This window comes from Pollachius pollachius (genome assembly GCF_949987615.1).
Source record: "Pollachius pollachius genome assembly, chromosome: 1".
NCBI classification, from domain to species: domain Eukaryota; kingdom Metazoa; phylum Chordata; class Actinopteri; order Gadiformes; family Gadidae; genus Pollachius; species Pollachius pollachius.
In genome coordinates, this window is record NC_136934.1 from 10525895 (window position 1) to 10585894 (window position 60000).

General features: G+C 45.4%; 1 protein-coding gene across 1 annotated transcript; it reads left to right on the forward strand.

The window, feature by feature from the left end:
* Positions 1 to 21967: 21967 nt before the first annotated feature.
* On the forward strand, positions 21968 to 29167 carry lhx2b (LIM homeobox 2b; the record flags this gene model as incomplete). Its single annotated transcript, XM_079745985.1, has 5 exons — positions 21968 to 22159; positions 23330 to 23532; positions 23924 to 24294; positions 26757 to 26962; positions 28880 to 29167. The coding sequence occupies 5 exons, from the start codon at positions 21968 to 21970 to the stop codon at positions 29165 to 29167; spliced, it is 1260 nt and encodes a 419-aa protein (XP_079602111.1).
* Positions 29168 to 60000: the final 30833 nt, after the last annotated feature.

Sequence of the window (60000 nt, forward strand, 5' to 3'; positions counted from 1 at the left end):
AGAGAAGACAGAAGGAGAGAACAGGTGAGGAGAGGAGGAGCGAGTAGAGGAGAGGAGACAGGAGGAGAGAGGAGAGGATACAGGCAAGAGCAGGAGAGGGAGAGTGAGAGAGCAGAGGGAGAGAAGAGGAGATGGGAGTGAATAGGAGAGGGAAGAGAGAAGAAAAGATGATGGAGGAGAGGGGAGGGTCTCATGAGGGCCGGGGTCATCGGCCCTAGGGGTCATGTCCCCCTATTAGACGAATTTCAAAGGTTACTTCTTAATGAAGCGGCTTGCATGTGACAGAAAGCATCCTATCCAGCGCTCCCTCCCCTCCTTCTCCCACTACACCGAGTGCAAGACTTATTGACAGATCGCCTCGTGCACGTGCATGAGAAGGGACAGCTGCTGGGGGCAGGGCCTCTGGGGCCCTGGTGAGAGGTGTAGCTCCGCCCACAACCCTCACAGGTGGCTCTCAGATCAGAAAACACACAAACACACAGAATTATGGAAACATCAACACTCTCTCTTTCTGTCTAACTCACTCACTCCCTCTCTCTCTATCACCTTCCATCTTGCATATATTACGATATCCATTCCAGACGTTCTTATGAGCACACACACAGACAGATAGAAGCACACCCACACAACACACACACACACACACACACACACACACACACACACACACACACACACACACACACACACACACACACACAGGTACCACGTGTGAACGCCTCCATGCGGTGGGGCTGACTGCAGCTGACGGTGGTTGCGCGGCGTGCGTGCAGGTCCCTGAAGCATGCACTAGCAGGTGTTGCAGTCTGACTGACGACAAATTAATTAGCACAACATCAAGTCCACACAGCACACAGAGGAGCTGGTGGGGCAGCATCAAAGCAAGCGTGTGTGGATGCATGTGTGTACGTATCGGGGTGTTTCCAACTTCCCTCCTACAGGATCTCAGGTAGACACCCACACACAAACAAACACGCACACACACACACACACACATACACACACACAAACACTCACACAAAAGGTTGGGGATTCGCTTTCATCCAAAGATACTTGCAGTGGATTCTGATACAGGTTTAAGGAGCAGGAAGGGATTAGGGGGACACGTGATTCATTTCTTTTCTTTTCTGAAATCCACCTGATGCATATGTAGTAATTAATGTGTGTCTAATTGCATAGGACCATGCCAGGAACAGGAAAGAGATGTTAGAATAATTTGATAAGATCAGACCATTATTTATTGATCTCTGGGGGAAGATGTCGCTGGAATTTATCGCTGTATTTACTGCTTCAAATGTATAATGACACAGAATCCATCGTTCTCCAAGAACCCAGTCCTAGTTCAAATTAATACTCATGTGTCGCTGATTTTCAATCAGCGACACGTGTAGACACACACACACACACACACACACACGCACACACGCACACGCACACGCACACACACACACACACACACACTTTCATGTGCAAATCATCTCACTCACATCACACTTACACGTAGACATATGAACGCACGCACACACTCGAATACATGCACACTCAAACAGGGAGTTCAGCAGGGTGAGTTTGAAGCGGTTCGACGCCTCACTAAACGACGCTGCGCGCCGCGCGTTGCCACGCCGACGACCTTCAGCAGCAAGTGTGGCAGGAAAACGTACGATGTCAAATGGCTGAACAAAGCGGCACATCGCGACACGCTGTGTGGAGGTCACTCATCTGAACAATCGCAACCCCTACACCCCCCCCCCCCCTCCCCACACACACACACACACACTGCCACCCTCACCACCATCCCCAACCGCCACCCTTCCATCGCTGATGGGTTTAACTGCGTCCTTTCCGCATGCTTCCTAGTTGAAACGTCTCCCGCGTCGCCCCGACTTCAAACGACGGGCGTCTTCAAACGTGGCGTTTTCCAGAGTGACAAACGCACATCACACAGCGAGGCGAGGCGGCTGGCTGGCGAGGACGGATGAAACACGGGGAGAGAGGAGAGGAGGCGAGGAGAAGAGGAGGACCAAGGAAGAGATGGAGGGAGAGTGAGCACGAGATAGAGAAAATGGCAGAGAGATAGAGGAAGAGAGCCATGGAACAAGAGAGAAGATTGACAGGAAAGAAGAAGGAGAAGAGGGGGGCAAAAGAGAGAGCGAGAAAGAAAAAGAAAGAGAGGGAAAGGAAGAGCAAAAAGGAAAAAGGGATGTGTTAAGGCATGAAGACCAAAAGAGCTTAATTTTAATTAGTGGTGCATGCAAGGAGAAGCAGGAGGGATGTAGTTTGTTAGCTTGTGCCTGTATTTACATACGGGATGATGCGTTTCCTCTGAAGGATCTGAACTGTGAAGATGCCACTAACGAGGCGACGCCATCGCCCCACTCTTAGAATAACCGAAAAACAACAAAAACAACCACCGCTACACGACAACTTTTTAGTGGAAATAACAGATCTTAGATCTGATGAAAGTGGCATCCTTCTCGGCTAGGCTTAGCTAGTACAGTGACACAACATCACACATTGTCAAGGACATAGATTAAAATGACTCAAGCCACATACAACGTTATAGAGGTACGGGTTTTACGGGTACATGACACTTTATACAGGTACACGATATATAGCTAACATTACACCTGTACACATTATAGGGGTAAATACTATATGGGAACAAGTAATACAGGCGGCAGTGAAATGCGTGTATTTTAAGACTAGAAATTAAGGTGATTCTCAATAGTGCCTCAATTAGGGTTCAAGGTGCATTGTGAGTAGTTGCCGGAGTTGACATGCGGAATACTAGCTTACTAGCTATCAGAGTGCTATCTGATCAAATATGTCCACAGTTTCAGAAAGAAAGAAAGAATGAAATAAAGACAAAAACAAAGAAAGAAAGATATACGAGTAAGACAGAAAAGAGGAAATAATGAAAGTCAGACAGAAAGAAAAAAAAAAAAGTAAGAAGGTAAGGTATGCCTCTCATAGGTGTTTGAGCGGCAGTGAGACACGCCTCAACTTCCTGTTCCACGAACTGTAGAATGCCAAAATGACGCCAGTCTACCAGGGCTATAAAAACACCCGTAAACAAAGATGGAAGGCCGGCGATATGATGAAAGATGTATAAGACGTTTGGGGGGGGGGGGGGGGAGAAAAAATGCAAAGAAGGGTAAATAAAGAAAGAATAAGGAACGGGGTCGGTCGGGAGAGGGGGGGTTGGGGTGATGGAGGAAGTCAATTACATATTCTGAACCTGGCCGACGGAGTCCTGTGGGAGCTGCCTCCACACCTCAGGATCTGTAAATAATTGACAGATAATATTAATTGGCTTTGGATTAGTGCTCAAGCTGAGCATCACACATTAATATTAGATCACAGGGAGAGGGGGACGGGGGGGGGGGTCCCCACCGGGGCAGCTGAGGCTGCGCCGCGATGAGGCCAGAGAGAAGCGCAAGCACACACACACACACACACATACACACACACACACACACGCAAACACACACGCAGGCGCACACAGACACAACATAATCAACCACATCACCAGCAGCAGCCCTGCACACAGCAAGCACACAGAAATCTGCACATGCACAGGCACACATGCACAAACTCACACATCCTCACAGACACATGAACGCGCACACACACCGAAACACAGACGTATGCACTATACACACACATGCACGCCTTTCTCAAGCAGACACACATAGGAACAGAATCTCTTCTTCCATCACTCTCTCTCTCTGTCACACTCTCCCTGTGTCTCTCACTTTGTATCTCTCTTACTGTTTCTCTTTCTCTCTCACTCTCTCTCTCTCCCTCTCTCTCTTGCTCTCTTTCTCTCTCTCTTGAATACACACACACACACAGACACACACGCACGCACGCACGCACGCACACACACACACACACACACACACACACACACACACACACACATACACACACAGCAGCATGGCCTTGGTTTGATGCTGCTGTTCGCTCCAGGCAACCAGCAAACTGCCTGCTGCCTCGTTTGTGTGTGTGTTTGTGTGTGTTTGTGCACGTGTGTGCAAGTGTGTGAGTGTGTGTGTGTGTGTGTGTGTGTGCGCATGTGGGTGTGTTTGTGGGGACGAGAGGAAAGAAAGGATGCTTCTTCGGTTGGCTTTGATTGCCGTTTTTTACGAAGATGTGTGTTTGTGTGTGCGTGTGATTTTTCCCCACATCAGTAAGGTCTATGTGTCCCCCCACCCCCATTACAGGAAGGAACAAAATCGCTAGGTGAAAACATGAAACACAAGCGTTATGTTCCCGTCTTACCCACACAAGGCGTTGTGCTTTTTCCTCTGGTCCCTGAATGTCGCTCTGTCTCTCAGCCCAGCACACTGGAGATGTTCTGTCTGCGGGAGCAATGACAGAAATGACCAAAACCGTAGAAAATGTGTCTGATTTACACAGCTAGACTAAAGCTGCCAGACACACACAAACACTACCCGCCCCTCACACATACACACTTGCACACAACATACCAAATGCTTGCACATGCACACACACCAACACATACACACACACACAATGTGGAGGGAGCTAATTAAAGTGTGACTGCGTGCGCGCACCCCAGACTATGACAACATAATGAAGATTGAAGAGGGGAGGAACCGCGAGACACGGGGAATCCGTGCCCACCCACCCCATGACCCCTACACATACACACACACAAACACATACACACTCACACCCAACACACACACACACACACACACACACACACACACACACACACACACACACACACACACACACACACAAACTCACACATACAAAAATGATTGTATGCACACACACAGACACACAAACACCCCTCAACCATGTCTCTGAAAACAATGCCATAGCTCCCCCCCCCCCCCCCCCCCCCCCCCCCCCCCCCCTCTCCTCTCATCTACCATATGTTGCCATTTGTTTCTTCAAATCCCCTTTAAGACCGCAGATCTATGGGAAGGGAGGCGGTTCTTGGTCCGGGGGTCCTGGGGGTCTCTCCCCGGGCTCAGCCGGGCCCGGTCGGACCCCGGTGGTCTGTGTCACCCCGGATAGAGGACTCCCCTGGGAGGGAGGGGTTTATTGCTTTTCCCACATCATTTGTCTGCTGGTTACACCGACTCATCTCTGTATTTCACATTTTACACACAGAGAGGGGAGGGGGGGAGAGAGAGAGAGAGAGAGAGAGAGAGAGAGAGAGAGAGAGAAAACAAGAGAGATGGGGAGAGAGGGAGGGAGATATGAAGAGAGTTAGTCAGGGAGAAAACAGAGCGTAAGAGAGCAAAAGGAAGTACAGAAACGGAGAGAGAGAGAGAGAGAGAGAGAGAGAGAGAGAGAGAGGGATGGAGAGATGAAAGGGAGAGAAATAGCAGGTGGGAGGAGAGGGCTGAGATGGAGAAAGAGAAGGAGAGATAGAGGGGAGGACAGAGAACAGAGAGTGGGAGAGAGAGAGAGAGGGAGAGAGCAGGGAGGGATGGAGGGACGGAGAAAACAGATAGATATGGGGGAGCCAGGGGTGTATTTTGTAGTTCCTAGTAGGGATTTGGAGATGACCGCGAGACACCATGCAGAGTGGAGGGCAGCGACATCACACAGTATGGATCATATCTGACGTAAATGACACTTTGGTGACATTAAGGGCTCCACAGACCGCCGCCAAGACAGGCCCCCCTCCTCTCGCCCACAACTCAAAGCACGTGCCACTGCCAACTGGGTGTGGCAAAAACTCCTCTCTGGGTTTTTTGGACAGAAACGGTAGATTTAGGAGTAGCAGGGGCAGCGTTACACCAAACAATGAATATATTCCATCTGTGGTCCCGCTGTGTGTGCCGAACAGCGTCGTAAAGCCCCTTCCATCTGTAACTGCTCACACTGTTTGTATCAGGCTACAGCCTCTCCAATGATTTCCACTTACAATGCTTGACCAATCAGATGTCTTGAACTGCTAAACTGCAGAGGGTACAAAGATGGAGGTAACCCTGACCCTAAAAAACAGATCTTTTTAAATTTATTTTTTATTGAACCTTTATTTAACCAGGAAAAGGTTCCATTTAGTTACAATAACTCTTCTCCCAGGGAGTCCTGGCCAAGACAGGCGGCAAAAGGTTTTAGAATGCACAAAAGAAGACAAGGCCACACACTACACCACAAATGACACACTACACACACTAGAAGGCTAGACATTACACTTAAAATCAAGCTAAGGTATAACAAGCTATACCTTAGCTAGATATTAAGTGTAATGTCTAGCTTTTGGAAGTTATCTCAAGGTTGATGAAGACTTTTCATAGGGCATTACAAAAGTCTTTTTGGACCATATGTATATTCACCCAACCTCGCCACTCCTCTACAACCGCAGTCTGAGAGCCTTAGTTCACCAGCGGTAATCCAACAAACCCTTCAGATTTGGAGACAAAGGAGAATAAGACGAGTCACTCGCTCTCAGACAGGATTGCTTTTCTCTCTAAACTCCGGAACAGAATGAATAATCCTGTTGGCCAATGTCATGGCGATTCCCCTCCAGAAGAGCTCTCAGCAGCCTGACGTCCCGAACCTGGGAAAACTGCTCTATGATGGGCAAGATAATCTAGTGGTCAGTGTGTATCCCAGCCCAAAGGTTCTGAGTTCGATCCCCAGTGGCCACGGACTACCTGTAGTCATCCTAGAGAAAGATGCCCTGAGCTTTACCTGCTCATCAATGAGGTGTGTTTGAATTCCCTGTTAGTCCCTTTGGACTCTGCTAAATAGAAGCAATACAAATAATCGTACAATGGTCACAGAGGCTCAAGAGACTCCACAATCAATCACTTTCACCCCAGAAATATTTACCTGGTATAACTATTATGATTTGGTCAAAGTGAAGAATATCAAGATTTCGCTCTACTTATCTTTAAAAATATGCACTTCATAACTTTTTAAAGTGCCATGTAGACACTGTCTTACATTCACACGTGTACGCTAATATAATAGCATAATATAATAAATAAACATTTAAATCTCAAAGTGAATTCGGAATAGGCCTACAAAGGTCTTGCCAGTCAGAATAAACCTTCGCATGGTTTCCGGGGCTTGCTTTCCGACATCACTTCCTGGACGACCAGATTTACCGCTTTTACCCCAAAGAGCTTCTAGCGGAGGAACTTCTGAGCCGCGGGGGGAGGGGATGCGGATGTGTGGAGGTGGAGGGGGGCGAGGTAGAGGTATTACAGTGATCTGCTTCTAGCCTTTGATCCCGCAGATGACCCGGGACCCAGCGGGGTCTCGAGATGAAGACGTAGTGAGCTGGAGGACCCCTCCTATCCATCACCCTCTCCTGCCTGTCTGCCCACTCAACACTGCACCGTGTGTGTGTGCGCGCGTGTGTGTGTGTGTGTGTGTGTGTGTGTGTGTGTGTGTGTGTGTGCATATGCTTGAGTATATGTTTGTGAGTGTGTGTGTGCGTAAGAGAGTGTCTGCATGTTCAAGAGTGCAAACGTGTGTCTGTGAGAGAGAAAGGGAGAGTTGGAGAGAGACGTGTGTGTGTGTGTGTGTGTGTGCGTGTGTGTGTGTGTGTGTGTGTATTGTGTGAGTCTTAAAAATCATACATGTTGGATGTGTTGTGGCCAATTACAAATGCAACGTGCTTTCTTGTAAGTTGAGGAACTTGTGAATTCCAAGAATCACATATGCCAGTTCTAGTGCATATTTATTTAATATTTGAAGAATATGCAACATGTCTTTCTTGTTTGTTTTGGTGTTTTATATTTACATAAATAAATAAATGAATAAATATATAAATATACAGGAGGAAGACAGATTAATTCACACAAGCACGGACACACATAAAGCATGCTAACACACACACACAAACACATAGTGCAGACTAACACGCACAGAGAGACACACACACAAACATACACACAAACACACAGAGTTTAAACTGAGACATACACAGTGCAGACTAACGCAGGCCGACAGAAGCGCATGTCACTAATTCACACGCAGACCCACCCACACATCCCAGTGATCTAGCACTACCAGTCAGAGAGAGAGAGAGAGGTGGGGGGGGGGGGGAAAGAGAGACCGAGAGCGAGAGAGGTTGGAGAGAGAGCGAAGGAGGGAGGGAGAGAGAGAGATTATTGACGTCAAAACAAATTCAAAGACCCAGGAATGCACCGAGGGGAAGGAAATGTCTCTGGTTTCCAAGAGAAAGACACGTGAGGCAACAGCAGCGGCGCAGCAGTAGCGATCGCATGCCGCATCTCATTAGTCGCAGCAATACCCAGAGCAAATTAAACCATTAGCCTTCAGACGCCTCCAAAGCAGCGCTTGAAGATCACTTCCTATTATGGCCTGCCAGTAAACAGGCCTTTGAAAACCTAACCCTGTGCCATGCGGCCCTGCATCTCCACACGGCCCGGCGCCCAAAGGCCTGCAGCTCCACCGACCCGCAACCAGGCACCGCCCGCAGACGAACCGCCGCAGGCTAGCCAGCCGTACTCTGCAGGGGAGCGATGCGATTGCACGCTCCCGTGCAGCTTGCATGGGAGCTTTGTGATTGCATGCTCCCGTGCAGCTTGCATTGCAACGCATATTGCATTCCTTAAGCGTGTATCCGGACGCACAATACACTGATTCATAACTATGAATCAGTATATTTTTAGTTCCGGTATTGTATACAGAAACCTTACACCTGACACACTAGAGGTTAGCGCCATGCCTTTCTCTGATTGGTCGGCGCGTGGAAGTCATGGCAAAGCTAGTTTAAGATGACTGGATTCACTGCTGTACCCATGAAAAGCTTGAAGAAGGAAATGATGGCGCGGCTAAGTCTCAAACGGTCCTGACTGTAACCCTTACTTGTAACATGTGTAATCTATTTGGCATCAGTGGTCGCATGTGCAAGTGATAGACATGACTGTTTCAACATTCATGCAAGGGCTGTAAACTATCTAAGAGTATTTTTAAAGGCGCTCTCCAAACTAAATGGGTCATTAATATTATTAAGGTAGTTGCTGCTACTGTTTCTACCTTCCTTTAAAACAAAAGTCCTTGACACAGTTCCTGTGGATGTGACTGTTGTTATTTGTTTGCATTTGTGTTTTTCAAATTGTGTTGCCAAGCATTCCCTGGTCGATAGAGCTTTTCAGATTAAGAGCGTCTTCATTACGCAGAAGAGGTCCATGTATTTCAGAGTAGGAGTCTCTTTTTGACAAGCAAGAGAGCTCCCATTTTCCAGAGTCTCTATTTTACAGTCTGCTGGAGATACATACCAGAGAAGAGACATGCAGTAGAACGAGAGAGACAGAGAGAGAGATAGAGAGACAGAGAGAGACAGACAGACAGACAGCGAGAGAGAGAAGTTGTGCCAGCCAGGCCACGATCTCTCAGCATTTGCATTCCGTTCTAACTGGATATCACCTCCACCCTCCTCCTCCTCCCCCTTCCTCCCCAGAGGAGATTAACGAGCCGGCTAACTTTAACTCCTTCATCTCCCACCACTCACTCCTTCTCCTCGCTCCCATTTCCTGTTCCTTTCCTCCAATCTCCTCCCTCCGTCTTTTTCTCTCTCCTTCTCCACTCCTATGTTCCTGGAAGCTCCTCACTGTGTTACTTGTTGTGTATGTTCTCTAACAACCTCTAAGTTCTGCTGAAAAGTCTGATGGTCTAGGGACATAGCCCATCGGACATTGAGAACTCAGTGCCTGTGGTACCGTTTTATAAAATATTAGGTTTGATAAAATATTAGGTTTGATAAAATATTAGGTTTACAAATTCCTTATCACCATCATTATTGTGTACACAACTTAATTGGGTTGATTATGAATGGGTACGTTTAACTTTGTTTAGTAACATACACTTAGGTTAGTGATGGTTAAAGGGCCATACAGGCATGGGTGATTAAACCGTTGGGACCGTCTCTCTTTGCTTCACTAAAACATCTGCTACCAATGCAATCTGTCAAGATCACTATTTTGTTGTGGCAATTCCGGTTAAGAGCATTTGGCATGAGGGTGCCTTGCCAAGGGCGTAAAAGGGTCAAGATTAAATTAAAAATTAACTTTATCATCCGACAAAGTGGAACATTTGGCTTTCACACATGCTGCAGGCGCATCAATAAAACATACAAAGTAATAGTAATTAAATACATACATACAGCAAAAAAAGCACCTAGGTGCAAACAGAAAAAACTGAGATCACTAGTCAAACACATCAATCATAAACAAAAGGCACTTTTATGGTAACGATTGTTTAAATCACCCAGACAGGTATGGTCCTTTAAGTTGAGGCAAGGGTTTGATGTGGTGACGGATCTGGGAGGAAAGCAATGCACCATGGGAATAACCAGCCCGGCATGTCCTGTGGGTCTAGTGGTGTCCTGACTACGCACCTCCGATAAAATAGGTTCTTTGTTGTTCTCAGTCCCACCTCCTCCTGTGTGTGTGTGTGTGTGTGTGTGTGTGTGTGTGTGTGTGTGTGTGTGTGTGTGTGTGTGTGTGTGTGATACCATCTCATGAGGACCAGAGAGTCTTCTATGTCTCTATTAATCTATGCTCCTTTTTATTGTACTCCAAGACACCAAGCTAGACATTAAGACACATCAAATGTATTTCCCTCCTCCTCCACACTCTCAAACCACAAACAAACACACACACACACACACACACACACACACACACACACACACACACACACACACACTCACATGCGCAGACACATACTTAAAGAAACACACGCACACACACTCCCCTTCACGTGTGTTTCCAGCGTGTGTATCCGCTACTGGTCCGAGCTGCTTGACCTCTGACCCCTGAGGAATTAACCACTTCCTCTGTGGTTCCAGTAAAAGCCGGCACAGCTCCAGCCCGCGTCGTCGCGCAGATACGCCGGAAAGTTCTACGTCCTTCAGCTCCATCAAACAGAGGAAAGTCACACTAATTGACGGAGGATCTGATTAAAACGAGCCACTAACGAGCTGCTAACGAGGGGACGGGGACGGATCCCCTAACCTTTCCCGTCGGAGGGCGGGGCTGTTTGATGTGCGCTGGTCGTTTCATCAGCTGACTGTTCCTGAAGAACAAAGTCCGACACGCTACCATTTGTAATTTGTCTCCTTTTTTAAGAACAAACGGTGATGTGGAACACCGTTTTAATTTGGCGAGACTGGGTGTATATGCGTATTGGGCGGGGGGGGGGGTGGTTGGGGGGAGGGCATGTTTGTGTGATTTTTCTGTGTGTGTGTGTGTGTGTGTGTGTTTGTGTGTGTTTGTGTGTGTGTGTGTGAATATGTGTGGCGTGTGTATTTGTGTGTGAATATGTGTGTGTGTGTGTGTTTGTGTGATAATGTGTGTGTGTGTGTGTCAATATGTGCGGCGTGTGTATTTGTGTGTGAATATGTGTGTGACTGTGTGCGTCTGTGTGTGTAATAATGTGTGTGTGTGTGTGTGTGTGTGTGTGTGTGTGTGTGTGTGTGTGTGTGTGTGTGTGTGTGTGCGTGCATCTTTTGCACAAGCTAAAGCTGTAAAATGGGGAGTCAGTCAGTGGGGGTGGGGAACCTTCCATGATTGGAAGGTCTGGGGGTTCCTCCTGACACCCAGGAAACACCCCGCCTTCCTCAGAGAGAGAGAGAAAGAGAGAGAGAGAGAGAGAGAGAGAGAGAGAGAGAGAGAGAGAGAGAGAGAGAGAAACTGTTGGAGCAGCAGAAGGTGGGTGGATTTTATCTGTGAAAAGTTGTGGTAGGCGTGTGTGTTTGCATACATGCATGTGTACATGTGTCCATGTGTTGGTCTGTTTGTGTGTGCTTGTATGTGTGTGTATTTGTGTTTGTTTGTGTGCGCAAGACTTTCTTAAAAGGTGAGGAACACAAGTCATTTAACACTTAGTATTCAGAGGGTGAGAGGAGAGAGGACTGAGACAGCAGACAAAAGAGGGAGAGAAGTGAGAGAAGTGAGAGAGCTGAGAAGGGGTCGAAGGAGAAAAAGGAGAGAGAAATTACTGATAGAGGAGTGAGAGATGAGAGAGCGGGGAGAGAGAGATACTTGAGAAAGGAGTTCTCAAGTATAAACAGAGGACTGAAAGGGATAGAAAAGTAAGAGGAGTGACCGAGGAGAAAGAGGAGTGAGAGAGCATTTAGTGTGGGGGTGAGAGAACTTAGAGAGGGTGAGATGAGTGAGACAAAAAGGAGTGAGATAAAGTGAGAGAGATATCGATTGGAGTGAGAGAGGAGTGAGATTTGTCAGAATTTAAGCAAGCAAACCTTGGACCCAGGACTTTTTTCCGTCTTTTTCCATGCAGCAACATGCATCTACATGCATCTTCCATCTAGAACCATGCCCAATCATTCCCTGCATGCATCACCATGCAGCCCCATCCGTTCCATGCATCCCCTGCTCTATGCAGAAGCAGCATATATAGCAATGCACTCGGCTGGAAAAAATAATGTTGTAGTCATATTGTTGATTATCTTACATACAAACTACTAATTAGTAATTTAGCAGATGGTCTTATCTAAATCGCAATAGCAATGATTTTTAAGATCAGGAGCAGGTTTAGGTTAGGATCACTTGCTCAAGGATTTCTACAGATGGACTTGTGGAAATTGGGGACTGGACCTGATAACTTAAGGGAGTATAACACCATAACCACTTGGATATTCTGCCCTCATGTGCGCGCACACACACACAAACTGGAGTAAAACCAGAAATCATATTGTCATGACTACGGAGCCATAGTGAGTGTGAAAGGCTCGCACAGCGTTCTGACCAGTCCTCATTCATGTGTCCTCTGGTGCCGCTGGACTAGATCCCACTCATTCAGTCATTCAGTCACTCATTCAGTCATTCAGTAACTCCCTCGTTCAGTCATTCAGACACTCACTCAAACATTCAGTAACTCCCTCGTTCAGTCATTCAGACCCTCACTCATTCATTTACTCACTCATTCAGTCCTTCATTCATTCAGTCTGAGACTAAGCTCCCGCCGGGGAAACAGAACAGGAAACAAGCAACCTGTGCCCTTTGTCTCGCTTCATTTCTTCGCTCTCTCTCGTTCTCTCTTTCTTTCTTTCATTCCTTTATTATATTTTTCTTTCTTTCCTTCCTTCTAATTTTTTTCCTTCTCCATTTCTTTTATTTGTTTTTCATTTCTTTCTTCATTCATGATTTATTTCTCTCTTTCCAATTTTCTTTTCTTTCTTTCCTTATTTTTCTTCCTTCCGTCTTTGTGAGTCCTGCTGGTCGTCAGGCATCTGCATCTGCTGGGGATTAAAGCTCTTCCACACACCGTGCCCGGGGTATTGTCCCCTGAGAGTCTTACAGTAAGGTCTTACCATCTCTTGCTATCCCTCTCTCTATGCACCTTTCTGGCTTTCCCTCTCTCTCTCTCTCTCTCTCATTCTTCCTCTCGCTCTCTCGCTCAATGTGCCTCCCCACTTGAGGTAGTGCGGCTGCCATGAAAAGCAGCTAAATCTTAGTTAACCAGCTACTATGAAGTGAGGGAGAGTTAATCAGAGTCATTGCAGTGCTGTGTATTAGCATGAGAAAGGACTGAGGCTGTATACTGGCTCATTCACTCTCACACAGCTCAGCAACCAACATACATTCTTATATGTATTATATTCTTATTCTAATATCATTTTACTCTAGACATTGCTACAAACTAAGTATCACTATTATATTTTAAATATACACATATATATATATGTGTATATATATATATATATATATATATTATCGTTATTGTTATTTAATAGATATTATCATAACACAAACATAAATTATTTTTGATTAATTATCAGTATTCTAGTATAAGTATTGATTTGTACGTCAATATGCAAAATAATAATTTATTAATAATTGTGAAACCCAGGTATGACTATCTGTGTATGTGTGTGAGTATGTCTGTGTTTATTTAACATGGTTAACTAAAACATATGCTATGAAAACACTCATAATAATGGTGAATGTCATTGCTATCATATAACACAATCATTATTGACGTTCATATTGGTATTATTACAAGTATCAATATTGGTTTTGAGCGATAGTATGACTATTACCGTTGGGTTGTCGTCCTTGTTTGCTTTGGGTTTGGTACAAGTTGTTGAGCGGCCGAGGGGTGAATGGGAGAGTGGTTAAAGGAGAGAGTAAATCTGATGTGGAAATGTAGACTTAGCAGGACTCACCCATCTCAACAGAAGAAGGAGCCTTTTCACTTGTTTTGTTGGTTTATCCCCTAAACCCCGTCTCGCCCCCTGCCTAAAAGCTTTTGACATCTTCATCTCGTTCACAGTGGGCCGGCTTTGTTCACACAACCCCACCCCTCTCCTCCCACCTCCCCCCCACCGCCCCTCCTCCCACTGGCACAAGCGGTGGACTTTGCCAGGGCAAAGGAAGTGGGAGCTGGTGGGGGTGGAGGACATGCTGGAGAGTGCAGTGGGCTCTGGGTTCGTGTGGATGGGGATGATGGTGGAGTGGGTGGTGTTGGTGGTGATGGTGTTTCGGAGGTGATTGGAGGAGGTGGAGGAGGATGTGCCAGTGGGGTTTCTGGTGGGAGGTGGTGATGGAGGTGTCGGGACGTGGCGGTGAATGTGGTGGAGGGACAGGAAGGGGGTGGGGTTGGTTTGGGTGGTGTTTCAAGAGGTGGAGGGAGGAGGTGGTGTTTCCAAGGTTTTGAGGTGGTGGTGTTTCTGGCGGTGGAAGTGGTGGAAGGTACAAGGGGCGGGGAGGGGGGGGGGGGGGGGTTGTGAGGATTTCTCTCCGCTCTCTCTCTTTCTCCCCCCATGTGCCTCCCTCCCCCCCCTCCACCCAGTACAATATGGTCATTGTCTGGTGGTGAATAATGCGGCCACTCGGCCAGCATGCAGCTCTACTCAGGCTTTGACTGTGAACCAAGCGCTTTTCAGTGGCATGAAAGGCCCCTAATCCATGTCAATATAGGACTGGGTACAGGCCGTCCACGCTGGGGACCGCAGAGGAGGAGGGATGTAGGGGCGGGTCAGCAATTTAACCTTTGACCCGACAAATAAGAGGCATGTAAGTTTTAGAATTGCTTTCCAAAGAGGGGGTGCCCCTCTCTGGGAGAGTGGGGGTCGCTTTTGTGTCGGGCCCACACTGTTTGGCATGTGATTGACAGCCGGCCACGATGGATGAGAGCTGCCACGCTCACACAAAAACACATAACCAAAGACGAAGAAGAAGAAGTAGAAAACTGTTGTAGGATTGTTGGGAGGCGTAGGGAGGCCTTGGCTCCTGGAGACCCCAGGTATTGATTACCGCCGGCCAGGAGTCTTTTGTGTGTCGCAGTGTGAAATGAATTGATTATCAAACAACGGGTGGTGTCCGCTGGGGGGGCGGTGGTGCTGGTGAGGGACGAAAACGAGGGAGAATTAGGAGATTACACAGTCTAATATGAAACACGAAGAGATTGGTGACCCACACTTAAATCAAATCATCGCCATTTGCTCCGCACCGCGGCCGCGTAGAAAAGACAGCGAGAGAGAAAGAGAGACACATACCGAGAGGAGGAGAGAGAGTTCTAATCTTCATTTAGTGGTAGAGAAATCACAACGCAGCTCCTTATGTTTTACATGAATTCTGATAGCCAGGGCAGGTGTCAGGTGAGATAAATTCATGAATTGAATATAAAACTTAAAAAATAATCCACACATATTACATGTACCACTGTACCATGTCGAAATCGAATAAAGTATATTTCATACATTTAACTTTAAGTGGTTATCTCAATTTTGTTCTCTGTGGCGCCACCAATGGTGAATACAAACGCCGCTACGCTCAAGTAAGTGGAGGAGCGAGTCTGTTGCGGTTGCTCCGCCATACCCTCTCTGGCAGAGAAACCTTGATGGGTGATGGGTAGCTCGACAGTAACTGTGCGTCACATGTGATTTGAATTGAATGCATGACGAGAAAGTCGCCACCAGTGGTCACATTCAAAGTACTGCAAATGCAAGGGCTTTCATCAGTGGCCATATGCTCAATAATCACATCCACACGTATCCTCGCTCAGCTATAGATAGTGACTCAACAACAGATATTTATTTACATGAAAATCTTTGGAGATCTTTGAGATTCCTACTTTAAATTCCCTCCTTTAATTAGATACAATCTTTGTATTTAACTGTAGTTAGAAATGTTTCAATCATTGCTTCATTCATTCAATTATTTGTATCAGAGAGAGAGAGCGAGAGAGAGAGATAGAAAGAGAGAATGATTTTAATCATCTTTTAAAAGGATATTCCCTTGCAGCGGTAACCATGGCTACTGTGCTATGGTCAGCACCCGTCCGGATTTAACTTTATTTTTGACTCATTGTTATTTTCCTATTATTAAGTATTCTGTCCATCCAGACTCCTAGCTTCCCCTTATGGAGAGTTCTAGGGACTAGGTGTCAGGGGGTTGGGCCTATGAAGCCTCATGTGACTGTAACTGATGACGGATACTAATAAAGTTCCTTATGACGTGAGTTTGGTTTGGATCAGCTGACAGCAGCAGGACAAGGAGGATAGGGCATAAATCCAGGTGCATACACACACACACACACACCGTGCCCGTTAGACTACACACACACACATCCACACAAATACACACAGAGTAAGTAAGAGAACACACACACATATCCAGTGCACATCAGGGTATACATGCACGCATATTACACACACACACACGTACATTTATATAGACACACTCACGCACAAACATAAATACATCCAGTGTAACCACAGTCAGTGGCGTAGCCCACTAAGGCTGGACGAACCCTGTCTGTCTGGCTATGTTTTCCGTTTCATTTATGTCAGACTAGTTGACGTATATCTGTAGGACACATTATCATGATATTATAACCATCACCAGATCACTGAAGTAGTACCATGAGGAGACGATTGGGGGACTGCATTCAGAATGACTCACACGGAGCACGGTAACCTAAGAAACAATCACAACAGAAGAAGAAGAAGAAGAAGAAGAGGAAGAAGAAGAAGAAGGGGAAGAAGAAGAGGAAGAAGAAGAAGAAGAGGAAGAAGAAGAAGAAGAAGAGGAAGAAGAAGAAGAAGAAGAAGAAGAAGAAGAAGAAGAAGAAGAAGAAGAAGAAGAAGAAGAAGAAGAAGAAGAAGAAGAAGAAGAAGAAGAAGAAGAAGAAGAAGAAGAAGAAGAAGAAGAAGAAGAAGAAGAAGAAGAAGAAGAAGAAGAAGAAGAAGAAGAAGAAGAAGAAGAAGAAGAAGAACTAAACTGATTGGATATTCCTTGGGAAGGTTCTGGACCCGTCTGGGTTTAGTAAACTTGTGTGATTTTTAATTGTGCCATGTTTGATGTGTGGACATCTTGTGTGTGCATCATGTGTGTATGCGCGTACACATATTTTTTAGCATGTTCCCTCACACCCCTTTTGTATCTGGGCTTGAACACATCAGTATGTGTGTAAGTGGGTAAGAGACATGTGTATGCCTGTGTGTGTGTGTGTGTGTGTGTGTGTGTGTGTGTGTGTGTGTGTGTGTGTGTGTGTGTGTGTGTGTTTTGTGTGTTATACGGTGGGTGCGGTATGCGTGTTTTAGGTGTGCTTGTTTGTGCTTAAATGTGTGTGTGTTTGTGTGTGTGCGTGCATTAGAGAGCTTGCATGTATGTGTGTGTTCTTAATTACAGCAGAGCTCTCCTCTGAGATCATGAAGCTCAACCTGCTCTCCCAGCATCCCATTAAGCACCCCTCACACTCTATGTCTCTCTACCTCTGTGTCTCTCACTGTGCCCTTATGTCTCTTTTTAACTCTCTCTCTATCTCACTGAGCCTTAATGTCCCTCTACCTCTCTCTCTCGCGGTGCCCTAATGTCTCTCTATATCTCTCTCACCCACTTTACCCTTATGTCTCTCTACCTCTCTCTCTATCTATCTCCCTGTATCCCTGTCTCTCTACCTCTCTCACTGTTCCTTGTCTCTCTACCTCTCTCACTGTCTCTTTTATTGTACCTTTATATTTATCTCTTTATCTCTCTAACAAGCTCTCTCACTATCTTTGAATCTCTAAGCTTATATATCCCTCAATGTATCTCTCTCGTATTTATTTCACTCTGTATTGATCTCTCTGCCAATTCAAATGAATTAAATTCAAAATGGCTTTATTGGCATGAAAAATAAACATTTACGCTCTCAAAGCAGTTCCCGCTGTCCTTATAGCTCTCTACCTCTCTCTCTGTATCTCTGTAGCTCTCTCTCTCTCTCTCTCTCTCTCTCTCTCTCTCTCGCATTCCCCCTTATATCCGTCTCCCACTCTGTTCCTCTACCCTTCTATATATCACACTCATCTCTCTCTCTTTCTCTCTCTCTCTCCCCTTATTCAGCTCTCCCTCTCTCTCTCCCTCTTTACAGTTAACACAGCAGATCAAAAACATCAACTCCTGCAGGAGCTGCTGTTTGTTGTTTGTTTTTTGTTGTTATTGATGGCTGCCGTTTGGTTCTCATTATGGGATGTTGAGCAATGCTGCCTCAGCATTCTACAGATGACAACCTCCACACTGTAGGACCCCCCCCCCCCACACACACACACACACACACACACAAACACACACACACACACACACTAAATTACACACACACACATACACAAAGATAATGACACACACAAACACACATACAAACGCATAGATAATGATACACACACACACACAGACACACATACACGCACACACAAACACGCACACACACAATGATAAATACACATTCAAACTCAAGCACACACAAACACAAACACAAACACACACACACACACATAATGACACACACACACACACACACACACACCTCCTTTGAAGGTGTTGTGAGGAGACCTTTCAAGCCTTGTAGTTAAATAACGACATTATAACGAGACAATGAACATCAATTAGGCCCCCATTTCTAGAAATAATATGAATAAACGTCAAGAATATAATACATAAAAAATAACATTTAGTCTAAGCCTCAATGTTGTTTGTCTTTCATTATGAAGCTGGAAAACAATAAGTGAAATATTTATTTTCAAGGAAAGAAAACAACGGGAAACGTGTTTGTCGGTCAGCGATAGTGTGTCGGTGCGCATGTGTTTATTAACACATTTGGACATGAGTGGTCAAAAGGCGTAATTTCTCAACATCAGTTCATATCCCACGGAAGGGTCTGTCGTCCGCCTACGACGCACAGGCTGCTCTATTTTAAAACAAATCAAGAAACAACTAGATGTGTATATAGACCACAAGGCACGGGCTAAACACACATGCACACACACAAACACACGCACACGCACACGCACTCACACACACACACACACACACACACACACACACACACACACACACACACACACACACACACGGCATAATTAGGGATTTTTTTCGCGTCTCATAAATCCTTAACACTGAACTCTTGTATTAGTAAAACATAGAGCTGGGTATTATTCCCAATCTTATAGAATCTCCTCATAACATATTTCATACACACCCGTGAGCGTGCCTGTTGGCACAGTGTGTAATGTAGTAGAGCGCTATACACCAAACACCTGATCAATATGCATGTATTCAATTAGAGGGATTATACATGGACTCATTTGCATAAGGATCCAGGAGCTTAGCATCATATTTGAGACGAAACTTGGTCTAAACGCTTTTAATGCACGGAGCGCGAGGGTCGTTTGAAAGAAAAGTGAATTCAAGTGACAGCTGTCACATTATAGAATAACATCACATTATCGATATATCTGTATATTATAGCCTTAAACATTTAAAATACCTCTATATATATATGTACGTTTAAAATTCACAGGGTCTTAAAAAACATATATGCACTAAATATAGGCCTACTATTTAAATAGGCTGGTTGCTTTTTTTGCGTCTATTATGTGCAAAATATCAATGTAAATATGTATTGATAATAGCGCGTGAAAAAAAACTTTAGAAGCATTATTGATGCTTCAAAGAATTGGCAGGGCGACCCTCAATTGGCGCCACATGGGGTTTTACAAGTTTGAAAGTTGGCGGATGACAACAGGGACGCTGACGCGATGATGTGATTATAGGTCTTCATGTCCTGGCCTTCAAACGGAACTTCATTCTCACTACTCTTATAACACCCCCAAACCCCCTCTTCCAAAGCCCAGTTAAGACCCCATGTGAGTGGGTTAACTTCCTCGGCACACCCTTGGAGAGCCACAGCGCAACAAACACCAAGAATTCAGCTGTGGAAAACAGAGTCAAACATTCCCAACGACCCAAGAAAGAGATAGTGTTATGTGCGCAATTGGATCAGAAAATATATAAAAACTAAACGGTAAAATAATGAGACTGTCTCATGGTTCTCACCTGTGATTGATTGGGACGTGGACGGTATATCTGCATGGTAGTGAAGAGGGACAGGTGTGGTGCAGGCGAGGCCCACGCGGGTAGAAGGAGCAGGTTTTACGCACCAGTGACGCGCTGGTCCGGTGGCCCTCAACCCGGGATAAACCCAAGAAGTGGATAAAATCTACATTTCAATAGGATGGAGATGCGTTTGATTTTTCAACAACATTCGATATTGTTCCATTACAGTGAAGGGGATACGGAAGACAATTTTTGTGTGGAAAATACTATTTTCTTTACAGATTCAGGATATAAGCATTTTCAAACAGGTTTTTTTCTTGGCATATTTTTAATTTAATAAGTCGAGCTATCCTTGGTTTATTTCTGAAACTACTCTGCCTTCTTGTAGCCATTGAAACACCACTGGCTTATTGAAACTGCAGAAATGATCAAGAATAAATAATTATCTTGGGATTGCGTTTATCTGTTTTTTTTCCGCTGCACCTATGCGCGTAAAATAACAGGCCTACTAATAAAATCAAAAACAACAATAACGACAATAATGAAAGCATATTTCGCTGTAATTATGTTCCTTGGCTCGGAGTTGACATTTCCACTATTGAGCATCTCTACAGTCACGGAAACTCTCCCGCACCGCGCGGAACCGCGGAAGGACTACACCGTGTACCTCTCATCGGTATAATAACAAGCCGGTGCTCGGTGCTGTCCGATCAACCAATGAAACCACAGCACCGGGAGTGACGTAGCAGTCCCAGTTGATAAGGGGGTGCAGGCCGAGACCGAAGGAGGGGGCAAGCAGAAGTGGAGCTGCCAGCGGCTTGGCCAACTCCTCCTCTTTACTCTCACGAAGCCTGCTACAACTAAATATATCTCTCAGACTGATAACACCACCACGTCTACCCGAATCACAGCAACTACAGGATTTTAAAGACTACACGTGTGTGTTTTTATCCTCTTCTTGACGAGGTATAGGGCGGTAGTTGCAGTTCTGAATTCGGGCTGTTCCAGTCATCTTCTCACGCCGCTTTATTCTGCAACTTTGGACAGCAACTCAGTAGAGCCGGAGGAGAAGAGCTCCGTGTGAAGAAGATGCGTCTCTCTTTCTGTGGCTTCCTGTCAGATTTTGTCGGAAATATTTTTCACGCGACGGCATTTGACTCCAGAAGATTTCTTGCTGGTTTGTTGGGCAGTGCCGTCTGCCAGACCAGCCTCTGAGTGTTGTGGTCAGAGGATAATATTTCCCTGGTCGGTGCCTGATATTTCCGACGTAGAGTCGTCAGTACCGAGACCCACCGGGCTTCCATAGTCGGTATGTTGTTCATGGAATTATACCGCAAACGCAATTCATAACTAGAGATCCATGATCCTGCTAATCACAGAGAATATTCTCAAACAATTAATCAAGACCCACAATCATTAATTAACCGGGCCTGTATAGCTTATTAACGATAATGATGATGATGATGATGATGATGATTATTCGAAAGAAGATTTCCATTGGCAGATGAGACGGTAGTGTGGAGAGCACGTGCCTGTTTCTTCTGCGTTTTTTTTTTCTTCCTGAACTGGAATTCCTGTGACAAGAAACGAGGAGGACTTTGTTTTGTTTTTTGTTTCCTCCGGCGCCATTGCGTGGTCTAAAGTTGCAAAGTCTGATGGAAATCCTGGGTTGCAGATCCGAGGAGAACAGTTTCAATATCCTCCCGTCGGCGGCTACCATGCTGTTCCACGGCCTGTCCGGGGGAGAGGTGCACGGGGTGCACGGGGTGGTGGAGGAGATGGAGCGGAGGGGCAAGAGCGAGTCCACGGTCATCAGCTCCGCTATCGACATGGGAGAGACCGAAGCGGTAGGAGTCATGCCTTACCGTCTAGTTCTGGGTTTTAAAAAAAGAAGCTTTAAACTCTACAAAAGTTATTTAAAAAATGAATTCCAGAGCTGTTTACGATATTGTGGACGTAAGGGGCCTGGAAGTTTGGTTGGCCCGAATGAAACCTTGCCAAACTAAATTGTAGCCTGTATTTTAAATTAGGACCGTGGAATATGTGTTATTTACTGTTATTGACCTCTTCATCTGTAGAGATAATTTTACCTCGTAATTTCACTACGTTTAACTTGTATTTTAGAAATGTTTTGCGGTGCAATTAGCCTGCTGTTTTTATGAAACAAGCACACTCTTTGTGTACTGTTGCTCAGTTCCCAAATTAAAAAAAAGTATAATAGTCAAGGCCATTTGTAAATAAATATTTTACAATTATTGCAAAGAAGAAATTAGGAATGAAACTTGACTGTGGTGCACCGTTAAAATAAAAAAGAATCATGTAATTTACACTAAAACCCGAACACTTTTTTTATTCATGATAAACAAAGTATAAGAGAAATCAAAAAACCATCAATGGATTATTAGCCTATTTTTCAATTGAAATTTATCCGATTAATGACAATTAGGCCTATATTTAAGAGGGGAAATTATCCTACGTTTATTAAATGTATCCATCGTTTTTTATTATTATTTGGGAAAAGTACCTCACCTATTAAAGTATATGTAATGAACAATTACAATTCCTTCAAATTTTGGAACTATTAGGCAGTGAATCTATTTGCAGCCAACTCAATTATTGAACAATTTAAACAAAGGCTTTCGCACGTAATCGTGCGCGCGCGTGTGTGTGTGCGTGAGTGTGTGTGTGCGTGCGTGCGTGCGTGTGTGTGTTTGTGCGTGTGTGTGTGTGTGTGATTACAGTTAGTGCATGTGAGCGTGCGTGCTTTATTTTTATATTCCAAAATCACATTCTTATTATTATGCACTATAATAAACATCATGCACTCAAAAACCAAGTTGAGTAGCCTACTTAACGATAGGCCTGATATTTTTGTACTATTTTTTTCAAAATAGCATTAAGGAGACAACATACCATAGCAAACATTAAACACATGGCCGTAGCCCATATCAAATCATTGTACACTGCGATAGAGAAATAACTTGTCCCAACTTCGTTCCTAACTTTGTTATCTGCAGACGTTGCAGTGCATGAACAGCGATCGCGTAGCCCTGTGTGCAGGCTGCGGCCGAAGGATCGCGGACCGCTACTACCTGCTCGCGGTGGACAAGCAGTGGCACATGCGCTGTCTCAAGTGCTGCGAGTGCAAACTGCACCTGGAGTCCGAGCTCACGTGCTTCAGCAAGGACGGCAGCATTTATTGCAAGGAGGACTACTACAGGTAACGGCTCGCCTGCTGTAGGTCTACTCGGGTGTCACCGGTCCACACGGGAGGGGAAAGAGCCAACTCCCATTCATACTAAAACTAGAACCACCACATAAAATAACAAGGCGAGAAAATGTGCAAGAAAAAATCTGAGCTAGAATCAGAAGCCTGGTATTGTCATATTAGGTTGCACATTCTAGGAACAGTTATACACTTTTCAAATTCACAAGCTGGTTCTCTTTTTTACGTAGATTAGATGTTCGTCTTGAAAAGGCTTGGTCGTTGTAATTTATGGTGTGTCTTACATTCCGTCTTGGGCATACTTCAGTACTTTTAATAATTCATAAGTGTGTGTCATATAAGTGATGTCGTGCCTACTCTCACAAGACGTCTGTCTTCTCCGCAGAAGATTCTCCGTCCAGAGGTGCGCGAGGTGTCACCTCGGCATCTCGGCCTCGGAGATGGTCATGCGCGCTCGGGACTTGGTGTACCACCTCAACTGTTTCACGTGCACGACGTGCAACAAGATGCTGACCACGGGAGACCATTTCGGCATGAAGGACAGTCTGGTGTACTGCCGCTTGCACTTTGAGACTCTAGTTCAGGGGGAGTACCAGAGCCACTTTAGCCCGGGGGACGTGGTCTCGCATAAGGGCCTAGGCTCCGGCAACACGCTGGGAATATCCTACTTCAACGGCGTGGGCACCGTGCAGAAGGGCCGGCCAAGGAAAAGGAAGAGTCCGGGGCCAGGGGCCGAGCTAGCGGCCTATAATGCGGGTAAGAAGCATATAAAGTTCAAATTCATGCCGGACGAAATCAAGCTGGAGGTTAGCACGTTCTCCAAAACTAGTAGAACCCACAAGCAATGACACACTCACGCACATGCACACACCAATGGAAAGTAGGCAATTGCTGGGAAATAAAAAACACAAAAACACAATACAAATATTGATGTGCTGAAGCTTATACTACCACCAAAACGAAAACACAAACACAATAACAATCGTGAGGGTTGCTTTGCAACCACACAAATTATGAGTCTATTCTTAAACTAGGCTACAATCTAACAGTTTCAGTTTTAAACAAGTCATGTCATGTTTACATCGGGTACTGCGGTGGAAATGTAAAATCTTCCTTCATTTTCCAAAACAATAAACGCCAGCAATGCTATATTTTTATCAAATAGCCAACGTTATGCACAGACTTAATCCAGTAGTATTGTTGGCCTATGGGCGTCCCATAGGCCAAAGCAGGCTTGCTCAAAAAATACATAATATTAAAAATGTAGGCTTTTCATTCAGTCGTTTTTAAAATAGTTTAATTAATAGTCTTGGTAGTCTGCATAATAACTCAATGTCCATTTTCGAAAAACGTCACGGCCAGAGGGGAACCAGGAATTCTTTAAAAAGCAAAAGATAAGCAAAAGATACGCTAAGGCTTTAATAAATATTGCAACTTAACAACATGGGGATCTAAAAAATATTACAAACCGACTAAAAACGCAGAAAAACAAACGTGGTTTGCTTTTATTCGTTTCGTCTTGTTTTTCTCCACGGTTCCCAAACGTTGTGATAGACTAAAGCTTTTGTACGTTTTTTCGGTTACTTTTCTTGTCCTTCTATTTTGTAAAACTATGAAGAGTTCTTGGGCTCGTTTTTTTTTTTCTTCCAGTGGCCTCTTTAGGAAAAAAAGTTTTTGATGTTCCGGCTTTTGCTTTCGCTCTTTTCCACCTGTCAGCCCCCATAGCCGTCTAGAGGCCCACCCCCTCACCCCACACCCCTCACCCCCAGCCCCGCTTTGTGCGTTCAGGGGCCTGCTGGGGCTAAACTGGGTGCTGGCTGCACAAGGGAAACCGATGTCACTTGATGACGAGTTACTCAGTCGAGGAAAAACCGAGAATAGGCCTTTATACTAGCCCAAACAAACAGCATAACACGTGATGAGCAGCTTTTAACCAAATGGGAAAGCAGGTCTATGTTTAATAATCATAAGAAAACTCAAAAGTCTTATCGAAATTCAGAATGAATAATAAAAAAAACTTTTGGATGGCTTCCAGTGGATCACACAGACAAAGTCACATGGGAGAAGCAAATGAAGACATAACTATTTTTGCAGTTTGAGTCTGTCCCTTAGTTCGGGTAATATGGAAAGAAGGCGGGTATTTGTTCTAGGCTGTTGTTGAATGATAGCAGAAGAGTTTAGTGTTGTGGATTAGAGGGGCAGGGGAGCTACTGCCCTCTCCTGTCCCAACCCAACCAGAGAATGCGATTAACTCGTCAAACTCAACCCACACGACATGCAGGTCCACTTCATAATCCTATAGTCTCAGTCATGTTCTTAAAAAAAGAGGGTTAGTTGGATAAGACACAAATAAATAAATAATCCGTCTACACAATATTTTTAAAACGATGACCATATGTTTTGCCAAAAAGCGACATTTGTTCGGTCTGGCGTTTGTAGGCTCATTAAGTGAAGTGTTATTCTGTCGGCTTCCGCTGAATAATCTTCATATTTGCTGTGTTTAATATTGAAGAGGAACTGTTATGCATTCAGCAACACCTTCAGCTGTGCCAAGGAAATACAATCCGGGAATATGTCTCGTTATTACGCACACATCTAGACGAGGGGGTTTAGCCTGAATAAAAAAATAAAAACATGCAGAGTGAAGGGAGACCATTTTATTCTAGTGTCTAATGATTTTAGTCACTAAAATCATTTTCTATATTTTTTAACAATATAAGTTAAAATTACGTTCAACGTTTATATCGTTATAACTATAGCAAACAAACATCGGTTTTCTTTTAGTGATAATTCCGATATGTCAGATAAAATGTCAAGATAAAGGCAAAAAGGTCAAACATCATTATGTATGTAAATAAAAACACACTAAAATCGGTCAGAATGACATTTTAATGACTGATCATATAGACGAAACCGTTCAAACATAGTCTAATTTTTAGTAATTATATTTATTTTGTTTTTTTGAGGGGAGAAAATAAATTCGTATTTAATAAATCGAATGCTAAAATAACCTTATATACGTTCGAGTCCCATGTCTTAATTGTTGTTTTAAGCCTGCAGTGCGGTGGTTACCTTTTGCACAAAAGCATCGTTTATTTATGTATTTATTCGTGCGCGCGCGCGTGTGTGTGTGCGTGTGTGTGTGTGTGTGTGTGTGTGTGTGTGTGTGTGTGTGTGTGTGTGTGTGTGTGTGTGTGTGTGTGTGTGTTGCCCCGCAGCCCTCAGCTGTAATGAGAACGACGGGGACTCCATGGACCGGGACTCACAGTACAGCTCGAGCCAGAAGACCAAGCGCATGCGGACGTCGTTCAAGCACCACCAGCTGCGGACCATGAAGTCGTACTTCGCCATCAACCACAACCCTGACGCCAAGGACCTCAAGCAGCTCGCGCAGAAGACGGGCCTCACCAAGCGGGTATTACAGGTAATTGGCCCAATCGGGACACATTTGTTTCGATTTACAAAAAAAAATACAAAAACTGAATGTGTAATGTCCAAGGGTTTCGTTCTGTATTTTTTTGCGTACCGAAGCGTTTATATATATCTTTTTTTAAACCTGTAAAATTCTTACAATAAAAAAACACTTCAGAGGACAATGGTATTCCAGACGTTGTTATTGAAGGAAGAGAGGCAGGCCTGTTGTTTAATAGCTCTTTCTGAAACAGATATTATTATTTTTATTGGTATGCATGAAATGAATTTCGTACAGATGCATAGAATGCATTAAAAACAAAACAAATTATAAGAGAAAAGATAAATAAAACGCCGTATTCTAGGCTATTATGTTAAAAACATGTTTTAATCAGTCAGAGAGAACTACAGACCACCTTGTTGTTCTTTGAAATCCAAATCCAAATGTCTTGTGAATTCTCACTGTAACACTAAAGAGAAACAAAACTCTCATAGCTCCAGCTGACATGGCTCATGAGAAAGCTTTAAGCGTACGTTACAGTGCACGTAGAGGAGCGCGTGTTTGATTTCCGTCAAGACGACAGCCAATCATCTGGGGAGCTGAGACAAGACGAGACTAAAGGCTTTATGGAGGAGAGGGAAAACAAACCGGCTGCTTTCATTAACACGCTCGGAAAACAAAGCACTCATTTTGCTTTGATGCATTTTAATTCTTCCTTGCCTGTTATGTAGTTGAAGCATGCTATATACCCCCCCCCCCCCCCCCCCCCCCCATCTCCCCCTCCTTAATCCCCTCCACTAACTCCCATTTTGTTTTCCTATGATGCCCCACCATATTTTCATGGACGATATTTACAAACTGAAACAAGTATATTACAAATTGAAAAAAGTAAAGATATATCCTAATTTCTGACCACATACCTCAATATATAAAGAGTAACTATTAAATGTTTTGCATAAATTACTATTGCTACCGTATTACTACTACTTACTGTGGTAGTATTACTACTTCTGAATTAAGAATAGTACTATTCAAAGTATTGAGCCTACGACTTCTATTTTTTAACTATGAAAATCAAAAAACAAACTATTAAACACCAGAGTTTTTGGATAAGATGGTCAGTGGCTCTTTCACAACACTTTATAATAAAATGTTTGTCTGTGCTGGCATACTCATACTTTTATATTTCCATTTTCAAATTATAGTTTTTTATTGTAGTGCAATGATTAGCCTGTAAATGTCATTTAAAAGTGATATAGTACTCATAAGAGTATAATATAGTATCTCACTTTGTCTCACATTTCCCTGACAGGGAATACAGATGTTTCGCTCTGACAGACCTTGTGTTTGAATAGTGCTATCCATTCTATAATATAATATATATCATAATATATAATACAATATAATATGTCATATCATAATAATATCCCTAATTTACCTTCTGTGATAAGTGAAGTGAATTTCTTCCCACGTTTCCTTCAAGGACAATCCCAGTCTGGATGATCAAACATCTGTTTCCAATATCCTTTGTCAAAATTACCTCCTTGTTCAGATTCTGCGGGGCAACATTTAGCATGAGTGCGCCTGCCACAAACGGAAACAACGGCAAGATAGCTATTTCGTCTTTTGGAACCAAAGTGTCAGTGGGCTACAGAGTTTGTAGACGACATAAAAGCGACTCGACATACTTGAAAAAAAATGTCCAAAGTGCTATTCTTTATTCTTTAAATTTGTGGCAGACGTGTTTGGGCAAAAAATGTTCTTAGGCAGAATCAGCACAACAAAGTTATTTTGACGGATTATAATAGTAAGGGATGTTTATTGTGCAGCCAGGAGAGACAGTTACGCTGGGTGGATGAACAGGTGAACCAGTGAACAGGCCTTGTGATGCGCTGGCGTTTAACCCACCGCTCGTTGTGGTCTGCCCAGGTGTGGTTCCAGAACGCCAGGGCCAAGTTCCGGCGGAACCTGCTGCGCCAGGAGAGCGGCAGTGGGGACAAGGCGTCGGACGGCTCGGTGATGGCAGGGGGCACCCCGTCCGGTCCCGTCTCTGACATCTCCAACGGCTCCATGAGCCCCCCGTCCAGCACGCCCACCACACTCACCGACCTCACCAACCCCACCATGCCCACCGTCACCTCCGTGCTGGGCGGCGGGCCCATGGACGTGCACGAGTGCCGTAGCCCCTCACAGACGACCCTGACCAGCCTCTTCTGATAGAGGTCTCCCCCCCCCCCCCCCCCCCCCACGCCCCGCCTTCCTCCAACCTCCTCTCTGCTGCTGCTGCTGTCCCTCTTTGGCGAGGGGTGAAGATCAACCTCTCCATTAAGACCCCCCCCACCCCCTGGCCCCGTCTTCCCCCTACAACTGTATCTACGTCACGAGCAGAGGACTGATGACTTCTGAAACAACATAACCTACTACTTGGGGAGGGGAGGGGGGGGGGGGGTGGAACAAGACAAGAACACAGATCTGAATTTGCTCTGAGACCTTGGGAGATATTCGTGAGGCAGCCAAGCCTCACCGATGGAACGGTTGTTGTTTTCTTGACGTGTTGTCTTCTGCACAGACTTGCATTTGCATTTTTCATTGTTTACAGAAAGTGACATGAGGGGGGGGAGAAACTGCTTGATTTTGAAAAACTCTTCGTTTTTCTTTTTTTTTCAGAACAGTATTTATGTTGTACAGGAGTGACTGTTAGATGGATTGTAAACTGGAGGTGCAGAAATTCAGATTAAACAGGTTACAATATCACACGACAATGCCTTATGGTACTTCTTCACTCGTGAAATCTAAATGCTTCAGAGAGATGTTTGTAGCCGTGGATGAGATTAATGTGTGTGTGTGTGTGTGTTGATAGTGTGCATGTCTGTGCATCGCGTGTACAGTATCAAACATGTCTGCGTGTTACAGTAAAGAACAAGACAAGGTTTAGTGGTCAGATGAAGAGATGGTGAACTCATTATCCCGTCAGAACATAGAACAGCTCTGGTTCCTCTTCTGCCAAATATGAACATGACATCTAGAAACTGCTGTTCTCACTTCACTTCAACTTTATAATAACATGTTTGGAGCTACAGCAGGAATAACCAGGGGTAGGCTGAAAACAGCTGATCCTTGTTCCAACAGACTGGGAAACTACACATTCTCTTTTAACAGATTATTAAATTTCCATATGTTTCAATATAATGACGTTCAGTTAACTTGTACACTTTTTATTGGGAATTTGGATTCATAAGCATATTGTGATATTTATTAATATCATGTACAATTCCAACTATGATGAGAAATTATTTTTTCCATATCGCCCAGCCCTAGCACAGAGTATAATTCATTTACATTTCACCGTATCTTTCAATCCATAGAAATCTGAATCCAAGATTGAATGATATTATAATCATTCAATCATAATAATAACTAAATAATAACCCATCAAGCTAAATCAGAGTCAGAGTTCTTTATTAAACACAGACAAAATGGTTTGCAACTGCAGTTGAGTTTTTGGCTAACTTCCCAGTGAGGTCATGTTTCTGTACATATGTTTTTCCCGATTTTCAGGAAACCATAGATAATAATATCAGAAAACCGATGTCTATTTCAAAACCTGCATGTATAGAAAGTGACTACAAATATCAGATGCAATTTGTATTGATCAATTATTATTTCGTTATTATTTATTATGTTGATTATCTTCCTTTATTTCAATAAGTGCAAAATGACAATAGAAGCTAAAAATGAAAAGCACACGGATCACACCACAGCTTGTTGAAAGATTCCTATTTGAGTTCAGACCAAACCCTTCATTACAGACAACATTACGTCTTTAATATCAATGTGTGTGTGTTTGTGTGGGTGGCGGGAAGGTCATAAAGTATAGAGCACATTGTGGGAGGTGGTGTGTTTGAGGAGAAACCCCTTAAACCACCCCCGGGACCCCCTGCTGGTTTACCGTCCCGGGATCTGAGTGTTTCCCTGGTGTCGGTCCCGGTGAGACCCTTTTTTTTCCATTGTTTTCCCCGTCTCACCCTGGTACACACCCCTCCTGTCTTCATAGTTCTGTACGAGAGAGATATAGCAAAACACAGTGAATGATATCGGTTTCCCTCAAACCCAGTGTTCTCTCCCAGTCTTCTCTCTCAAGGGTGTTATTAAGCATTTTTGTAGGACCGGAGAACACACTTGGGAAGGTTTTAAAAAGTAGAGGAAGGGTTTTGTCTGTGGGTATAAAATTGCTGTCAGGCTGTGGTCTTGACTCACAGTGACCTCATGGCCAAGGCTTTGTTTGCATCCTGCAGAGCTTCATATGAAGCAGGGTTTGCACACACGCACAATTGAAAGCTGTGTGTGTTTCCTGTGTAGATGTTAATCATCTTTGCAATGACCTAACCTCCTGAAGTGCAGGGCTACTTAACGTGTACAGAGTGACTCCTTGTGCCCGACACAGGCCTACCGCTGGTTTGGAAAGTTATGACATGATCCGGCGATGTGCGATTACACTGCTCCTAGCTGCCGCTGGTTCTAGTCTGCTGCTCTGAGTGGAGTGAAGAAAGTGTGGCTTTACACGAACTGATCACTTTAAAGGTGTGCTTATGCCAAAAGCAGAGAGCTGTGGTGGTGGTTGGCAGGCTTCCCTGGAACTGTTACCCTGAAAAAATTGTGTATGTGAGTGTGTGTGTGTGTGTGTGTATGTGTGTTTGTGTATGTGTGTGTGTGTGTGTGTGTGTGTATGTGTGTTTGTGTGTGTATGTGTGTGTGTGTGTGTGTGTGTATGTGTGTATGTATGTGTGTGTGTGTGTGTTTATATGTATGTATGTATGTGTGTGTGTGTGTGTATGTGTGTGTGTATGTGTGTGTGTGTATGTATGTATGTATGTGTGTGTGTGTGTGTGTGTGTGTGTGTGTGTGTGTGTGTGTGTGTGTATGTGTGTGAGTGTGTGTGTGTGCGCGCGCGCGTGTGTGTGTGTGTGTGTGTGTGTGTGTGTGTGTGTGTGTGTCTATGTTTTTGTGTGTTTGAGAGACAGAGCAGCTTTCCTCGTGCACCCCTTTCCCCATGTGTGCGCGGATTTCGTGTAGCAAAGTTAACTGCACCACTTTTAACGAGAGAACCGGGCGACACGTCTACTAAACAAGTAAGAGCATGGACAAAATCGGACACTAACTTTTTGTGTGGGTTTGGGTGTGTGTGTTTCTTGTGCGTGTGCTAGTTACTCAAACATGGAGCCATCGTGGTTGAGTGCAACAACTCAATCACTGCCTCAGCTTGATCTCATGACAGAAAACAGTGCATACTATAAAGTTTCAAGGGTGGAAGTAAATATATTTTGGGCTGCCCCGGGTTTTATGTTAATATGTGACGTGAATGTGATCCAATAATTACAAGGAATATGTCCACTTGGCATGCGTCCTGTTGAAATAACACAACAGCCGTCTAAGCGGACGTTTATTGTGTGTTAATAGCTGCATATGCTCGACTCGCTCCGAGGAATTACTTTTTAAGGAATAATAAAATGCGTGGGAAGGATTTCTTCAGGGGAACCGTAACCTTTCACCTCGCAACTTTCCAAACGCACAATAATTTTAGGCTTAACATTGCATCTAAATACAACAGTTAACTGTAATAGTTGAATATACTGGTACAGTTATACCATTCTTTCTTTGTTAATTTAGATATTTGTTACCACATAAACACACACACACACACACACACAGACACACGCACACACACTTAATTACTTACTTTTCTTTGTACTATTTACATACTCATGTAAGTTATGTATTGTATCTGAATTGACTGTACATTTCTTTGGATAAAAGAGTCTGCTAAACAATTACTACCAGTAAATAGTACTTTCAACAACAACAACACTGAACACTTCTGTTACAAAAACCAGTCACCACAACGCAGTAAAAATACCAGAATGTTTTCAATGATTTATTTTCCGCTGGTCACAGCCATGCTGCCCCGGGAGAGGGTTGCCAAGGGGAGGGGAGCTTGGTCGAGGCTTCTGGTAACCGTTGTGACTGTCTGCGCCTGGGTCTGGGTGAGGTTGGCCAATGTGTTGCCCAGATGTACCCACACAGTCCCATAAAGCCGTGCGATGAAGGCTTAAAGAGGGAGGCCATTTTGTTGAAACCAGACGGCTCTTGACGAGGTAACGGAGAAGCACAGGAGCCTGTTAAGTCTGCACTACACCAGGACGATGCCAAGGTCCTGCATACTCTCAGGAAGTCAGGAGATGGTTAGAAAACCCCACCACTACATCTTCTCAGATACCTCTTCTTAATATAAAGTACAGTCGTTTAACTCTGCTCTTTCTCCCACCCACACACACACACACACACACACACACACACACACACACACACACACACTCACACACACACACACACACAGACACACAAACACACACACGCACACACACACACACAGACCCACACACACACACACACACACACACACACATCCATCCATATAGGGAAGCGTATTGATAGGTTGAAGCGTGCTGCAGATCCATACAGTCTTTCTCTGGAACACAGTCAACTCTCTGGTCACGAACATGATAACCTTAATGTACATGTACACACCTACACTCTCACTTCCCTCACAACTTAGAGTTTCAGAAACTTTAGAAGACACGTTACAGTCTTGCATTATATTCTGACCAGGAATAACATTCATTCAGTTCATTCAGTTTGAACGTCCACCAAAATACTGATGTTATCACAAATAAGATTCTTAAACACCACAACACACCGCACCCCACCTTAGTTTACAAAGAACATTGTCCACTACCATGTTTTGGAGAACAGACAGTTGTTGATATTGTGTTATAAAACATATTACTGTAAAACATGTATCTATATACCTCAGAACTAGTCACAACAACCGAAGGCTTGTCACTCTTAAGAGATTCCTGGCATCCCCTGAAAGAACATTCCAATCCAGTTAGAACCGTTAGGATCCAGATCGATCCAGATCACTTCCAAGTAAACCTCCAGAACGCCACCCAGCCCTATATCATGTCAACAACAGGATCACTACGCAGACCAATAATAATACTAATTGCAAATTAAATTGACAATGAAAAGCCTCTGCATCACAGACAATATACTGTATAAAATTATTATTATATAATAATTATAAAAATGTCTACTGGTCTCCAGCTCTTGTGATATAGTGTTCCTAGTTTCCAATAGTTAGTCTCTGGCCTCTACTGGGCTGGTCTCTGGTCTCTAGTCTCTGTTCTCCCGTGGTCTGTTGGTCTGCTCTACTCTACACTCTGGTCTCTGATTGGGTCTAGTCTTACAACACGTCCCTCCAGATCTGACTGAGGGTCAGTAAATTGAGTGTAATACGTCATGATTATGAGCTGCCTTAAGACCAAGTTGCCCTGGTCATTATGTGACCATTTAGACCGCATCCCTCCCCCCCCCCCCCCCCCCCCCCCCCCCCCCCGTTCCCCAGCCCCAATGCTGTCTCTCTCCCTCTCTCTCTCTCCCCCGAGGGCCTCCCCCTTCTCCAGGCTAACCACTAATTAGCACGAGCCCCTCTCTCTGATCGTGTAGCCTTGCGGGCCGCCGCCGCCGCGCGGCGAGATGAAATTAGAGTCATTCATTAGCCCTTGACACTCCGCCAAAGCTTCTCAATTTAGCGCCGTCACATCGATAAAAAGACGTCTTTCTCCACGGCTGGAGGAAGAGGACGTGGGGGTATTAGCAACAATTAAGAGCAATTAGGGGGAAGGAACTCCGCGGCGATGAGGTCATCAACGCCTGGGTCGGCCACGCCCCCCCTGTCCCCTCCCCTCGTGGCCAGAACAGGGTCCTAGGATAGGTTAGGACGTCAGCACGACCCCACAGCTATGCACCATTGTTGGGATTCTGGTTTGAAACAGAACAAATCCTTAAGAGTTTTCTCTTTGTCTTCTCCCACTTTCTCTTTTATGATCCAAATAAACGGCCCGGGAATCTGAAATCAAAACCAGAAAACTGTTCTGCAGATCTTGACATGTCTTCACCATGACATGTGTGTGTGACGTGTCTGTGTGTGTGTGCGTGTGTGTTTAAGTGTGAGTGTGCGCGCGTGTGTGTGTGTGTGTGTTTAAGTGTGAGTGTGCATGTGTGCGTGTGTGTGTGAGTGAGTATGCAATGTGTGTGTGGGTGCTTATGTGTGTGTGTGTGTGTGTGTGTGTGTGGGAAAGAGGACTTTGGCATAATTTATACCAATCTAAATCTTCCCATGTCTGGGAGGTAAAACACCCAGGGCTTCATTATCTGTTCCCCAGGTGACAAATCTTCTCTGAGCGGGGCAGAGTGGAGCCGATTCTTGGTGTACACGGAGATCCTGCACTATTTAGACACATACACCCTGCCAGTAGAGGACAGAGGAGGAGGGAGATGAGAGAGGAGAGAGGAGGATTAGAGAGAGCGAGGAGGAGGAGGAGGAGGAGGAGGGAGGGGAGGAAAGGCGGGAGGAGGAGGAGAGAGAGGGGAGGAGAGAGGAGAGAAGAGGAGAAGGGAGAGGAGAGGAGACAGGAGGAGGAGGGAGAGGAGAGGAGAGAGGTGGGAGGAGGAGGAGAGAGAGGGGAGGAGCGAGAGGGGAGGAGGGAGAGGAGAGAAGAGGAGGAGGAGGGAGTGGAGGAAAAGGAGGGGAGAGGAGAGAGGAGGTAGGATGAATGAGGAGAGAAGAGAAAGAAGAGGAGGAGGAGGAGGAAGGAGGAGAGAGGGTAGGTGAAGGAGATGTGGGCGAGGAAGAAAACATCGCTAGTGGCCATCGGCAGCATGAAGTGCTGGGAGACTTCGCTAGCTAAGAGCCATCCTTAGGAGTTGCCGCTAGGAGACGTCACCAGGAGCCGTCGCTAGCTAGGAGCCGTCGCTAGGAGCCGTCGCTAGGAGCCGTCGCTGGGCTGCTCGTCTCCTCTGGCGGGTGCAGGTGTGAGTGCGGCGCCCAGGCAGCTGTCAGGCAGGAAGTGACATCTCAGCGCTGGGACGTGACAGTGCTGTCAGCAGGAAACGGCAGCCAGGGCCAGGCTGACACGCTGCTTGTTCTCCGCTGACACCCAGGAGGCCGGGAGATGGGTGTCACCGTAGGTTTGATTCACCCACAAGACGTGTGGAGGAGAAACTTGTGCCGGGAAAACGCGGCATGAAAAAGTCTTTGTACTAGAGAACGAAGAACAGGGATAATTGAGGGGCTTCCTGCATGTTGTCTCCCAGACCCCCATCGCCTCACACACACACACACACACACGCACACACGCACACACACACACACACACACACACACACACACACACCCCCCCCCCCCCCACACACACACACACACAAGAAGCAGAGGGTATCAACACAGTTCTAAACAGAAAGACCCACATTTACTAATGCTGCAAAACATCTGAGTATTTCTTCAGGTATCGTGTACTCACATCATTATCAGCGATACCGTGTCAGGTTGAGGTTAAGGTTTTAAAGTTAAGCTTCTTATTGCAGCTAAGGACAAAGTACTTCTGTGAAATCAAAAAACCCTAACTCCAGGGTATCAAAACACCTAGGTGTTATATCAACAAAATAAACACACTGAAAGAAAGCCTCATAAACCCTAGTCCCCAGTCTCAGATTAATGAAGTACAGGTTATCCTAACCAAACACACAAGTGAGATTCACACATACAAACTAGTGACAAAAGAAGATGTTAATGTGTGTGTGTGTGTGTGTGTGTGTATGGCGTGAATGCGTGTGTGTTTAAATCCCAGAAAATCCTTCCTTAGCCTCTACTAATCACAATGCCTCGCTCACTATGAGGTTATTTATTCATTTATTATATTATTTATTGATATGATATTATTTATGCCCGAGACAAGGAAAAAAAAGAAGAGGAGGATTACACTATTATATGAATGCATCGCTGTAACAAAGGTTATTACAAGTACAATATCAAACCCTTTGCCCTCCCTACAACAATTTACCTACACCCCATGGTTCACCAGACTCTTGTAAACACTCCTGGTAAATGTGTGTTCAATGATGGCGGTCATTTGGATGACATTCAGTTATTTATTGTCTTACATTGTAAGACTGCAAACATTGGGGGACCAAGCCAAGAACCTTTTGTCTGGGAGTCCAGCCCAATAGCCATGAGAGTATCCTGCCCAGACCCTTGTTTTTAGCTCCATCCATCTGATCAGTAACACCGACACTACTGACTGGACATGAGTTGTGCTTCGGAACTCAGGACAGTTTGGGACTTTATGCCGCTGCATTTCCTGAGCTACAAGTCTTTACCTCAGAGATTCGGTGGACTTGCTGCTGGAGCTGCTGTTTGTTTTAGAATCAATTCCTGGTTCCTGTGGACCGATCCCTGCGATGGGATAATGATTTCTTTCAACTCATTCTGATCAATCAATTTGATTGATTGCTCCAGCCAAACCTAACGATGATGAAGAAAGAAACGGATGCACAAGATGGATCTTGAGACATAATGAAGAGCCACATTACCACCGCTCTGAAATAACAGGCATAAGGATTCACACGCTGAATAACGTCTGGTAACTACAGGCTTGGGATGTTTGCTGGCACCAAATCAGGCCAGACTGTCAGTGTCAGCTCAACAAGGGAGTAGTGGGCGTATGTATTTTGATAGTATTGATGTTCTGATTAACAGTGTAATTGTAGACCCATTTAAACCACATAGTCTTAGCACAGAAATATTTCCAGGTGAGTGGTGTTTCTGTAGAATTAATTTTGGAGATGCTTACGACAGATATAATTCAATGGTATGGCTTGAAATAGGCTTGGAAAAAATTAGGAAAAAAAGCAATCATTAAATAAGGTTATTTCTGTAGCTATAAAAACAACGATGACAGATAGTTGTTGTTTCAGCTGAAATTGTGAACCTTAAAAAGCAACATAGTCAAAATTACAGCCGAATATTTCACTCAGATCAGCAATTATACTCTGTTTATTATACAAACTTTATACTCTGTTATTCTAAATCACCTTCTCTTGAAAAAAAACTTGAATGAACACTGTGAACGTCATTTATCTCAACCATAATTCCAGCCCTTAATTCAGGCCTCATAATGCATTTATGAATGAATAACACACACATTAATTAAATTGAAACAACAACTGTGTTAACAAGTTCAATATGAAAAGAGGCCGTCGTCCTTCTGTTTGTGTACTTCAGTGTCCTACGGTGGTTTGGGAAAAAGCAGACATGGGGATGGGCTGATGTGCCGCGCTAAATGTCTATAATTGGTGTCAAACGCTTGAAAAACACGAGGCTGCCGGTGTGTTGAGCGCCACGGTAAAACACTGTTACAGCCCATACCGCCGTAACGGTTATCTCCTGCGATCTCTCCTTGCGGTAAATAAATACAATCTAAACTCTTCTGCACACTCACATTTTATAGCCGACACTTAAGGCCTATCACACACACAGTTGTTTACCAAGTGTGCCAAGATTGAAGCGGCCGTTCTGAACATTCAAGCGAGCCCGCCGCTTCCCACTACGAGAACCATCTCTGCGGGTCGCCACCAGGAGCTATTACGTTAGAATTATGTGGAGAAAAGTTTTTATTGGAGACTGCAAATGGGCCTGCATCCTGCAGAACAATAGCTCTTGGATCTCTTATTAAAAAGTGAAAATGTGTACATGTGTACAAAAGAGATCAGAGAGTGTAAAATACATTTCGTGCAGGAACACAAGTATACACGTGCGCGCATGCACACGCACACACACACACAGACACACACACAGACACACACACACACACACATACACACAACACACACACACACAAACACACACACTTACAACATTGATACACACTCACATGTGATCACACACACACACACACACACACACACACAGAAACACACACTTTGTGCTTACAAACACACACACAAACACACACACTTTTGTTCAACTCAAGCAGGCATGGACACACAGACGGACGCATCGTAGGCAGAGCAGGTCTATAAATAAAGCGGCGCGCTGGCGTGTGATTGCGGGAAGTTGCACATGAGAAAGGTTAGCTGCGGTCGCACGGCCATTCGTCTTGTTGGATGCAAACCGCTTGATTCCCCAAATGAGTGGTGAGGATTCATCACGGCCCGCTCGCTATTATAAATCAGTTGAACCGGTGACACCTGAACTTTCCGTGGCGGCGCGCTGTAAAGGCCACAGGCGCTGGGTCGTACCATTAACACGGGCTGATCCATTGCACGCGCATCCAGGTCAGAAAGCAGGGCGCAGCGACGCATGCCGCATGCATCACCCCAACAGCTGCAGGGAGCGGATTCCATGCAAAGATTAAATTAGATCGTCCCCTTCTGGGTGGAGTTTACTATGTAGGAACAATGTTGCATAAAAGAGCGGAACAGAAGTGTATGGCCTTTGAAGGGTGTTATGTGTGACATCTTGGTCTGTGTTTCTGTGTGTGTGTGCCTATTTGTGTGGGTAAGTGTGATTGTAAGTGTGTTGGTTGTGTGTGTGACTGTGTGTACGTGTGTGTGGCTTTCTGCATCATTAGGTGTGTGTTTATGAGGTGTGTGTCTCAGAGAGGAAGCTGGGATGGAGAGAATAGAGTATGTGTGCAAGTGTGTGTGTGTGTGTGTGTGTGTGTGTGTGTGTGTGTGTGCGTATGTGTGCGTGTGAGAGATCGTGTCTGTGCGTGTGTGTGTCTATGTGTCTGTGTGTGTGTGTGTACATTTTTGACAAAGAAAAGCATGGATCAAGTGAAAGGTGTGTGTGTGATCCAAGGTTTGTGTGTGTAAGTGTGTGTGTGTGCACTGGTTTTTGTCTGCTTTTTCCAAAGAGCATCCCCTCCAGTTTTTCTCCATCTCTATGCATCAATGACATCCTCCCCGGGTAAGGCACGCAACGTTCGCGCACACACACACACACACACACACACACACACGCACAGTAGCTAGTACCAGCGAGATCTTTTATGTGGGCCAGACAATGGTAGGACCTCCCAGCAGTGCAGCTGGGCTCTCCAACACAACACCGGTCCCACATCCAACACCCCCCCCCCCCCCCTCACCCCCACCAGCACCGACCCCCAGACCCTTCTCCCAGCCTGGTCTCCTGTACTTGGAGACCGTCCTGGGCGATTGAACTGTCACTCAGGGGCCAGCTGAGGGCCTTGGGAGTGTTCCTGGGGCCCGAGCCGGTCGCCCATTGTTTCCGAAGAGTTCCCTCCTCCAGCAGCTTGTACTCTCTCACTCTCTCAATCTCCCTTTCTCTCTCTCTCTCTCTCTCTCTCTCTCTCTCTCTCTCTCTCTCTCTCTCGATATCCCTCTCTCTATCTCCCCCTCTCTATGTTCCTCTCGATTTCCCTGGTCTTTCTGGCCTTGCTCTCTCTCTGGTTGCTCTCTCGCTCCAGGTTTCTCTCTCTCTCTCTCTCCCCATCTCACCCTCTCTCCCTCTGTGGAATCGGGGCCACAGTAAATAAACAAAGCGTCCCCATGAATAGATAATGATGCACGTGTTTACGGAGAGAGGTCTCACATTCACATGCATCAGAAAGGCCATTTCACATTCCGCACGAGAGCTTTCATTTTGAGAAGAAAGACGAGTACAAAAGCAACATTTTGTCTGTTTTTGGGTCTGTCCTTTCAGTTAACCTTCAAAGACGCTAAAATGCAGCAAAGCTTGGCCAAAAAACGGGCCGAATAAAATCAATTCGATAACGAATGAAGCGGTCAGGGTAAAAGTAAAGTTGTTGTTTTTTTGCCACTTAAGTTTTCACATACAACGGTGTTCGTCGGACCATAGGTTGGTGCGGTAAAGGAAAATACAATGTTTACAAAGATAATAAATCATGCTATTCAAGATAGTAAAATGTATTATACTTGCTCTGGTTGTCTGTATGGCTCAGTGTGATAGTGTATGTCAGTGTGGTAGACTATACCGGTATCTATGTTGAGGTCTAGATCTGTGAGGTGGTCTACATTAGTGTGGTCGATTAAGTCTATGTGGTGGTGAAGATTCAGGGCGTACGTCAGGGGATTAAACCATTACACAGACCACATGCTTGAACGCCCCAACATCTCTTTTGTGGCATCAGAGTGACGGTTGGGGGAATGGTGGCGGAGGGGGAGACCTGCTTTGTGTTGTCGGCCAGACGCGACCCAGCCTCAGAGCTCTTTGCTCACCGGTAGACAGCCCGGGTACAATACCGGCTCCTTTATTTTTTTTATCTCAACTCACAAGGACTGCACAATCCTGCATTCCCTTGAGCGGGAACTGAGCGATGGCGGTGTTGGTGGTGGTGGTGGTGGTGGGGGATGTGGTGTTTAGGGTGGGGAGGGAGTTGGAGGTGGTAGTGATGCTGGAAAGGTAGAGGGTGGGGGAGGGTTTTTTGAAGAGGGGGTTTAAGGGTAGGGGGAGGCAGTGGCGGACATGTTGGACATGGTGGTGCGGGTGGGTGGATGCTTTGGAGGTGGTGGGAGTAGAGGAGGGATTGGTGATGCAGTGGTTGGTGGTGGAGGATGTGGAGGTTGGAGGAGTGGTAGTGGTATTTTCAGCGGCAGAGGTGGTGGGAATGGGTGACGGATCGTTGAAGCGCTGGTTGGAGGTTGGTGATGGATTATGGGGGCGGTTGGAGGGATGCTAGTGGTATTGGAGGAGGTGGAGGTGCTGGGATAGGTGGAAGGATTGGAGAAGCGGTGGTTTGAGGCTGGTGGTGGTGGTGGTGGAACGGATGGTGGTAGTTGAGTTGGCCGAGGTGGAGGTGATGGAGAGTAAGAGGGGGCACCAATCACTTGAGTCCTGAGAGCGCTCTTCAACCGGGCTGGTGGGTGGTGCTGCTGGTGGTGATCGAGGGCGATTGGGGGGGGGAGGAGATGGGTGGGGGGTCAAGCAATATGCTCTTTGGGCCTATTAAACCGCAGCAGCCGAACGGGGGCCTGGCCCTCTCCACTTCCCATTGTGCGGCGGGCCTGAGCGGGTTAAATACTGCCGAGTTAGGGACGCACTTTAAACCGTGTCCCACTTCACCTCCCCGCCTCTTGAAGCGCTGGGTTCATATTAACCTCGTTCCCAGGAGTTCTCATCTCCCCAGGGAGCGAGAGAGAGCGGGACTTTCAGTGCCACGGGTTAAGTGGTCAGTGGCGAGCGAGAGGGAGGGACTTCCTAGAGAGGGATATACACGTTTCCGTGGGATATTTCAGATTTTGCTTTGTCAAATTCTTGAACTTATTCGCCTCGTCGTTGTGGTTCTTCTTGTCATGTAGCTGTTTTTTTTCCCTCCATGGACTGTTGACTGGTGTACACACACTCGTGGGAAGTTAAAGGCTGGACATTGCGTCGTGGTAGACCACGATAACTCAATCATGATGCTCCCTCAGCTTGGTTCATATTAAAGAGCAGAGCGTCATAACATCTGGGGTTATTTTGTGATTGCTGTCATATTGTTTAATACTATTTTACTGTGTTTTGTTGCCCTGTGTGATTGACTGTCGTGGTTCATTTAGTTGAACAAGCGTCGACACCGAAACCAAAACGGTTGACAGACAAAAAATAATTAAATCACTCAGTCAAGCTGCTGTGACCAAACACAAACACAACAAACCGCACGTACCGCCCGACACACACACACACACACACACACACACACACACACACACACACACACACACACACACAAAAAGAAAGACACGCAAACATACCGTCACATACAACCACAGAAATATATACTCACATGCACACAGCCACGGACACATACACACATACACACACACATACACACAGCAAACCTCCTGTTCAAACTTCAAACACTTCTTTGATCAGAGCTGGCTCCCAGGGGTCTCGCTCCCCAGTGTTACGTCTCTTACCACAGCTCTGCTCCCTGGTGACGTGCACGATGGGCGTGCACGTGAGAAGTGGGCACCATGGTTCCCCCGCTGCTCACTATCGCTCCGTCTGAAGGCTGGAGAACCCAAGACATCAGCTACAGAACGATACACTACATGCTCTCCTCATACACTTTCTTCTTTAAAACTCAGCGTGTGAATCTTCCTGATGTTTTTATGTTCATCTAATTTAATTTCAGGCTCTTGTGTTGAACTTTGATGTGTGTTTTTGTGTTGTAAAGTGTAGCACTTTATATTACTGTTTAGACCGTAAGGTGTGATTTGAATAAAGTGCGATGGATTGATTGAATGTCGGAAATGATTAAGCTAATGGCTAAACATAATAAAGAAAGAACACACATGCAAACACAGAAACACACACACACACACACACACACACGCACACACACGCACACGCACGCGCTCTGAGAAAGATATGCTGCATTTTTGAGGCGAGCGTGGACTTTATAGAAATCCCCGGGTTCATGATCATCTGCCATCCGTTACCGTTCCCTTTATTGAGCAATAACGTCGACATCACGCCATTAACTCACCGAGCGGATCCGGGAAGAGAGGAAGGAGTTAGACGGTGGAGGTGGAGGGCTGTGGGGGGAGGGTTCGGGGGTGGTGGGGTGGGTGGGTGGGTGGGTGGGTGGCTGCATGGGGGGCAGCCATGGTAGGGGGGATGGGAGGATGGGGGGATGGGGGGGAGAGGTAGGGTAGTAATTCTCATGAAAACACTGTCACATAGGAGCACCTTAATCTACCTGAACAACCCCCTTACCCCTACCACCACCACCCCCCCCTCCTCTTCCTCGTCCTCTCAAGAGATGAATTATGAAGCCATTTACAGCAGCAATATATATATATATTTATATATTTCTGTGTTTACTCTCACTTTCTGGCTGACAGGACAGCGAGCGGGAGAGCCACTCTGAAGCCCTTAAAAGAAGCAGTGTTTTATTAGGCGGTGCCGGCCTGCGGAACGGCACAGAGCGGACCCGGGGAGCGCTCCCCGCGGACCCGACTCACACTCTTAATTTGGGAGGCATAATTCTCCTCAGAAGCTGGCGCGCCTCCGAGGGAAGAGTGCGTTTATAAATGTGATGAATTACTCTCATAAAGAAAAGCTTGGTCCTCAAACCCTGCGCACAAAACCGCCGAGACTCTCAATAACCCCCCCCACCCACCCACCACACATACACATACAGGCACGTACACACACACACACACACACACACACTTCCTCCATGACCACCCACACATACACACTCATCATCACACACACACACACAAATATGCACTCACACACATACTCATAACCAGAGACGCATTTATAAAAACAGACTGACGCGCATGAGCGCCAGCACACACACAAATACACATCTCTGTGAATAACTGGAAATTAGGTATATTATAATTAGGTAGATTAACAGATATCACATTGTTATCAGACTACATACTACTTGGAAAGCACATCATTAATTCATTATTATTTAATATTCAGGCCATCACCTTTGAAACAGCAGTAGCAGACTATACTATATAATCGTAAACTGTCCTCTTGAACCTCTGATTTGTGAAACTTGCCAATCAACCATCACTTGCTATGGTATTTTATTGGGAAAGTACGTAGCATCGCAGACAAGACAGCTAATTGCTTTGATACCTGGGAGGTCTGTATCTTAATAACACACAATACACTTTAACAACACAATAAATACATTGGGAACTTTTGAGGCTGTAATGTCATCTTTGAGATCAAACTATACAGGCAATCTATTATGTTGGCTACAGCTTGTTGTTCTTATTGTTTTTTAATTGTGGACTAATAAAGTTGTTAAATTAGCATTGACTAATGAGCATGTAGCCTTTTCTTTTTAATTGCCATATCTAAATCTGTAGGAATCTGGAACAAACTGGTCACCCTCAGACCAGGTACCAGGCATTGTGCAGACACTCCAATTTTGGTCTGTTGCTGCTTTTTTTGACAGCCTACTCTGTAATTTGCCTTGAATGAAAGCGTCTGATAAGTAATTATAGTAATTAGAATAAATGAATGTGTCTGCCAACAGATTATAAGCCAGACAATTATTAATTAATCAAGTCAGTTTGACAACTCCATCTGAAGGTAAGATAAGTAATGAATGCCAGAAAACTGTTTAATAGACTCTACTCCAGCAGTTATTCATTATGATTGGGAAGAAAAATGGTTAATCTTCCACATTAAATAAAGAAGGCGATAGATTGCCGACTAACGACTCTAAGCTGTGACATGGAAGAGATATGAAGAGTTTAGATGATATAAATATTTGCTCTTTTTGTTTGCTGAACCTTAAGAAATGAACACCTGTAAATAAATGACTATAATTGCAATTTGTTCAAGCACAGTAATGTAGGGTAGGGTGGCCAATAAGCACTAGAGATTTTTAGAAGAGTCCTTTATCCAAAATGGCTTAATATGACCAGAAAAGCCACTTACAAAAACCATATCCATATCACGTTGGGGTCATCACTAGCACTAAAGATAGCATGAAGCGTATGCTACGTATCTGAATCCACTGTCAGTGTCTGCTAAAAGTTAATAACAGTAGTAAATCTTAATCACTGATAGCCTGGTCATGGTAGGTCCGGGTTGAACCCAGTCCCGTGCGGGGACGTCAGCGACTGCAAATGCGCTGGACACTCAATTCCAGATTTACAACGGGACCCTAAATGTAACCATTACACCATACACAACTGTTCTCCATCACAGCCCACCACCGGAGCAGCATTACCAGCACAGCCACGTCTTCTAACGGGCTTCCATCGTCTCTGCAGGGGGCCAGCCCTCCGCTCAAACACAACGACAGCAGCAACATACAACCGCGTCTCCCATCAGGTGTAACCCCCCCGCCCGCACCCCCCACTGGTTCTCGGTTCTGTTCTCTTGGAGCTCCAGGACGAGAGGAAGAGCAGCGAGCAGCACCCAGGGGACCCTGCGGTGGGCTCCCGGGTTCTCGCTTCACTTACACACATGACTCGTCCCCTACCCCCCCCTCTGTCTCTGGAGGGGGTCTCGGGGAAAATCATAAAAAGTGTTTCCTCTGAGATTTAAAGAGTTGTGTGAAGATCAAAGTCCTGGTGCGGTCCCCGGTGGGTCTCCTGTGAAAGGGGTGGGGAGGGGGAGGGATGGTGGAGGGTAAGGTGTGTGTTGGGGTGCTGAGGAACGGATGACCCCTTGGGGTATGGGGAGCGTTGGTTCAGGGTCTGGCTGCTACCTGCTAACGCTAGCGTCTATAATTCATACGGTAACAAAGCGCTTACGCGAAAAAAACTAAAGGCTCGCTTCTCAGTGTTCGCGGGGTGAACAAAAACCTACACACATGCACATTATGCAACTTATTGTGATGGTGGGCTCAGGGCAAGGTGTAAAGTAAGGTCAGTGAGGGATAGGTATTAGAAAGCTTTTTGTGTGTGTGTGTGTGTGTGTGTGGGGGGGGGGTTTGTGTGTGTGTGTGTGTGTGTGTGTGTGTGTGTGCGTGTGTGTGTGCGTGTTTTTGTACAGGCTTTTGTGTGTACAGGTGTGCATGCCCGCTTGTGCGTGCATTCTTGTGCATCTGTGTTCCTTGTGTGCACTTTATGCGCATGTGTGTGTTTCTGTGTGTGTGTCAGTGTGTGTGTGTGTGTGTGTGTGTGTGTGTGTGTGTGTGTGTGTGTGTGTGTGTGTGTGTACGTGCCTTTGTGGGTGCATGTGCGCGCCTGTGTGTATGTGTGTGTATGTTATGTAGAAGTTTATCATTAGTGGAGAACTAAACTTCATCAAGCCAGAGCAGGTCCCTGGTGAGTGTGAAGCTGCTGCTAATGAACAAGCTCCACCCATCCCCCCCCTCCCCGGCGAGGTGAGTGGGAGGTTCTCGTCCGCTACCGGAGCGCCGCGCGGCGTTGGGATTATCGATTCCAGCATTGCTTAACAATTCCGTGCGTGGCCCCAGAGTGTTAATCCTTGCTCACCTTGATAGGTGCGTTAAGACCATCTGTATGGCGGGAGTCTACCCCCGCCCGCCCCCCACCACCATCCCCCCTGATTCCATCTTCACTTCCACCTCCTCCCTTTCCATGCACACCATGGGAGAGCTGAGTATGGGGGGGGGGGGACCATCCCTGCTGATTAATAATTCACCCCCGACTCCGTCCTCGATGGCTCTGCCTGATTACAGCCAGCAGCCAGAAGTCAAGGTTAGAGCAAGCGGTAGAGTGGCACCCGCAAACAATGGAGAGAGAGAGAGAGAGAGAGAGAGAGAGAGAGAGAGCGAGAGAGAGAGAGAGAGAGAGAGAGAGAGAGAGAGAGGCAGGAGAGTGAGGGAAAGAGGTAGCGAGGTGGGGAGGGTTAAAGAGATGCAGAGAGGAAGAGACAAAGCAAGAAGTTAGTGAGTGAGAGAGAGGGAAGGAGACGGAGAGAGTGCTGGAGTGCGGAAGAGAGAGAGAAAGATGGAGAAAGTGCAAGAGAAACAGGAGAAGTGAGAGAAAGAGATGGAGAGAGAGAGTTCTGATTGAACATTCACAGAGATGGGATGTTGAATTTCACCAGGACTACATTAGGCCCGCTTGCAATCGGTGTGTTTTTTTCTGGTCAATAAAGGGGGGGGCGTCTAAGAATGGAATAGCAGAGGTCTCGGAGAGTAAATATTGAATAAGTAAAGCTGGAAATCAAACAAAGGCCTCCTCGGCAACACTTGGCCTCCCAAACTCTGCTCATGCTGACCTTAGCATTAGCATTATTTTATTTAGTGGAGACAAGAGGTAGGAGGAGAGGAGAGGAGGGAGGAGGGAGCAGAGGAGACAAGGCACATTAAGGCCCTCAACGCGAAGAAGAAGCTATTTGGCAAGGCCACGACCACTTCCTCCTGCTATCCTCCAATCGCTAGTGGTGTAGAAAAAAAGAAGAAAAACGACAACAAGAAGTGGAAGATGAAGATGAGGAGGATTTAGTAGCTACCGGGAGGGGCCTCGGGGCCCCCGAACACAGCTGAAGAGAAACCCTGACTCCTGAACTAGAACTCAGCCCGCTGTAGAAGACGTGGAGGGCGACCCCAGACAAGCGTTCTGGCAGAGAGCGGGGTTTTCAGCGGGACGACCTCCAACCCCCCCCCTAACGGAGCATTTAACTTTTTCCAGCGTGATGAAGATCATCTCAATCACTCGTTCCCGCTCGCACTCCTCAGCGTCTGTCACGACGCATTAGGAGGCGCGGCGGCGGGCTCTGGCCGGCAGGCAGCTTCTGCTGTCTTGCCTCGTTTCAGTCGTTCTCCGAGGCTCTCAACGGATGGGTGGAAGAGAGACGGGGAATCCGAAACAACTTGTTTTCTGGCGCTCAGAGCAAGGCATGATGCTCTTACCTCGTCCCATGCTGACAGGGGCATTCAGCGATGTAAAAATATATTTCACTATGAATAGCGCCTCGCTCTGCGATTTCTCTATTCAAAGAAGCTGGGGGGGGTTTTGTGCTCCCGAAACACAGCATCAGGATGGATTGATATATTCATGCATTATTCACCATTTAGTGTTGTAAACATGTAGTAGTAGTAGTGGTAGTCGTAGTAGTAGAAGTAGCAGCAGGAGCAGAAGAAGAAGAAAGCAGCTTTACACTAATACAAGAAACTTTCTCGGGTGAGTCTACAAACATGTTGGATAGCATGATTGACAATGAGAAAGATGCCTCTCAAATGTCCTCAGTACGGTGAGGTGAGGATTGCCAGAACAAGAAGAAGAAACATGCAACAGATGTGGAATACAATGATAGATAGCTGAAATGATGGATATAGGTAGGATGGTGCCTTATCTATCCAGAAATCCTTACTGATACCGGTTAATCGATAGCGGATATTTTTATCACACCACGGACATAGAGGAAAAACAAGTACAAAGTGAAATAGAGATACAGAATATGAATCAATGTTTTAGATATCACCCATTCTCTATAACAGTGTGTATAACTATGACAGGCACTGGATATTCAAATCCAGATCAACATAATATTCCTAACTGTAACCTTTATAAATGATAGCTTACAACTACAGATTCCAACATTTCTTTCAATAAAACAGACCCAGTTCCCATCTGGCCAAGACTAGAGCATGTGTCTGATTAAGAATCAAAATTGCAACCAATGTAGGGTTGCTAATAGACAAATAAGAACAGATGTCGTATTTCACAACAGGAAACCACGATGACAAAATAATTCCAAGGAAAAACACCCTAGTTAACCATACCTTTTGGCTTATATTCTTTAAAATAAATAATTGATTCATTACGCAGTTGACGGTCGCCTTATCACAATAATTCTATGGCCCAGAATGACATTACAAAAACTTGGCTTTGACTATTTTGATGCATTTCAGTCATCCCATTCCAACTCTAAGTATATCACAACTTCCTGACCCTTACGTTGATTCCACTTTTCCGCTTCTATCACTCCTGCAATACGCAGGAGCTCTCCTGCATATCAGGGGAAGAGCAGGCAGAGGAAGCCACCTGACAACCGTCAACATACAAGCTTCTGTTCACCTATAAGAGGAAAACAAAAAGAAAGAGTTGTATTTATTATTGCTTTTTATTCCAGGGGGATTTAACATCCATGTCAAAGAGGAGCAGGTAGGAGTTTGGTATCTGGCTCCAGGATGCCTGCAGCGTCTGCCCAATGTCCACAGTAGCCTGTGGACATTGGGGATCGATTCAGCTGGGAGTGGAACCCCCTTACTACTACACTATCCCGGCCAATCAAATCCAATATCTCAATAACCTCGACGGAGCCCTTCTGAAAACCTCTAGTGCATAATGACCTTTCAAACTTTCGAGAAAGAAACTTTATTGTGACTTTTTCCTAATTTGCCCTTGACTACTTGGGTGAAAGCGTTCCATATGGACATCACTGACAGTACAGTCAGTCCGACCGACTTTTCTCCACCCTTCGGTTGCACTTTGAAGAGACAAAGAGGCCCCAGCCGATAGCTCCACTACCCTCGCCTGGACGTAAGGGGAGGTCTGACAGAGGAGATAAACTACCCCCAGCGCCGGACCGTGTTGGAATCCACCGATGAGCAGTTAGATCCTTAAAAACTGATGAAAGACAAGATATGCGCGAGTATTTAAAATTTCATGTCAGATTCATAGATTCAGGGTCTTTTCTTTCATGTATTAACAAGGCTGGTGAAGATCTGAGCATGGGAGATTATGGAACGTAATCAGCATGAATATCAATACGTCTGCTGCTGCTAATGTGATGTGACTTCCTGCTTTTCATCTTGCTAAGTGTCAGCGAGGAGAGGAGAGGGAATCATTTATTATGGCTAATGAGCGGAGAGGGGGGGAAGGGGGGGCAGGGTAAGGTGGGGGGCATTGATTTCAAACAAGCTTTTCTTCATGGTTTCTTCTTAAATATTAAGTATTAGCAAGTACGCGCCGCTGCCTCTGACTTGCATTAGTTTACACGTGTTTGGAGTTAGAGTTGCGGGGAGTTTTCCCGAGTGAGAGCGGCATTGTTAAGGTGTGTGAGCACCGGTGGAGAGGAAAAGTGTGTCCGCCCGTGGATCTCTGCTGAGTCTGCAGTGTCCCCCCTCCCGCCGCCGCAAGGTGTTCCGTTTTGGGCTCGACGTGAACATTTTGACACGTGCACGCCCGCGGGGGAGGGGGGCCAGGCGGGTAACGGCGTGCACAGCTGTCCAAGGAATATCGCCGCTGTTCAACTAGACGATCATTAACGCCTTCCAATTTGCCCGTTCCCGAACCCGGCAGAAAGCGGCGGTTCCCTGTCACTACCTGACGCTCCCACTTCACATCAAACTCTGTCTACCTGTCCTCCGTGTCAAACGGCACCATTATAACCAGAGCAACCAGTCACAATGTCACAATCAAAGCCCCGACATTCAGGAGGGACTAAAAAAAGATGGCTCCGCAGCATTTATACCATCCTGATCTGTGATAGTTTTACATAAATGACTCTTAAATCACAGCAAAACACTGACTATTACCCTGCATTACTGAGCCACACGGCCGTTGGATTCACTGCCATAGCACACAGACGTTGCCACTGTGTAGCTTCACATTAGCTCGAATTAGTTTGGGAAACGCTGGTTGGTCACAGAGAGAGAGAGGGGGACAGATAAAGAACCACTGGAACCTTCTGTCTCTACCTGAACAGGTATATTCACCATGTACTGAAGATATTGATTATATTAATGATGGCAGTGGTGATATTGATTAACGATGGCAGTTATGATAGTGGTGATATTGACATTGTTGATTATGTTAATGATGACAGTGCGAGTGGTTACATTAAAGATGGATTATATTAAAGATGACAGTGGTGATGTTGAGGTAATTGGTGGTAGACTGAATGCATTAATTGTTCCAATGCTTCAGTTGGTTCTGAGACAGGGTCCGATAGCAGTCTACAGAATCACTTCCTCCCCAACACACACATAAGATCATCCCCAGGCTGTGAACACTGGGAGGGCCCGCAGTGGAAGATAGGTTCTGAGGGCCACAGTGTGACCTTGGGGGCCCTGAGGTGTTGTACACACCCAGCTCACAGAGAGAGGACCAGTCATGATTGAATGTGACACCAACAAGCTGTGTGTGCAGTAGAGTGTGTGTGTGTGTGTGTGTTTTGTGTGTGTTTGTCTGTGCATTGCCCTGTATATGTGTACAGCTGTTAGTACATGACATATGTGAGTGTATAGCTTAGTATTTGTCTGTTTGTATACGGCTTTAAATATGTGTGTGTGTGTGTGTGTGTGTGTGTGTGTGTGTGTGTGTGTGTGTGTGTGTGTGTGTGTGTGTGTGTGTGTGTGTGTGTGTGTGTGTGTGTGTGTGTGTGTGTGTGTTGTACATGCATTACATATGAAACAACAATCTGACCAATCTGGGTGCATGTTGACAGAGAAGCACGGCTTAAGCCTTCTTGAAACCGTCACTGCAGGTGGCAGGTGTAGTTACACACAGTATGTAATGGAAGACTGTGTGTGTTTTTGCATTTAGGTCTGCATGGTTTGTTTTTATGAAGTCATTCATGTTCAACGATTTGTGTGTGCAGATGTTTGTATGTGTGTGTAAAGATTTTCCCTTTGTGTGTGTGTGCACGTTTCTGCGTGTGTGTGTGTGTGTGTGTGTGTGTGTGTGTGTGTGTGTGTGTGTGTGTGTGTGCATGTGTGCAGTTATGTGTGTGTGTGTGTGTGTGTGTGTGTTTGTGTGTGTGTGTCCTCCCTGCTGCAGGTGTCTGACAGGCGTGTGATGAGATGAGTCTAGCACAGAGCCTAGCTAAGCCTGGCGACTGGGCTCCCCTCTATCCATTAAGCTGCCCTGGGTCTGCTGGGCTCAGGCCCACCACCACCCTCCACTCCGTCGCTCTACCCCCCTAGCCCCTCCACCCACCAGCCCTGCACCTCTGGCTGCAGCCACCAGAATACCAATGACCGCCCACCTCCAGCCTCCGTCTCCTGCTCTCTGCCATCCATGCATATTTGATAGTGGGTCCCCTGATCTGAATGGAGCCGGCGTCTTAAACCCTCCCCTGTTCGCTGTAGGGGAGGCAGGGAGGTGCCTCTCTACTGTCGGAGGACGTGGGGTTGGAACGTTTGTCTGAATCTGACGAGGTCTGAGAGGAGGTAACGTTCACTGCTCTCGATTCTCTGCAGGTTCAATAATACTCTTTGGAGACACTCTATGGAACTGTCTAAATAGTATATTAGTAAATAGCGTATTAATAGATCTGATTTTAGAATGTAGACAAAATACATTGTCGATTTTAGGCAAAATATCGAAATAAATAATGAACATTTTGTAGAGTAGCATTTGGATAATAATACTGAGCCAAATATTTAAGCGCAGCACGGTGAAAACGTACACACATTTTTTTAATTTGCTATGAGGAAAATAAGATATTCTTGAATAAAGTCAAATATTGTTAATAATAAGCTTTTAGGTATTCCAATGAAATCACCCACAGCACCACCACCTCCACCCAGCATGCATGCACGGCTACATGCGTGCACATACAGCGCGGCGCTTGGTGCGGCTTAACAACGAGAAAAATGCTGCACTCACAACAATATGAACAATAGCAGAGGCAACAGTGAAGCCGGTGAAATGTTTATTCAGCACATTAAAGAGTAATGAGTGGTGGTGCTAGTGACGAACTGTGTGTTGCTATCATCCTCCCAGTCAAGGAAGGGGAGATCACTGCTCTAATGGCTTACTCCCCTAAACATAAACAAGTCCATAATGAGCCAAATCCATATTTTCCTTCATTTTCTGTTGATAAGCAAAAATGGTTGCAGTAAGCACTATCAGCCCCTTGCATATTTAGGGCTACGCGCACATGCACACACACACACATACACACAAACACAAACACACACAAGCTTACTTGTAAACATACACGCACACCCACACACACACAAAACGATGGACACACACACACACACACATGCTCACTTCTACACGTACACGCACACCCACGCACCCACACACCCACAAACACATAGACGCACAAACACACACAGCCAGACCATAATGACCACATTCAAAGCTTGAGCAATTTTGTAATTCATTATTTGCCCACTATTGCTACATTAAGGAACTGTTTACAACGAGACACCTAGGAAGCGTCATTGTGACGGGGTGGAGCGCGACAGTCACAGCTAAACGTTAGGATCAAGAATTGTTGAAGACTCAAGTGGAAGAGTTGTAGATCAGCTATCAAACTGCCACGAGTGTCGCAATACAGAAGGATAGTGAGATAATGAGGTAGACTTACACGGTACTTGATATAGAGAATTACTATCAGAAATTTCCCTAAAAGTACAAGGGATTATTTTTGGTGGAGATGTCAATTTATTCAGAATAAAAATGTAAGTAAAGATGATAGGTAATTAAAATATAGAATGAAATACAGATTCTAAGTTATTATAATATAGCATGAAATATATACAGTATATATTAATTAAGGTATTAAGGTAAATTTGAGCAAATGTAGAATAAGAAAGCTGGATAGAAGAAGAGATGTGCTATGGAAGTAGATGTGTGTATATATATATATATATATATATATATATATATATATACACCAAACCTTTATTATTTTTAAACCCAAACCTTAAAAAATAATAAATGTGGTTCTTTACTTTGATCACACGGCTTCTATAGACACTGTGAGTCTGTTTGCGTCCGGCGTGTGTGCATGTGTGTGCTAGCCACTCGGCTTCTGTGACTCCATGCGGTTGTATCTTTATTTGAATGTTATTTTGTCCTGCTTGGTGAGGAAATGGGGGTCCAGTATTGGTGGAGGAGAAGCTTGCATGGTCATCACATATATTCCCATACCAGTGGACTTTTTTTTTCTCACACTTGTTTTGCTTATGCAGTCAAAAAGAAAATAAAACAATAAGAGAAAAACGCTGCTTGCTCTTCCAGACAGCAGATAAATAATGTAGGCTGGAAACAGAGACTCGCCGTCTCGGAACCCAACAGCCAAAACATACAAATTCGTAAACATTTCTCTAATATTATTACTAGAGATAGTAACAGCAGCAGTACTTGCAGCAGCAGTAATAGATATATTGGAATAATCGATTCATTCAGGTTAAATTTACTTGAAAGAATAGATGATTACATAGTAAAAATTACACATTTGTATATAGCTGTATAAATGTATCTCTGTTTACAATGTATTTAAGGTATGTTTGTATATCTATGTATCACTATCTATTAATCTATTTGAATTGCTATCTCTATCATTATATGTATCTCCATCTTTCTCAATATCCATATCTATATGCATCTCTACATATCTCCAGCTCCACAAATTTTTTTCTCTACATCTCTCTCCTTATCATTTATTTTCTACATATCTCCATGTTTCTACATATTTCTACCTCTATATATCTCTATGTATCTCTAACTCTACATATATCTATGGATATCTTTACATCTCTATTGCTATAGATGTCTATGTATTTCTACATCTACAAATCTCTGTATCTAAATAGCTGTACATATCTATGTATCTACATATCTCCCTCTCTACGTATCTCTATGGGTGGCAGCGTGGCTAGAAAGGTAGCTGGTGGTGGTCTTAAGATTCTGGGGTTGGTTGTGGGGTGGGTTGTGGGGTGTGGGGGGGGGAGGGATGGGAGGGAAAGGCGTTGGGGTTGGGAGGGAAAGGAAGTGGCCTTGAGCTTACAGACGCTCATGCAAGGGATCCGCCGTATTAGGTCTCTTAGTCACATACACTAACCCGTAATTCATTCACCGCTAATGCTGCGATGTTGTGTGGGAATTAAGGTTAATCATCTCCTTATTCATCAGAGCTGGGAGGGTAATTACTGCATGCGGAGAACTGGTGGCTGCGGCTCAAATGGCACATCTTGGCTTTGTGTCACCACACACGTGTGGACGTTGAGATGCATAATACAGTACAATTAGCTAATGAATAGGAGCATATGCTACTGATGACAAGCCGTAATTTAGCTCAATTTTTCCTCCTCGCTAATGCACACACCCCTCCCTGCCACCCATAGAGAACACACAGTCCACGGTGCGATAGAGAACACACCGCCCACAGTACTCCGGAGCACACACACACTCCCTGGTGCTACAGAGCATACATTCTCTGTGGAACTGTGGAGAACACACACTCCATGGTACTATAGAAATTCCACACTCTGTAGCACTCTGCACTTATTGTAAGTCGCTTTGGATAAAAGCGTCTGCTAAATGCCCTAAATGTAAATGTAAATGTAGCACTAAAGAGAACACTCTATGGTACTATGGAGGACACACACTCTCTGGTATTATAGAGCATAGACTCTGTGGTTCTATGAAGTACATACACGTGACGCACACTGTGTGGTTCTATAGAAATACAATTTGTGGCTGTATAGTGAAGACACTGTCTATGTGGCTCTATAGTGGACATATACTCTTGTTCTATAGAAAACATATACTCTGTTTGTCTATAGAGAACACACAGTATGTGGTTCTAAAGAGAACATATACTCTGTGGCTCTATAGAGAACACATACTATGTGGTACTATAAATAACACACACTCCACTGTATAAGGATCTGTTAGCGTTTGGGGTAGAATGATATCCAAAATACAGATGCGCCAACAACCCACACACACTTTTACAAGAAGACACAGACACAGCCCACATGCACACTCTTAAAAGCACACACACACACACACACACACACACACACACACACACAGACACACACACACACACACACACACACACACACACACACACACACACACACACACACACACACACACACACAAACACAAACACGCACACACTCACGTACCAGCATACTCATAAAAGCACAGTTTATATTTTTTACTATAATCTAAGATCTGGGCTGACGTTCAACTCAAATGCCTGGATGAACCACTACCAATCCCAAAGGGGGAGATTCATTTCCCATGACAGAAAGGACAAATATAATTTGTCACAAGCCTTTACAGTACCACCTTCAACAGGGGCAGTTTGTAAACCATCCCATAACTCTGATAAGATGACTAATGAGTAATTATGGGATTCAAACGGCCAGTTGTCTCTGTCAGGATAAGAGAGGAGAGTCGCATTCGCTTTAAAGAGGTACCGTGTGAAATGAAGAGTTGTGCGTACAGACTTGAGTGACACACACACACACACACACACGATCAGGATTGGCTGGTCACACACTATAGCAGTGGTTTGAACAGGGTCATGTTAATCAGTGTTGATGGAGTGTGAAGGTGTGTGAGCGTGTGTATTTGTCTGTGTGTGTGTCGGGGGGGGGGGGGGGGGGGGTAATCTGGGTCATTGCATATGTAAATGCACAGCTGGGATGTTTGCGGTGCCAAAACACATCAGCAAGGGTGTCCGAGTGTCGCCGGCCGTTAGCCACGACACAGCGCCGGAGACCCAGGCATAGGAAGCAACCCTCAGGGGGGAGGGGGGTGGAAGGGGGGCGTCAGGGAGAGAGGGGTGGGGGGGGAGGAATTAGTGCGATCACCAGCCGTGTCACTATCACGCTCCTCCTGTCAGCCGAGGCTGAGCACACCGATCGGCGTGGCCTCCCACTGGAGTGAGTACGGCCGAAACATTTTGGTGGACGGCCCTGGGAACACGCGGAACAGAACGTACCGGTGAACAGGGAGGTGTGTGGAGGTCTGGGGTGCTGTCGAGTCACGCTGACTCACTCAGACGCGCAATGGAATGATTGACTTGTCGAGGTGCTGTAGAATTGTTTACAAGGTGTTTAAAGAGTGTGGGCGTTAGGGTTAGTCCAGCAGTGAGGGTCAAACTCACAGTTGAAACATCCTGAGTTCAATCCCCAAAGGGTTTCCTTTCCTGAATCAAGATGCCTTTCCCCTACCTGCCCCCTCATGACATGCATCTTGAGTCACTGTCAGTATCTTTGGATAAATAACTAACAGTAAAAATGTAAATAGATTGTATATTTGAGATGGTATTGTAACACTTTAAGATTGAAAATAAATCAAGAATACATAAGTATTCCCCTGCCCACGTTGACTCCTCTGAATATACAACAGAGTTCATTAAACTGAATCCTTTATGTGGAGCACAATAGGGAACACTTAGCAAGCGAGGGGAGGTGAGGACCTTAGTGGAGACAAGAGGGGGCCAGTTCTGGACCGCTGGGCCTGGGAGGGAAGGCATACTGCAGGCTGGGTGGTGGAGGAGCCAAGAGGTGGGGTCTGAAGAGAAGAATAAGGAAGGCGGGAATGAGAGGGAAGGGAGCTGCATCACCCTCACTCTCTGCCTCTCTGTGCGTCCCTGGGGAAGGGAGGCGTCTAGTAGCCCCCATCCAAGCCAGTCCTCTCTCTCCCACACCAAAGAAGTAATGTCATCAGCACACTACTGAGCCACAAAGGATTGTCTCCCACTGCAACAAGCCCCCTTTCTCCACACACAACAATTAAGGAACCCCCATCTAGTCTCCCTGAGCTGGGCAACTGATCCAGCTTACACAGACCCCCAGAACCCAGCGATATGGAGGTGTTCTGGAAGGAGCAGGGGGTCGCAGAGCACCAGAAGAGAAGTGCCACAGCCTTGCAGATGGGCAGGGTGAGACTTTAGGACATAGGAAGTGCTGCAGGTTTAATTGAACTCCTGCTGGGAAAGATGATGGGTGGAGCGGAGTGTAATCTGTTGCGATGGTGGTGTGAACATGCTCATCGTTAACCACTGTGTTAAATATTGACATACCGTCTGACCTTCCAGCCATGCCCTGTTGGTCCATACATCCAGGGCCGCTGCTGGCCGTTTCGATGCCCTACGCGAGCGGTGGGGGTGGGGGGGAGCCTCTTTTTATATATTAGGTAAAAACATATAATTGCCGAAATTGAGTGATAGGTTATACAATTAAGAAAAAACAACGGTGGGCCTCTTCATAACTAATTTATATATATTTTTAATTCAATAATGTAACAATTATTATTCTTTTTTTACAAACTATCATTTTTGGTGCCCCCCCAGGTACTTGGTGCCCTACGCACTCTGCGTACTCTGCGTATAGGGAGCGGCAGGCCTGCATACATCTCACAACCAAACTGTGGTATGTGCATCAGGGTTACTTTAGGCCAAAGCAGGTTGCATGTGTACCATACGACACCGGAGACAGAAGTTATGTTGTGGTCGTTTACTCTTCCCACTCAGGTAGAGGGGCATTACACAGCAGCAGGGATCAATAATCTGCCTCTTCTAGACTTCAGTAACTCAGGTGAAACCAGGAACCTTGAGCTCCCTCTAGGTATAATCCTAAATCATCAGGATACTAAACAAACCAAACCGCCAACCACGATGACCCAATTACTATTATAAATATTATCCCAAGAAGTTCAGATCAATTGCACATACTGACTTTACTGAACCTTAAACCAAAATATGTGTCCTCATGAGCCTGACCATGGATATGTACCCCATTGGGAATAAACCCAAATGGATCTCCCTGGTCCTACTAACGCTGGGTGTTATATCTGATATCGTTTGATCTCCCCATGGCCTGCTGTCAACATCTAAATAACTCAGGGGAAGTACTAAAGAGCAGCATGTTTGGTGTCAGCTCCGAGTCTGTCCAGCCTAACTGAGCATGGTGGGGGAGGAGGAGAGGTAGGGATCAGGGGGTTGAGGGATGGAAGGGTGCAGATCCGGGTGGGGGGGGGTGGGTGGGAGTGAGCTAGGGGAAGGCAGCGTGCTTATCAGAGACTGCAACGCCCTTTTTGTGTGAACGCACATTACTGCACATCACCAGCCCTACCACGGCTGGTGATGTGCTCAAAGGCCAGCGTCAATCAAACGGGCTGTTCCCTGCCCGGGCCGTTCTCAGACAGGATCCTCTTCCATACCACCGTGTGCACCGTCACTACTCCCAGCGCATCACCATCACAAAGACACCTACATTGGCCAGTGAACCCAAAAAAAGAACAGTTGTTTATACATGGTGATATGTCTTATATGAGCTTCGAACATCGTGATTTATGCCATTTTATTACTGTTACTTAAAAAGACGGTAAAGCGGAAGAGAAAGCAGGACTGAATCCCTATGTTTTATCCAGTCTCCCCCATACAGTTTTTGATCGTTTAACTCCTGCTTCGAACGCATGCAGCAGTCTAATCGTTAGTAAAAGTACCTTTTGGTATCATCTCCGACGTCACTAGCGATGGACACAGGCAGCGAGGTTTATGTGTAGAGCTCTGTAAGAACAGCAGTTTATTTCAATGTTGGCTCCCAGTGAGGGAAAAGCTTCTCGGGACACTTATAGTTTCACGCCATGAAAAAGTGTTGCGCATATCATTGACATAATACACAGCAATGGTACTAAAGTATCACCAAGTTTCCCTGGGTTGTAACCATGGGGATAATACATCCCCTTTTTCTTCCTAGAACTCAAAGCCCACAACACAATTTATGCTATCTCATAATGTTGGAATTCCTGCTGAAACTTTGTGTTCACCGACACTCAAAAGAGCAGGTAGGAGTTGGGTAACATATCTAGGATGACAAGTAGACAATGCACAGATCGGGGTTCAGCCCAGGGCCTTTTGGCGGACACTGACCACGCTCTAACCAATAGATTGAAGAAGACATTAAGCCACCAGTCAAACCCCTGAGCGTTCTTGCTGTACCTCATGCTCCCAC